The sequence below is a fragment of the Vigna unguiculata genome, chromosome 11 (genome assembly GCF_037176805.1).
Source record: "Vigna unguiculata cultivar grain cowpea cultivar isolate G323 ecotype 2 chromosome 11, ASM3717680v1, whole genome shotgun sequence".
Classification (NCBI taxonomy): domain Eukaryota; kingdom Viridiplantae; phylum Streptophyta; class Magnoliopsida; order Fabales; family Fabaceae; genus Vigna; species Vigna unguiculata.
In genome coordinates this window covers 10,093,872-10,165,960 of record NC_140802.1, presented here as the reverse complement: position 1 = coordinate 10,165,960, position 72,089 = coordinate 10,093,872, and the positions used below count along the sequence as shown (strand labels likewise).

Genomic DNA, 72,089 nt, shown 5'->3' with positions numbered 1-72,089 from the left:
CTCCCTCCTATGATAGGAAGGTATAAATCGTTCGCGCATTTTAACTTTAATGTCCATCCAAGAAGTCGTGGGTGGCTCTTGGTTATAATTGTCCATACAAATTTGATGCCACCAAGTCATGGCATACTCTTCAAACTCTAAAACTACCCAGTCTACTTGCTCTTGATCACTAACTCTATGAATGCTAAAAATTTGATCCACTTTTTGTTCCCACTCCATGTAAGCATTGGGGTCATGTTCTCCTTTGAACTTTGGGATTTTGATGGGAGGAGGTTGCCTTTGATGTTGCACTTGGTGCCTTCTTTCTCCACCCCATCCGGGCCTTCTTCTTCTTTCCTCACTTCCATAGGAGTCCACGGAAGGAGATCGCCTCCTTGCCCTTCTTTCCTCTCTTGGTTGGATTTGCTCTTGTTGTTGCACTTGTTGAATTTGTTGTTGCACTTGTTGTATTTGTTGCATTTGTTGTTGCATGAACATTTGAAAGGCTCTCTCTCTTGTTGTTCCCTATCTTCTTGCCTTTTAAGCTCCATTTGTTGGAGGAGGCTAGTGACATCAATGATGGTCCCTTGATGTGCCACGAGAGTCACCACTTGAGGTGAATATGGAGAAGTCGAACCTTCTCCCTCTCTTACATCCTCCAAATCCGGACTCAAATCCATGTTTTCCTACAAAACAACTCCAAAAATCCGAGACAAGTAAAGAAGTTGGTTAGCAAATGATAAGAAACCCATGACCAAGTGTGGTCAAAATAAACAACCCAAGTGTTTTGATCACTCTTCCCCAAAGCAACAAGGCAAGGCTACACTCAAATCCACCAAAAAGGAGTGAAATGCTTTCAAAGTTTTTGGAAACCTTTTCAAGATCAGTTCAAGTGGCTTGGCCACTACACTCAAAGGAAAGCAAAGGAAGAAAACTACTAAGACAAAACAAAGAACCTAAAGACAAGCAATAAAAGTACTTAAAGACAAGAAAGCTAAACTCTAAGGAAAGGATATCAAGGTGACAAAACTTTAAATCAAAACAAGTAAGAAAAGCACATGAAAAGACTCTATTGGAAAAATACTTGAACTATGCATCACCAAGTCTCAAACCATGCACACACCAAGAAAGATCATAACCAAGTTTTAAGCATGGAACTAATTAGCCAATATCACCCAACACCCAAATATGAAAACTAGTAGCATAACACTTAGTGAAAACACAATTTTGGTTCATCAAAGAGCCATATTGCTCTCGGTAAGATTGTAAAAGTGTACCAAAATTTTTCTTCTTTCAAAAACTAGTTTCACAAAATGATGAGAAAGGTGTTTTGGGTGGCTTGGACACTTAGTTCCCAAATTTTTAGGCCAAAATCAAGTCCAAGGAGCATACATCAAACAAGACATAAGGTGAATGCAATATTCAAATACTTGGAATAACAAGAACAAAAAAACTTCAAGCTAACATATGACATATGACTCAAGCAAAAGTTAGGCACATTTAAAGACTCAAACATGTAGCTATCATGCATTTAAAATTTTGGAAATGAAGGTCAATGATTAAGCACACAAAGACATGTTATCCAATAACATTTAGGAGTAAGAAGAGTAACAAAAATAGTAGCCAAAACTGCCCAACATAACCTGAAAAACGTTGATTCGTGGTGATTTCGGCAGCTCTAACCTTTGCTCACTATTTCAATCATAACTCTCTCCACAGAAGTCCAAATGCATTGGTTCTTTTTTTCTTAAAAACTAGACTAACAGAGCTTTCTTTTGACATCAAGAACGTAATTTTGGGACCACTAAGCAGGTGCAGTTTAATCTTTTAAAATCGTGAACAGTTTCTGTCAATATTGTTTTTGTGTGCAATGGAAGTCGATTTGGATCAAACCAAGATAGCTACAACAAAACAAAGTTAGGACATGAAAAATACCATATTCTAGACAACCTAAGCTCTAGATACCAAATGATGTAGGATTATCTTGTTCCTTTTAGAAGATGAATGAATATGGTGATGATTGATTAAGAAAACCAATTGTCACATTATTAATATTATTAACAATGACTAATTTCAAATTCTAAAAGTAATATCGTTCAAAATTAACGAATTAAAAAATGAAATATTTTTATTTTAGATTCAAAAGAGTTATTTTTTCAATATAGAAAATTGAAAACACACCTTGTCTAAACAAATAAAAACTAGTTGTATAATTAAAAAGAAAATAATGGTAAAATTACGTGGAATTGAATTAGGTTATGAAATAATTTAGGATATTAATTGATTTAAGGGGTGAAATAGATCCAAAATAAGAAGAATGTGAGTGAAGCTAATCATGATTGAAAACAAAAAGGATAATAAAAAATAAAGATTGAAGTTTGAATTATAATGGAAGAGAAAGATGAAAGAGTGTATTAGAGTTGGAAATTGCACACAATGAACCAATAACACTGATACCACTTCTTATGATGTCGAAGGATGTTGGACTTGAAAATGACACAATAGAGAAAGAATACTGATTACTACCAAATTCTGTCATATTGAAACATGTTAGAGTTAAATATGGTACACATAGAGAGAAAAAGAGTGACCACCACATTTTATCACGTTGAATAGTATTGAAGTTGAAGATAGCACACACACTGTTGGAGTTGGTGATATAGCACACAGTAAGAGAAATGGAGACCTCTGTATCCTATGACCCTCTGAGGTTCTTGAAACTGAAAATGGCACACAGAAAGATAATGATAATGACCACACCTCTGTGATGTTTAAAACTTTCAATCAAACAGGTCAGCAAAAATAACAAAAATTTAGCAAAAGTTAGTATAATAATAAAATTGAATGAATTTTTTTGTCATAAGATTATAACATGTATAAAAAAGGAAAATATAATATAAAATAAATAATATGATGTAAAACAAAATAGAAAATATAATTAAATATGAGTTAATAAATTTTTCAGTTAGTGAATTATCATAAAATAGTGTTTTCATTCATAAAATGAATTGAAAACTAAATATTTATTAAAAATAATTTTGCAATAAAAAATTTGATAATTTATGAAATGTTTAATTAAAATTTTGTAATCATTATAAACTGAAAAATAAACAACTTTCTAAATTCTTTTTAATATATTTTAATAAGTTTAAGTATTAAAACAACACTTTTTATAGTGTAAGAGACTAAATTAATATATATATATATATATATATATATATATATATATATATATAATTCTAACACTTGCGTAAGATTTTAATTTGCCTATAATTTGTATAAAAACTTTACACTAACCTTAATTAGAAAACATTATTACAAAGGCAATATTAAAAATAATTATCATAAAATAAATACTTTTTTTTTTCCAGTTATAATAATTCATTATTTAATAACACGGCACTATGTATGTTCTTATTCACTAGGTATAAGATAAATTCAAATTTATTATATATTTCTTTACAGTCTTAATCATAATAATTTAGAAACCATAAATCATTATCTTAATTATGAATTTGGTAAAGTATAAATAATTGTCTTAATTTTATAACCCAAACAAATTATAAAAACACAAAGAATTATTGAAATGTAAAAGTAAATAAAATATTTAATAAATAAAAATCATTAGTTAAAACATTGATGTCAATAAAATTTTCAGTATTAATGTCATTAAAAAAATACTCCTAAAATTAGTTAATTAGATTAGTCTCACACTACTAAAAACGTTAAAAAAATGAAAGTGGAACGAAAATATTACACATTCCTTCCTGGTTCAGATATAAATAAAAACAATTAATTTATACAGTAACTACAAAGTTACTTAACACTCTTAAATTTTATAATTATAATCAAAAATATTTTTTAAATTATTTTTCATAAGAAATTAGAAGGAAACATATGGATAATAATTTTCCCTAATGGTCAATTTTCCGAATAGGAACCAATCCCATTTGCAAGTATTTAGTAACTTCTAAATCTTATATAAAACAATTTCCATCTACTTTTAATTCAAACATTACTTATTATTCTATAAAAAAACAAGAAAAAAAAAATTCATGATCATAATTCATAGATTTTTTAACAAAGTTTAAAAGAAAAGTCACGCCTGGTGTTAACATAATTCATTATATTTTTAACATATCTTTCACTATTTCTATCATTACAAAAATAATTTTTAGGTCTTTTTTCCTAAATTTGAAGTTCAATGTTTTGATTGCTTTCATTAAGTTTTTATATAGTGATTAATAAAATGCTATTTAGATAACTCATGATTGTTTTAAATATATTGATAAAGTGTTTATAATGATTCAAACTTTTCTAATAATGTAAAAACCATTTATCATAATTAGTTTATTTTTTATATAAAGTTGTTTAAAAGAAAAGTCAGAACTCAGAGGAGAGCTTCATTGGATATTTGTAATTTATAATGTTACTTTACTCTCTAGAAGATGATTGACACTATAGAAAAGCATAAAATGTGAGATTTGATTTTAATAACAAAATTATTTTATTCTAAGATTATTATGCTGAAAATAGCAATTCAAAAATACAAAATAATGAGAAATGAAAACGTTTAATTGGAGGACTAAAAGATATATTGTCCAAAAGAAAATGTAAATATTTCATAAATTAATATATATATATATATATATATATATATATATATATATATATATATATAACTCGAATAAATTCCTTTCTCAAATGTTAATATATATAGTATTTTGACATACTATTAATATTGACTAATTTCAAATTCTAAAAAATATCGTTCAAAATTAAAGAATAAAAAACTGAAATATTTCTATTTTAATTCAAAAGAGCTCATTTTTCCAATTTAGAAAATTGGAAATACACTCAATTTAAATAATATAAAAAACTAGTTGTAGAATTGAAAAAAAAAAATAGTGGAATTATATGGAAGTGAATTAGATTGTGACAAAATTTAGTATATAAATTGATTTATAGGGTGACATAATGAGAAGATTGAGAGTGAAAATAAAATAGGATTGAAATAAAGATAAAAGAGTAAAGATTAACATCTGAATTACAATGGAAGAGTGTATTGCTGAAAATGGCAAATAGAGAATTAATAATAATGATACCATTTCTTGTGATATTGAAAGATGTTAGACCTGAAGATGACACATAGAGAAAGAATAATGAATACCACTACATCTCTCTTGTTAGAGTTGAATGTGACACACAAAAAGAGAATAATAATGACCACTACATTTTATCATATTGAATAGTATTGGAGTCTAAAATAACACACAGAAACGATAATGGTGACCACCATCTCTTGGAGTTGGTGATGCCACACACAGAAAGAGAAATGGTGACTACTGCATCCTATGATCCAAAAGGCTCTTGGAGCTAAAAATGACACACAAAAAGACACCGAAAGGGTAATGGTGACCACCAATCTGTTGGAGTTTGTGATGCCACACACAGAAAGAGAAATAGTGACCACTGCATTCTGTGACCCTGAAGGTTCTTGGAGCTGAAAATGGCACACAAAAAGACATTGAAAAGGGTAATGGTGATCAACATCTGTTGGAGTTGGTGATGCCACAGACAAAGAAAAATGGTGACCACTGCATCCTATGATCTTGAAGGTTCTTGGAGCTAAAAATGACACACAGAAAGATAATGATAATAACCACACCTGTGATGTTAAAGACTCACATGTGAGAAAGAATAAAAATGTAATAAAATTTAAAATTTAGAAAACTAAACAATAAAAAAGAATTTAAACTAACAAAAAGTGTATATTCTAAATATTTATATTATATTGTTTGGATTTCTTTCAAATATAATTAAAAACATGTATAAAAAAGAAAAATATATAGAATATGATGAAAAAAAATAGAAGGTACAAGTAAGTAAAAAATAAAAATATAGAATAAGATAAATGATATGATAAAAAATAAAATAAAAAATATATGTATTATTTAATAAATCTTTCAGTTAGTGAATTATCATATTTAAACAGTATTAAATAGAGTGTCTTTATTTATAAATTGAATTAAATACTAAACATTCATTAAAAACCATTTTGCGATGGACAATTTATGAAATGTTTAATTTAAATTTTATAATCACTATATAATGTAAAATAAACAACATTCTAAATTCATTTTAATAAAACAGTTTAATAATTTTAAGTATTGAAAAAACACTTTATATGTGTTAGAGACTAAATTTATATATATATATATATATATATATATATATATATATATATATATATATATATATATATATATATATATATAATTCTAACAATTGTGTAAGATTTTAATTTGCCTATACTATTTGTATAAAACTTTTACACTAACCTTTTTAACTAGAAAACATTATTACAAATGCAATTTTAAAAATTATTATCATAAAATAAATACTTTTTATCCACTATGATAATTCATTATTTAACACGGGAATGTGTATATTCTTAATAACTAGGACACTAATTTAGTTTTTTAAGATTAAACAATATATTGTTTCACAAATATTAAGTTAGTTTAAAGATAAATTTGAATTTATTATATATTTATTTTTAGTCCTAATCATAATAAGTAAGAAAAATTAAATAATTATCTTAATTATGAATTTGGTAAAGTATAAATAACTGTCTTAGTTTTATTAACTAAAAAAGTTATAAAAACACAAAGAATTATTCAAATATAAAAGTAAGTAAAATATTTAATAAATAATAATCATTAATTAAAACATTGAGGTCAACAAAATTTTCAATATTAATGTCATTAAAAAAATACTCCTAAAATTAGATAATTAGATTAGTCTCACACTAAAAAAGAAAAAACTAAAAAAATCGAAAGAAAATATAAGAAATTCCTTCTGGTTCATGTATAAACAAAAATAATTTATTTATACATAAAGTAAAATTATTTAATGTAACATGTTATTTAATAGAATAATTTTAATAAATAAAATATCATAAAAAAAATTCAACTGAATTAGCAGTACGAAGAAGAAGAACAATGTCTCGGAAGGAAAAGAACTCTTCTAAAAGAGAATAAATGGGCCAACTGGGCCTTTAAATTTTAAATTGGACCCAAAATTATGAAATCATAAGTGGGATTTACACTTAACGCCCTCAAATTTTATGAATTATAATAACAAATAGTTTCTAAAGTATTTTTCATAAAAAAATTAGAAGGAAACATATGGATAATAATTTTTCCGAATGGCCAATTTTTTATTCAGTTTCCGAAGAATTTGTGGCAGCCATGGCATATGCTTCCATTAAAGACAAACAATAATAATTCATGATCATAATTCATAGATTTTTTAACAAAATTTAAAAAGAAAAGTCACAATTAGTGTTAAACATAATTCATTATATTTTTAACAAATATTTTACTATTTTTATCATTAAAAATATAATTTTTATTTTTTTTTAAATTCAAAGTTTTATGTTTTTATTGTTTTCATTAAAATTTTATCCTGTGATTAATAAAGTGATATTTAGATAACTCATGATATATTGATAAAGAGTTTATAATCATTCAAATTTTTTTCTACCAATTTGATATCAAGAATAAAAATATAATTAAAAGACAATTATCATAGTTAGTTTATTTATGGCCTGAAATAAATTCTAAAATGAGAAATTGAGAGAAAGAAAAAAGGATTTATAGAAAAAAAAATGAAAGAGCAATGAAATCATAATTACAAGAAAAGAGAAAGTGTACTAGAGTTGGAAATGACACAAAGAGAACTAATAATAGTAACACCACTTCTTATGATGTCAAAGAGTGTTGAACTTAACACATAGAGAAAGAATAATGGTCACTACCAAATTTTGTCATATTGGAGGCCATTAGATATGAATATGACACACATAGAAAGCATAATAGTGACCTTAACATTTTACCACGTTGAATAGTATTGAGGTTGAATATAGTACACAGAAAGAGTAATGGTCACCACCATCTCTTTGGAGTTGGTGATGCCACATACAGAGAGTGACATGGTGATCGCTACGTCCTGTTAGGGATGAATATGATAGATATAGAGAGAATAATAGTGACCATCACATTTTATCACGTTGAATGGTGTTAGAGTTGAATATAACACAAACAAAGAGTGATGATGACCACCATCTGTTTGGAGCTAGTGATGCCACACACAGAAAGAGGAATGGTGACTACTGCATCTAATGACCTAAAGGTTCTTTGAACTGAAAATGGCACACAGAAAGATAATGATAATGATAATTAGTGACAGACCATAGTAATGACCAAGGGGGCCATCCAATTTTTTTATATTTATGTAATTTTAAATATATTTTTTAAACATTAAATATTTTTAATATATTTTACATATTTGACATTCTAAAAAAATATATCTATATTTATATATAAAGTTTTTTTGTTGTCTATATTTTTTTCAATTTTACCTTTTAAATGTTTTTTAAATAAAAACAATTATTTTATTAATATTATGTTTTAAGTGATCATTTTCTTAATTTAACCATTTTTTCATTTGAATATTTAAAAAAAAATTGATTATTATAAATGAAAATTAATTATTATAAAACTATAAAATTATTTATATTTAATTTTATAATTATAATAAAAGACACAAATTTATTATTTTACTTTTTATTATCCTGAAAAGGATAAATATATGTACACATAGTCACATATTTTTACTAGTGTATATAACTTATTTAAAAAATTTATTTAATGTTTTCTTCCTCTAAAAATTTAAACATTTTTGTCATTTGTAATATTATGTTATATTTATTAATTATTTATAAATTGAATAAAATATTAGAAAACAATTACATGTGATGTAAGAATGATAGATGGTATTTCTAAATAGAATAGGTGTTAGAGACAAAAGTATTTTTTATATATTATATATTTTTGTTATAAAAACCACAACATTTTAAAATGCTAAAAAACATATTTAAACTACTTTTTAATATATAACCATTAAGAAAGAACAAAAAAATTCAAACTACATTGTGCATTTTTGTGCATTTTTCTCACCTCTCCTTGTGAATGTGCATATCATTACTTTTAAAAGATATTGTATTTTGTTCTTTTAATATTTTACTACAAATCAAGTTTAAAAATTTAGTTTTCTAGAATGATAATAACTATGATAACAAAAAATAATTCCTATTTTTGGTGGAATGTTTTTTAACATATTTATCAATAAGTATTTAGATGACAAAAGGATAAAAATTAAGTTGTTGGAATTTTTCCATAAATAATGTTGGATTAAGTTGTCACGTTTGATTGTTATGCTTCAAACATATCTTAGAAGAGGTTTTATAATTTTAAATCTAAATGGATGGGTTTCATGTTGAATACCTCATTTTGAGTAACAAATATGATTTAGTTGTAATAATCTGAAATATAATTTTTTACCATCAAACATTTTTTTATCTGTGCTCAATGAAGATTTATTATTCTTTGAATAACTACATGAATAACATTACTTCAAAGAATTGTTAACAAAGATGCAAAATGATTGGAGTCCAAGTTACTTAATAAAAATAGTACTGATTCAAAAATTATATTAAGACAATAAACAAAGTATTTAAATATAATTAGTAATATATTTATTTAGTAGAAAGTAAATGTTATATTAATCATGAATTTGATAAAGTGTGAATAATTTTATTAATTTAATAACTAAAAAAATAATTATAGAAAACATAAATAATGATTCAAAAGTAAGAGGAAATAAAATATTTAATAAAATGTGAGGGTAAAAATTGATGTGAATAAAAATTTAAATATTAATTTTATTAAAAAAATATTATTGAAATTTGTTAATAAAAATTAGTCTCACATTATTAAGAAAAACCTAAAAAAAAACAAAGTGGAATGAAAATAAATTATTCATTCTTAGTTCATATATAAATAAAATTAATTAATTTATACAGTAGCTAAAAAAATACCTAACACTATTTCATTTTTTAAATTATAATTAAAAATATTTTAAATTATTTTTTCATAAGACATTATAAGAAAACATATAGACGATGATTTTCTCGAATAATGGTCAATTTTGTTTCATTTTCCAAAACAATTAACGACTCGTGACAGTCATGGCAGATGCTTCCGGTTGATTGGGAACCAATTGGATTTGCAAGTATAAAGCAATATCTAATTTTTTTATTAATCATTTTTCATTTAATTTTATATCCAATATTATTTACCATGTTATAAAAAAAATCACCATGATAATTCATACTTTTTTTTATCAAAATTAAAAAAAAAAGTCACAACCGGTGATTAATATAATTCATAACATTTTTTTATATGTTTTACTAGTTTAACCATTACAAAATAATTTAAAGTCTTTTTCCTCTAAATTTAAAGTTGTACATTTTAGGTTCTTAATTAAATTTTTATCCATTTTTGTTTAGATGAATAATAAAATATTATTTTAGATGTTAAGTAGAAAATCCTGATTATATTAAATATAGAAAATAGAATATTTATGATAACTCAATTTTTCGTAGATCTATTTTCAAGAGCTAAATTAATAATTAAAAATCAATTATTATTATTAATTTATCTTCGATATAAAATTGTCCACAACATTTTAAATTTTATGATGTTGAAGGAAGGAGTGTCAAAATAAAACATGTCAACTTGGTCCATTTAAGTTCATCCAACTTCTAACTCGTCAAATTTGAGTTCGGGCGAGTCCAGGGACGTACCTACGTTATGACCAAGGGGAGCCATGGCTCCCCCAAGGTTTTTAATTTTTAATTTTAAATTTTGTATATATATTTATATATTTTTAAATTTAAATTTATATATTTATATATTATTTTTATTAAGTTATATATATATATATATAATTTATGTATTAAGTTATGTATATATTTTTAAAAAATAAAATAAAAACTAATTTTATAAACCTTAGTTAATAAAGCGATTAAAGTGATCGTAAAGTTTTTTCATAGCAAACCATTAATAAAGTGTAGAAGTAAAAAGAAAGAGAGATTGAGAAAACGAGATTCGAGAGTAGAGAGATCGAATAACTCATACTCACAAGATCTATTGAATCAATACAAGATCTATTGAATCAATATCTTAGTATGATTTATGTATGTTAGATTTATGAATATCTCATTACTATATTTCTTCTAAATTAAGTTTTTCCTAAATTAGTATGAAAACTAATTTGATTTTAGGGATTTTTTTTTTATGAAATTGGCATGAAACCTAATTATATCTTTCCAAATTAGTATTACCCTACATTATAAAATGTTGGAATTTTATGTTTTCCACTTCATATAATGAATTAGTTGAATAACTTGAATTGGAATAGAAATTAGAATACCTATTTTGTATGAATTCAATCCATTAGAAAAATTAAAAATTGAGAAGTGTGAATTACGGTACGAGAATGGTTTAAGTAAAAAAAATAAAGAATTTTTTTAATTAATAAATTATATATAAAAAATATAAATTGGCACCCCTAATTTTTTGGTCCAAGTTCTGCCACTGGGCGAGTCAATCCGACATCAACAAACGGGTTAAAAAATTGAACTTATCCTGCCAATGGACGGGCGGGCAGGTTGACTGCTATTTCTTCACTCCCAATCATCTATAGACCTTCGTTTTCTCCATCAACAAATACACGAAATCCATCATCTTCATCAGCCTAGTTCATGTTGCAAAAATCTCAATATGCAAAAACCCCAACCCACAAAATCATCAGAATCAGAAATCAATCATGATCTGTATGTTGTGGAAGCAGAAGTTGGTTCAAGAAACGAAAGTGAAATACGATTTCAGCGGTGGAGTGGTGGCTCCTTTTGGCATCCTTGTGAGCGAGAGAAAGGGAGGTGGTTGACACCGACAAAGAATCCCACTCTGATCGTCGTCAGTGGTGCGACCTTGGTTGGGTGGAGGAGTGGTTCGAGCAGCAACAACCTGATATAGGGCTAGTGACTCATGAATGTTGAAAGGGATGAAAGAAGATGAAACTCATGTAACCACTCTTGAGGAAGAAGAAGAAGGGGTAGGGAATGCCTTCACTGGACATTAAGATAGCAAGTTATCTAGATGTGAAGGTTCCTTTCCAAGGTTCTAGAGAGGAGGAGGATGGATTGATAAAGAGTAAGAAACCAAAAGGAAAAACATATAATAGAAACAATATAAACCAAGAAGAGTAAAGAAACATAAAATGAAAAGCAAGGGAAAGGGGAGGAATGGAGGATTCACGCCACTACAAGGCTAGGCTAGAAGAAGCCATGGCAACCTTGAAGATGAGTGGTGTATGCCGCCACTTGCCAAGGCAAGATAAGGCTTGAAAGAACTCCAATCCCTAAGGAGGAATACTCTCACAAAAGGTTGAAACACAAAGTGTATAAATTCTCCAAAATGTTCAACCCTTGTACAAGTGTTGGAGGTCCCCTTAAATAGACAAGTTTAGGGGCCCCTTAGCAAAAGAACTAAGTTAAAGGATTACAAAAGAAACCTAGCATGTTCTAGAAACTAGGTCATCCTAGAGTGCACATGGGTGAATTTTCGTCCAAGTCATCTAGGTGGCAAGTCTTCATGGCCAAGGCTCCCAAAGGAAGGTTCTAGAACATTCTAGAAGACTTGCTGTCCAAGGCATGTGGGCCTCCCCTTTCAAGATGCTTCTAGAAAGTCTTGTTCCTTCTCTCTCTTCCTTAGGACGTCAAGTGTCTCCTATGTGGTCCTCCTCTTGTCTTATTCCTACAAAAGCAAATTAAGGAATTTATTAGCATGTTGGTTTAAGGTTTAGCTAATCTTGGGTCAACAAGTCCACCCTTAAGTCAAGGTCAACAAGTCAACTCAAAATAGTTAACCATAACCAACTTCAAGAAATTGAAACTAAAGAAATGCAAAATAAAGATAAAAAGGATAATGCCTTCCCTTTTGTCATGCTCCTAGTGATCCTCCTAGGGTTAGCCTCCTTGGAACTTGATGAGGTGGTCACATCTTCATCAATTCCCTTTTAATGCCTTGCTCTTCACAAAAACTTATGAATTCAAATGAGTTATATTCTCCTTCATGACCAGTCCGTAATACTTGTATTGGTTGTCCTTGTTTTTTAACCATTGCTTTATAGCTTTTAAAAGCTGATAAAGCTTCAGACTTTTCCTAAAAGAAGTAAACCCAATTTTTAGTACTTAACTCATCAATTAAAGTGATAAGATATCATATACCACCATTTCAAATGGGATAAATTAGTATGAAAATATTAGAGTGCATGATCTATAATAGTTTTATGGCTCTGTAAAACTTCGCTTTTGGAAATGGTGTTAGCATTAGACGTTGGAAAATCCCATTAGACAATCCTGGCAGCAAATAGGTTTCCATGTTAACAAAATCTAAATTGAAACAAGGAAGAAAATTTAATATGATAATGTTCCAAGTTAAGTAAGAATGATCAAGGATCATCAAGGATCATCCTCAAATTTCAAGTGCTACGAGAGTCTGGACATGTCAAGGCTGATTGCCCAAATTCAAAGAAAAGTGAAGAAAAGAAGCGCAGGAAATTCTTTAAGAAGAAGGCATACATATCATGGGAAGATAATGCCTTAAGCACATCAAATTGTAGTGATTTTGATAACGAAGAGGCAAATCTCTGTTTGATGGCTAATCATGATGATTCTGACAATGAGGTATGTTCTACTTGCAATAAAAATGACTATGATGATCTTTATGATGCATTTCAACAATTACTTGTTAAATCTAGTAAATTGGATACTGCTCATAGAAAATTAAAATATGATTTTAAAGATTTGCAAAGTAAATTTGAAAAATCTCTTGAAGAAGAAATTTTGAAAAATAAAATTTCAATATTAGAGAATAAAGAAAAAGAAATTGGTGAATGTGCTTCCTGTAAAAGCTACATGTTTGATATATGTATTTTGGAGAAACATCGTGAAGATGCCTTGGAAAATAAAAACTGTGAAAAATTTGATCTTAAGAAAAATCCAAATAAGATCAAGCATGCTCATAATCATAATAAGAAAAACAAAACTAAAAGAACGCGTAGGGTTTGGGTTGAAAAGGAACTTCTTATACTATGAATGCATATGCATGTATTGCTACTTGTTTTTATTGCATGAAAAAGGGTCATACTTCAAATAAATGCAGTATTAAACATTTTAGTGTTCCAAATGGAAAGTATCATTGGGTGCCTATTCATAGGTAGATAGTTTTCTAACCCCAAGGACCAAAACAAGTTTTTGGGGACCTAAATGAATTGTTTCCTTATTTTGCAAATGACTTCTAAATCCAGAAAATCAATGTGGTATCTTGACAATGGTTGTTCAAGGCACATGACTGGAGACAAAAGGAAGTTTAAGAATTTTAAAAGAAAGGAACAAGGATTTGTTACATATGGGGATAAAAACAAAGGAAAAATACTTGGAACGAGTGATGTTGGTGGAGGAAATACATTGGAGATCAAGGATGTACTATTTGTGGAAGGACTAAAGCACAATCTTCTCAACATAAGCCAATTATGTTATAAAGGACTCAAAGTCATTTTTTAAAGTGACTACTACACCATTCATCAAAAGGACTCCAATGATGTAGCCTTGAAAGGTATGAGACACATAAACATTTACTTGATTGATCTTTATACTGCATCATCTAGTGATATAACTTGTTTGGTTGTTAAAGAAGAAAATCCTTGGTTGTGGCATAAACGAGCTGCTCATATTCATATGCAACAATTAAACAAACTAATTTCTAAAGAATTAGTAATTGGATTGCCAAAAATAAAGTTTGAAAAAGATAAACTATGTGCTGCATGTCAAAAAGGAAAACAAGTAAAATCATCATTTCATTCAAAAAATGTTATTTCTACATCAAAGCCTTTAGAACTTTTGCATGGATTTGTTTGGTCCTTCAAGGATAAAAAGCTTTGGGGGAAATTACTATGCTCTTGTTATTGTTGATGATTACTCAAGATATACTTGGACTTTCTTTCTAACACTAAAAAGTGAAGCCTTTAAAGCTTTTAAGAAATTTGCAAAAGTGATTCAAAATGAAAAAGATTTGAAAATTAAAGTTTTGAGAAGTGATCATGGTGGGGAATTTCAAAATGAATTGTTTGAAAAATTTTGTGAAGAAAACGGAATTATGCATAATTTTTCTGCACCTAGAACTCCTCAACAAAATGGAGTTGTAGAAAGGAAAAATAGATCCGTAGAGGACTAGCTCGCACAATGTTGAATGAATATGAAGTGCCTAAATATTTTTAGGTTGATGCTTTAAGCAAGGCTTGTTATGTACTAAATAGGATGCTCATTAGACCAATCTTGAAAATTACCCCATATGAAATGTTTAAAGTAAGAAAGCCAAATGTAGCTCATTTAAAAATATTTGGATGCAAATGTTTTATCCTAAAAAATGGAAAAGAAAACTTGGGTAAATTTGATTCTAAAGCAGAAGAAGCTATTTTCTTAGGATATTCATTGACAAGTAAAGGCTATAGAGTTTTTAATAGAAGAACCTTAAATATAGAAGAATCCATGCATGTTGTTTTTGATGAAATTGTGGACCTTGAGGAGAATCCTCTTGTGTCAAATAAAACAAATGCAGGTGATGAAGAATATCTCAAAGAAGCTCTTGATGAGATGTACCTAAATGAGAACCCACTGGCTGAACCTGAAGATCTTGCCAAAAGCTAGAAATCACCTAGAGGATTGTCTTTGGACAATATCATTGGAGATATATCAAAGGTAGTAGTTACTAGAAATATGTCAAATTTATGTATGATTGTTGCTTTTGTTTCACAGAAAGAACCCAAAAGTTTAGAAGAATCTCTTCAAGATGATCAATGGTGCATTGCAATGCAAGAAGAGCTAAATCAATTTAAAAGGAATGAAGTCTGGGAACTCATTCCTAGGGATGATTCACTACAAGTCATAGGAACAAAATGGGTATTCAGAAACAAGCTGGATGAAGATGGAAACATCACTAAGAATAAAGCCAGACTTGTAGCAATGGGATACAGACAAGAAGAAGGTATAGATTATGATGAGACATATGCTCCAGATGCAAGGTTAGAAGCTATGCGTTTACTTCTTGCTTATGTGTCTTTAATGAAATTTAAACTGTATCAGATGGATGTTAAAAGTACCTTTTTAAATGGATTCATTAAAGAAAATGTGTATGTTGAACAACCCCCTGATTTTGAGGATTATAAATTTCCAAATCACATTTATAAATTGAAGAAATCATTGTATGGATTAAAACAAACACCTAGATCTTGGTATGAGCGTTTAAGCACATTTTTGTTAGAAAATGATTTTGAAAGAGGAAAAATTGATTTAACTCTATTTATTAAAAGAGTATGTGAACATATTTTGCTAGTCCAAATTTATGTAGATGATATAATATTTGGATCTACTGATAATTCTCTATGTAAAGGTTTTGCAAGTATAATGCAGGGAGAGTTTGAAATGTAATTGATGGGTGAATTGGCATTCTTTTTGGGTCTGCAAATTAAGCAAATGGAAAGTGGAACTTTCATTTCTCAGTCTAAGTACTATAAAGAGGTACTTAAGAAATTTGGAATGGGTACTGGTAAGGAAGCTAGTACTCCTATGGGAACCTCTTGTTATTTAGACAAAGATGAATCAGGAATAGAGGTAAATCAGACTATGTTTAGAGGTATGATAGGTTCCTTGTTATATCTTACTGCATGTAGGCTTGATATAATGCAATTTGTATATGTGTGTGCTCGTTTTCAAGCAAATCCAAAAGAATCACATCTTACTGTTGTAAAAATGATTTTAAAATACTTAAAAGGAACTACGTGTTTTGGACTTTGGTATCCTTCAAGAGCCTCCCCTAGTTTAATAGGTTATTTTGATGCTGATTATGGTGGTTGTAAAATTGATAGGAAAAGTACTAGTGGTACTTGTCATCTTTTAGGATGTTCATTAGTCTCTTGGCACTCCAAGAAACAAGCTTATGTAGCTTTATCAACTACTGAGGCCAAATACATTGTTGTTGGCAATTGTTGTGCCCAAATCCTATGGATCAAACAACAACTAGAGGATTATAGTATCTATCTAAATAATATACCTCTAAAGTGTGACAATATGAGTGCCATAAACTTAACCAAGAATCCCATAATTCATTCTAGGACAAAACACATAGAAATTAGACACCACTTCTTAAGGGATCACATCAGTAAAGGAAATTGTGTGATAGAATATGTAGACACCAAGCATCAATTGGCAGACATTCTTACAAAACCTTTAGCCAAAGATAGGTTTTATGAGCTTAGGAGAGATTTAGGAATACTAGAAATATCTTGAAAGAGAAACAAACTTCAATTTTCAAATTTTAATAAAACAACGTTCAATAATCGATTATCACTTAGGATAATCGATTATCTTCTTCCTAAATAAGTTCCAAACTCCTAGAATAATGGATTACCAAGTAGGATAATCGATTATCATGACCCTGACCGAAACACTTAAAATCATTCTGGAATAATCGATTATTACTTACAATAATCGATTATCTGCTCATAACAATATTTTCTGGAATCCATATCATGAAACAATAATCAATTATCACCCAGGATAATCGATTATTGCGTGACGTTAAGTAAAAAAATTTCAAAAACTAGTCGTTGTAACGACTAGATTTGCTTTGATTCTCTTATTTTAGCCGTTGGCAACCTCCTCTCTATAAATTGTGAACCCAAATTTCAACTATTCACGCAGAAAAGTAATCTTCTCATCATTTGCCCTCTTTTGAAACCCTTAAGACCCCTTCAGTGTTATCTCTTGCTCTAAAAAATCAGTGTCATGGTAGAATCATCTCGCAGAAAGATCCCTACATATAGACGAACTGCTCTACGTCCAACTCAACCTTCTACCCGATCTGCATCTATTGAAGGTTGGATCTCTGATGAAGAACGAAGGGATGAATTCATTCAAATTTAGAAAAACAAAGTAATCATCTCTCCCAAGTACTTCAATTTTCAAAAATTCACAACTACAAGTTTTGAATTTCCCGCTCTCTTTAATTTCCAAGGCATCAGACAGTTTGCGGAAATGCAAGGAAAATACTATACCAATCTTGTACGGGTTTTCTACTACAATCTCAGAATCAGAGATGAAGTTGTTTATTCAAGGGTGAAAGGAGTGGACATTATCATTGATAATGATATTTGGGAAAATGTGGCAAAATTTCCCGTCAATGATGTTGTTGAATCAATTCTCAATGGGATTACTGGCTTCAATTGAATCTTAGTCTATCACTCCTTCTTACGCAACCCAGCACAGGATGTTCGCAGACAATTAATGGCTAGAGGACTCAAAATGGATGAAAGACTCATCCATTATTTAATTGTTTGGATTTTGTGTCCTAGAGGAACCAATCATGCTTAGTGCTTAGAGGCTGACCTTCTCATAATGTATGGGATTCTAAATCGTGTTCCCATAAAATGGTCTAGCTTAATCCTTGACATTATGCTCAAAGCCAAGAGGTACTCGTAATATCCTCTCCCATACTCTCTCTTAATTTCTAGGATTTGCGAATACAAGGGAGTTGGCATCACCGGGGAGCTTTGTCAAAGTACCATACATGCAAATGAGATTGCTGAAAGTTCTCTCAAGCAGCTAAAGCTTGTTCCTCTTGGTGATACCTATGTCCATAGAGATGACATGCCCAATTATGAAGTTGAAGATGAAGAACTTCCTCCTATTGATCCTATACCCCTTGCTGCACAAAATATTGTATCTTCTAGTGGTGTTGGATCATCCTTCTCAATAGAAGACAACATAGCAAACATGAACAAAAGGCTAGAAGAATTATTTCTTCTTTCTAACTCTCGTCATGAAGAGGTTGTCGGATTAATTAGGGGGATTGATACTAGAATTTCCCATGTAGAACATAGGTTTGATGAGGAATTCACTCATGATGATGACATGAGTGCAAAATTTTAGGGGGAGAATTTCTTTCTAACTTATGATTTGCCACTACTTGTACCCTCTTTTAAGTTATTAATAAATGAATTCTTACGTGTTTTATTGTGTAAAGGTTATCCCATTTAGGGGGAGTTTTCACCTTTTCTCAAATGATCAAAAAGGGGGAGAATAAGTTTAAAAGAAGACATTATTTTATCTTAACCATTCTCTTTGTAAGTCTCTAAATTGCAGGAAGCAACAGGTACTTTAAACATATTTTGATCATCATAAAAAAGGGGGAGATTGTTGGCAAAAAGAAGGAAGCCCATTGATTTTGAATGATGATCAAAGAATGAATGATGATCAAGCAAGAATGAAGACAAAATGTTCAATAGTTAAATGTTATCTTGTAAAATAAAATAAGTGTGTTGTAGAATAGTTTAAATTAAACTTAGAATCAGCAGCACAACATTCGTCTCTCCAAGGTTTCTTATTTTTGGAAAAACTACAGTGATAATCGATTATCTATGCAAAACTTTTGTTTTTCAGAAAACCTACTGGAATAATCGATTATCCTTAGTGATAATCGATTATCCTTAGCAGTTGGACATGACATTTCAGTTTTTAACCTAATTTTCGAAAATCCAATTTAAGGAACTGCAGTTCAACTTCGAAAACACATTTTTGAGAAACTAGAGTGTTGGTGTTGTGATTGCAAAGAGAGTTCTCTGAGTGTTCTAAAAAGAAGCTTTGAAAAACCTAGTGTGGGTAGAGCGATAACTTTTCCTGAGAGGTTTTCTAGGAGATTGAGTGCTGCTACTGTTTCTAGGAAAGCTAGGTCAGGTTCTCTGTGCGATTCAGAGAAAGGTTGTTCATCTCTTGTGGCTTCAAGAGAGGTGTTTTCTTTCCCTATCATATTGTTATCTGAATGTAATATGATTTTTTGTTAGTGATTGAGTTAATCTCTTTATTTGAAGAGAATAACAACTGGACGTAGGATCTTTTGATTCGAACCAGTATAAATAATTATGTCATTTCCTCTTCTCTATCTCTTTATTTCATCTACTATTGCTTTTAAAGGAATTCACATTTAATTTAATCAGTAAAATTTTGGAAAATTTTTAAAGTATTCATTTTAATACCTAAAACCAATTCACCCCCACTCTTGTTTTTTATCCAAACACTAAACATTCCGCTGCATGATACCAACAGTAATTATGAGTTCTTGATCTTAGGAAGAGATAATATGGAGCAATAAAAAAGTTGAAGTCTTTTGACCGCTCTCAAAGGAGAAAAGTAGGATTTGTGGAAGAAGGAAATGACGTCCTTTCTAAAGAAAATATGTAAGACCCGAGAAATTTAAATAATTAAGTAAATAATTATTTAATAAATGCGGGTAATGGGAACCTTTTTATGGTATTTAATGCGGGTAATTATAAAGTGGAATAGTACTAGCTCAAGTGATTGAGAGTACTTGGTTATGTGAGAGGACTTGGGTTTGAGTCTTGTATATGCTAATTGTGTGTATTTTAATCGTTTATTATTTTAATAATAAACTACTTGATCATGATGAGTAATGATATAATCCTAGATTTATAGGAATTATCGCGAAACATGAATTGGTTGAATTGGTTATGCACTTGAATTGTGTGGTTGTGTGTTCGAATCTTTGTTGAAGCGAGATAAGTTCTTTTTTGCAAAAATTCTTTTTAGCATGAATGTGAAGGGGTAGAAAAACCTTAACCGTCAGAGGGCAGCTAGGAAGGCTGAGAAAATTATCATAAAACAGCCATTGAATGACAATTACACCTAGTTTTAATGTAATTTTCGTTTTACCACTATTCAGCTTAATTAAGTTGTAGTCAAGACCCTTGGTGAGAGGAAAAGAGTAGGTTTGGAGATTTTCATAGTGTGAGGACTTTGGGAGTGCGTTCTAGACGCCTAAACGAGACTAAGGAATGGTGGCGTGTGTGTGTTTAAGTGGAAACAAGAGGGGAAGCCTTTATGGAACAAAAGCAACGCTCAGATTGTGCAAGCTTGAGCAAGGAAACTAGGTTAGGGGAGTTGAATCTCGTGATTTTGATGATTAATTGTTTAATTGCATGAAGTATGATAAATTGTATATGCTTTCATGTTGAAAAACCTCAAATTTCTGGGTTTTTGGAAAATTTTCAAAAACCTTCTGGCAAACCTTCAAAGCCGCCAGTCGACTCATGTGAAACAAACCCAGTTTCTGGGTTTTTGCCTTGAACCACCTGGTGGTGATGAACTGCCGCTAGGCGATGCATGGATGTGTGGAATAGGGATTTTCCATGAAAAAACATTGTTTTTAGTGTTTTTGCATAGCTAGAAATGCCAAGCGCTGGCTTCATACCACCAGGCATCAAGTCCCTAATTTTTGGGCATTGGGCGCCATTGATTTTTCTAGTCTATGCAGTTTTTGTCAAATTGCATTTTCTAGTTCGTTAACTATCCGATTTAGGTGAAATTTTGACTAGTGATCCCTAACATGTTCTTCACTTTGAACGGTGGAGATTTGAATTACATATATGTAGATGGAGATATACGTCACTCATGATTGGTTGTTTGAATTCCCTAAGAGTATGATTAGTAATGGATGCTTAAGGGTGCTTAAGTGCTGGTATGGCCTTGATTAGTGAATGTGTGTGTGTGTGTATATATATATATATATATATATATATATATATATATATATATATATATATATATATATGTGTGTGTGTGTGTGTGTGTGTGTGTGTGTGTGTGTGTGTGTGTGTGCGTGTGTGTGGGTGTGTGATTGATGAGTATGTTTTGGGTAGTGCTTGTTGAGCCATTTTGAATATATAAATCTATATATGTTAGAGCGAATGTATGATGTTATAAGTGTGTGAAAAAGTCCACTATTGGTGATATCCCTATGATCAGGTGTTGTATGATCATGATAGGTTTTGGGCAAGTATGGGAACATGATAATCATACATTAAATGTAATGGAATTGTGGGGGCATGTGGAATAAGTATATAGCTTTGATTGTGTGTTATGTGGTGCATGTGAATTATATGCATGCAAAGGGTTGGGAAAATGAGAAGGGGAAAATAACGTGTGTGTTAGATTTGATTGTGATGTTTTTAATAAGCATAAGTGTGTCTACTATTTAAATTGGTTCAATGAATATTAGTGATGGTTGGTGAAATACATGTTTAATATGTGATATTTGTGTACAAGCATGTTAAAGCTATCTAAGTTAAGACTGCATTTGAGTCATGTGATTTTTGGAAGTATATAGATTCTTGATTATGGACATACATAATTGTAAGACTAGGATTGAATGTAACCTATTTTGGGGTGCTAAACCAGCAACAGGTCGTTACTGGTAAAGCGCTTGGCGGCCACCACTATGCCGCCAAGCGATAGGAGCACCAGGGAAGTCCTTGGAGCGTGTGGCGCCTGGCGATGAGGAGTGAACCGCTAGGCGATAGTCACTAAGACAATGGCTCTGTTTTTGTTTAGCGCCTGGCGGCGAGAGGGTTTTTCTAGGCGGTGTTCGCTGGTATTTCGCCTCGTAGTGCTTAGGCAGCGCCAAACGATAGTGTAGAGGGATGTGTGTTCTTTTGGTTTGTGATTTGTGTGTTTGTGATGTTGGACTTGGACCAAGAGATGTTTATTAGTCTCATGACCAAGTAGGTTCATGAATGGGGATGAAAACAAGATTAATATGAGTACGGAGGTTCATATTAATGATGCTCTCGTGTGAGGATACGAGCAGGGACGTTTGTATGTTCCGTTCTCACACTTAAGGGCTATTGCGAGTGGGGAGGTTCATAGTTGGATGGATCACGTGTGTTGGACTATGGGCGGGAAGGTCCGTAGAGTTGAACTACGAGCAGGGAGGTTTGTAGAGGTGGGACCACGAGCGGACAAGTTCGTGGAAGCATGATATATCCTAGGTTCATGGTCAAGTAATTATGCTGAGTTCCTGTGTTAGTAGTTTCATTTGTATAATGAGGCGATAATGCAGGGTCAAGGCTTGTATGCTTATGATGTGCGTGGTCTATGAGGCTTTGGGTGATACCTTAAGGATGGACTTTGCTATAGTATTCCTTGAGTTGTGGCTTAGAATGATATCCCTTGAGTTGTGACTCGGGATATAGGGTAAACACGTGGCATTCCTTGAGTTATGGCTCGGAATGACATCCCTTGTGTTTTGGCACGGGATGGCGGATGGACACGAGCATTCCTTGAGTTGTGGCTCGGATTGACGAGTGTTATCGGTGTGAGTGTGCGAGTTGTGGCTTGTACAGATGGGTTTAGGAAAATTGCGCTCTTCGACGTTAGCCGACGAGTTTGGTAGTCTTAGGACAAATACGAACTACGGTTCGTATTGGGAACTCCACCTGGCGTTATGAAGTGTAGTCTGTATCAAGTTTCCCACACGTGTACTACAAGTTGTGGCTTGTAGGTGGAGGCAACAAAAGTTATCTTGGGGTTCTCATCTAAAGACGTAGAACATGGATAACATGGTGGTGGCCATGTGGCATGGAATCAAAGGATAATGTTCCTTTGATGGATGTATGCATATATATATATATATATATATATATATATATATATATATATATATATATATATATATATATATATATATATATATTGAATTCTCTATAAATTTATTTGTTAGCTCACCCTATCTACTTGTGTTTGGCGATGATCATGTAATTCGTTACACGGGAGTAGATGATGTTGCAGGTGGTGCTTATTATTTTGACGCTTAATGAGGTTTTTTTAAATTTCTTGCGTTTTGGGAAGATAAGTTATTATAAATGTGAGTTTGTATTTATTTCTATTTTATTTTAATTAAATTAATAATATCCGGCTTGGATGTTACAAAATCAATATGGGTGTAGTTGATGTCATTGAGAACGATATTCCCATATTTCTTGATAAAGAGGGAAAATTACTTCTTCAAAACACTTGGAACAAGAGTCAGAGAAATAAAGTTGAACTAAATGCCAAGACAAGGTACACTCTACTATCTACATTATCAAAAGATAAAGTTAATGAGGTTATCACTATGTTCATTGTCAAGAAGATTTGGAGTGTTATTGCATTATCTCATGATGAATTCCACGAGAATTCACACAATTAAGAATCAAAATTAGACTAAGAAAAACATTCTAATTTCATGCCAAAAACAATAGACAAATCTTCTTCAAATAAAGCTAATGGAGAAAAGGTAACAATATCTAGTTTAAATAATGTCTATTTCTAATGATGGTAAGATTATTAACTTGTACAAAGTAAGAAAATACTTTTGTCATTCAAATAATAATTTGATTGATAAAATTGTGAAAAGGAATTCGTACATAGCATCAATAAATTTGTATGTGTAAAAATAAATTTAAAGGATCCAAAGATTTATAAGCAACAAAGGTAAGATTACAAAAGCCCGTAAGGGTATTTAAAATGCCTTTCAATTGTGTTTTACTTTCTATACCATATGATTCTCTTCATACACCCCATTCCCAACTGTTTAACTTTGTTCTTTCTACACCCATATACTCAGTTATGCACTCCTATGTTTTTATTTCTAATTTTATTGTTTTCTCCAAATTAAATTTTACCTTTCCCACATTTTCATTTTGTAATATTTTCAATTTTATTTTTACCCATCAAACCTTTTGTATATCTCACTTTTTTTCTAAAACAATAAAAATATTTGAATTCAAATAAAAATTAAAATGGTTTTAAAAAATTATTTTCTTTGTTTTCCTTTTTAGTGTCTACTTGATCGCTCGTGTTGCATAACACTTATTCTCAAAATATTAAAAAAAATATAATAAATAAAAATATATCAAGACTTTTGGGTGTCTACCTAACCACATGTGTCGCATGACACCCATTTTCTAAATAATTAAATAGAAAAGACTTTTTGGTATCTAGTCAACCGCTCGCGTCGCAAGACACTCATTTTCAAAAATATAAAAATTAAATCAAATCAATATTCCAATCAATTTCTTACAAGAACTATGTAATCCCTGATTTTCCATTGTGAATGGAAACACGTAGGAGCAAGGTCAAACCTTGGGGGGTTCACTTTTAAATTGTCATTTCCAAATAGTTTATAAAGAACTACGTAACCTTGATTTCTCATTTTTAATGAAAATACGTAGGACCAAGTTTAACCTTTGTCGAGTCATTTTCACTCAAAAAATATATTTGTTCAATTATTTTGGGAAAAATAAATATTATAAAATAAACACATGTCTTTCGCTAATTTAATTAAAGGTACCGCCTTTAGGTGGGCGTTGTAGGGTGCTAATACCTTCCCTACACGTAACCAACTCTTGGACCCAAAATATGGTTTTTCATTAACTTTGTTTTATCTTTATGATTTTCCATAGCTTTCCAGAATAAACTATGGTGGCGACTTCAAATCTCTATTTTCAAACTAGTTTCTTTTTGGTTCGTCGTCACATCACGATTTAGGTTGCAACAACATGTAACACACATAATATCAACATCAAAGGCACACACTGAGCAAGGAAATCATTCAACAACCCTGTATCTGAAATTTCAGTTTTATATCATACAACTTAACATCAACAATTATATTTAAATCACAAAATAGTGCAACACATCCACAATTCCAACAGGCGCATATTTTTATTAGATGATATTGTGCTCGTGATGAAAACAAAATAACAAGAGTTGCACTTTTCTCATTGCCCTTGATGGGAGAACCTTGACCTGACAATGAGGGTTCTGAAGTAAGGGTTTAGGACGCATTTGGAGTATTTGTGTTGTCAGATACCTCAGAGTTGTCCAGCAAAGTCGCATTGTTGGGTTGCAATTTGTGTGGCGAAGAAAGTCACCAGGAAGTCCACTTGCAGCAACGAGTTATGCGATCTCCAATGAGGAAGTTGATAGCCACAACGGTGTGGTGGAGTTGGCTGACAACAAGGTGTTGTGGAAAAGTTGAGATGTGGAAACATCGAGGCATTGTTGGGTTGTAATCAATATGTGAAGTCATGATGAAGGAAACCACTTGCAACGACAAAGGAACTCCACTTGTAGTGACGACTTGTGTGATCTCTGATGGCAAGGTGTTGGCTTCAATGGAAACATTGAGGGTTTGGCATCAACAAAAATGTCTAAAGCGTAGGGCTGACTTGAGGAGAATTTGTAGGGTTTTGTCTTCTAGTCGCTGACTTGAGATAGTTTTGTCTTGTCTTCTAGACATAAACATAGTATATTAAAATTCAATTTTAATTTTGTAATAAAAAAGAATAATTAAATAAGAGGTGAATAAAAAAAAGGGAAAGATGGCACCATAGAAAAAGATGGTTGTGAGAAATGAAATGTATAACGACATTTGGAAATGCCATATTTTGCATAAAATGTGGCAATTACAAAATTATCGTATTATAAAGAAAATTATGGAAATTTTTCATAACCGCCATATTTACCTCAATTTTTTGTAGTGGTTACTTTATATGTTTCTTTGAAAATTCACAAAGCTCGGATGATGACCGAGCCCTAACAGTAAAAATCCTATCACTGAGGGCTCAAATAAGGTACAACTATTTTATATCTTTCTCTTTGAAAATTCACGAAGCTCGAATGATAATCGGGTCTTAACCTTCAATGAAAATCTTATCACTAAGAGCTCACAAATTAACAATCAAGATATTTAAACTTATTCATTTACTCTCCGTACTACTCAAATACTTTCCTTATTACTAAATGGCCTTAATGAAAGGTGACAATGAGTTAAAACACTCGAGTGGTTACCGAGCATCGTTCCCAACTTATTAAAGTTACATTGTATTTCATTTCACCATTTTTCTCTTTTGAAACATCACGGGCATATGATACAAGTTTTTACTCCTAGTTATTCACTGAGGGCTCATGAAGGTTGTTGATCCCGAGTTGTAAACTTGTCAATTATATATACTTGTCATTTTTATTGTTTTTCTTGTTGTTGAGGGCTCATAATTACCAATATGACAACACAACACAAAATAAACTTCAAGCTCAACTTGGGGGTGGGGATACCCATTTAAAGTAATTAACTCAGCTTGGTTGGAGGATGGCCTAAAAAGTAAAGTAGATCAAACTATAAATTATTAGGCAGCTAGAGATGGACGCCAAATTTAGCAAAAAAAAAAAGGAGAAACTTATGTAAATATGGTGTGAGAAAAAGCAAAGGTCTGACCCGATACTAGAAGATGGTGGATGGGTTATCACAACATTTTCATCCCAACAAGTTGAGGACCCGGTGCTCGAAGATGGATATTTAACGTCCAAAAGCCGACTTAAAATTTATGGGTCCAAGAATTGAGTCTAAATTCATCCTATATTTGGTTTAAATTTTCGCTCAATATATTAAACATTACTATCAATTTTATGAATATAGAAATGTAGAATTCATCCTATTACATCAAGCTACACATGACATTTTCTATTGAAAAGGAAACTTCAAAATTAATATTCTAGGGATACAAATACAATATACATGTTACATATTTTTAATATTACAAAACCTATAAAAGTTGTCCATAATAAAATAATAACAATTTAATGTTACTAATTCCATGTAGTAAAACCAGGCTTGCTTCCAATAGGGATTGATGTATAAAGTTGTTGTAATTGTAAACAATGCTAATGTGTATGACACAACAAAGCTCACACAAAAGATATATATGTCCACCAACATATCATTGTCTTTGTCAATATCCACGTTATCTAGAATAGTTGTAGGAGTGGGATGACAACTCTTTTGTAATGGAGGTCCACAAAGAAATGGATTATCCATGTAGTTGCTCTCATCAAATGTGGCAAATTGGTTTGTCCCTTCAGGTATTGGGCCTAATAAGTTGTTATGTGCCACACTTAACACTTCTAGTGAGGTTAGGATATTGAGCTTAGGAGGAATTTGACCATGCAACTTGTTAAAAGAAATATCTAAGTTCTCTATCTGCACCAAATTTGTGAACGAATCTGGAATGTGTCCACTCAAATCATTATGAGATAAGTTTAATGATTTTATTCTTGCCAAGTTTCCAAGCTCGTATGGGATATCACCCTTCAGTTTATTCTTTGACAAGTCAATTCCAAACATATAAATAAGGATGCTTCCTAAGTAAGTATCAATTCTTTTCTTTGAAGTAAAACTTGCTTTCTCTTTCTTTTGCTCGTTGAATGATGAATTTCCTCGAAGTCCTCCATCAAATACTTTTAATGACGAATCAAGATTCTTATTATCAAAAGGCATTTTTCCCAAGCAATGGGGAATTCTGCCATAAAATTTGTTGTTTGAAAGGTCTAACATGGTTAAATATGTCAACTGACATAATTGCTTAGGTATATCCCCAATAATGTAATTACCTTTTAAAAGGAGAAAATTCAATTTCGAATGACCCAAGTCTTGTATCATATATCGAATATTGCTAGATATTTCATTGTGGCTAAGGTCTAGCATCACTAAATGAGAGTTCTTCTTGAACATTTTTTTGGACAATCCTGTGAAATGATTATTACTCAAATGGATATATTTTATATAAGAATTTAGAAATGATGGCACAAGACCACTCAAATTATTTTGTGAGAGATCTAAATGACATAGATATTCAAGTTGTGTCAATTCTAATGGAATGTATCCTTCAAAGTGGTTACTGGACATACGAAGTTCTGATAATGTTGATTTTTTTTTCAGAGGGCTTGGAATCTTTCCTACTAAATGATTATTGCTTACATCCAATGAAATGATTGATGTGCTAAAAATGTTGCTCGGAAGTCTACCACTAAAATAGTTATCATTCAATGATAACACCACCAAATCAATGGGTATTTTAAACATGGGTCGCTTGGGTTTATTATTTGAAAGTTTCAAAAATAGGAGTTGGTGGTTAGCTTCAAATATATCATGTGATATTTCTTCAGAAAATTGGTTGCTTGAAAGATCCAAATCATATAGTAACTTCATTTAGCCTAACTCACGAGGAATTGAACCTTGGATGTGGTTCCCAGAAATATTTAGATGTTTCAAATTTGGATAAATTGAACTGATATTCTTGCTCGGGATTTCACAAATTATGTAATTGCCAGACATGTCAATACTCTATAAATAAAGAAGGGGACGCAATGGTAGTTGCATATTACTAGTGAAAGAACAATTTATAACATAAAATTCAGTCAACTTTGTGTTGTTTTCAAGCAACCAATGAGGAAACACTCCTTCCGACCTACAATTGGTGAAATCTAAGTAGGTCAAATTCTTTTGATGTAGAAGAAACCTGGGGAGCGAAAGAGAATCATTCTTAGTCGTTGAAGGCAAACTAAGCACTTGTAATTGAAATTTAGGAATCCAAGTTTGCAAACTAGGTTGTAAGTCCAATATGGCTTTGTTTCCTTCACCATATATGAATTTGAGGTTTGAATGATTGGCAAATGGTGTAAAAGAAATTGGAACTTCAAATTGGTTTTGTTTAAAACTAAAATATTCAAGTGACGTAAAGCTAACAATGCTAGAATCAAAATGTCCACTGAATTGATTTTGTGAAAGTTCCAACTTCCGAAGGGATGTCATGTTTAAGAAGGATGTGGGAAGCAATCCCACAAATGAGTTTTGGTTTAGATATAACTCTTCAAGATTCTTGAGCCTAAACCAATTTGAAATATGAAATTTTGAAAAATAAATAGAAATTTTCTTATAAGGATTATAGCACAAAAGATATAAACATTTCAACAAAACTAAAAAAGAAATTAGTATAACATACATATTATGAATAACTTAAAAAGAAAAACTAATAATATGATTACTAGCTGGAGGAAGGATGTCATCTATATCACAATTTGAAACAGACAGAATCCTTAAGGACGTTAAATTCCCAATAGTTTTGAAAAATTCATTGTCCATGTTACTATTTTCATCCAATCTCAAATCTTCTAAGTTACTTAAATCATGAAAATCGGCACAATAGAAAAAGAAAATTACATGAATTTTAAATGTAACAACTACAAAATCAATTTACCTTAGCAAAATCATAAATATTACTACCTCCAGCTGTTCCATTCAAGTTAGTGTAAGACATAGAAAGCTCTCTAATGGATGATGGTAAAGCTCGTAATGATGAAAGATTGACCCCAACCAAGGATGAAGGCACATGCTTAAGAAGACTAACCATGTTTAGAAAGGAAGTTCACTAATCCTTCATCCCTTTCATTTGTGTTTGTTATTTTTGATTCCCTAAGTTGACTTAGTTGAATCAACTTTAGTTGACTTGTTGACCTTTGACTAGGTTTGACTTGTTGACTATAGTTGACTTGACTTAAGCCAATATGCTAATCTATGTTTATTTGCTTTGTAGGTTAATTAGGAGTAAGAAAGCAATGCTAGGTGGCGCATGGTGATTGGGGAGCATAAATGATGTGGATGAGAGATTAAAGCAAAGGCATAAAGCATAAAGTAAAAGGCATAAAATAAGTGTACCTATGTACCTTTGGTCTCCTTTGTTTTTAGCACACTTTGGGCACTTTTTGGAGACATATGAGACACATTCTTTGTCTCCTTTTGTGCTAGAACGAAATTTGCCTTGCACACACCATAGTTGGCTCTTTTGTCTCTCATTTTTGTAACCTTATTTAACCTAGTTTCTAGAAGCTAGGGTTAGGTTTTTGTAGAGACATCCTTAGCTATCTTTTATTTGCTTAGAGGCCCCTAAACTCTTCTATATAAGGGATGCTCCTAGACATGTAAAAGGGTTGAACATTTTGAAGTAAAAACACTTTTGTGTCTCAACCATTTGTGAGAGTTCCTTAGGGAGTGAATACTTTTAAGCCTTATCTTGCATAGCAAGTGGCGGCACATATCCACTCATCTTCAAGGTTGTTATGGCTTCTAGCCTAGCCTTGTAGTGGCGTGCTTCTCACATTTTTACCATTTCTTTCTTTTCCATTTTATGTTTTCTTCTTCCTTTAATTATTCTTAATTTTCTATGGTTTATGTGCTTTCCATTTCCTTTTTGTTTTGAATCAATCCATCATCTTCTTCTCTTGAGCTTTGTGAAAGGAACCTTCACATCTAGATAGCTTGCTATCTTAATGTCCAGTGGGGATTTCACTTAGCTTTCTTAATCAAGTCACACCATATTCAATAATCTCAAAAAGAAACAAGATAATCCTTCATCACGTAATGACTTTCTTAGCTTGTTTCTATATATCCTATTCTCATCCAAAACAAGGACATCCAGTTTACTTAAACTTTTTGAGCCTGAAAACAATGTAATTTGAATTTACTAACAATGTAAATAAAAGTTATGTTTCCCCTAAATAACAAATTAAAATTTTTTTAATTTGATTTTCTTAAATACCTTCGTGGCCTACCAAATTTTGGATACCATTATAGTCTAGATTAAGATTCGTCAAGTTAGTCAAAGTCCATACATTAGATAAAGTCAATAATCAAGGTAATATTTTTCTTCACAATTGAAATATCGAAGCATTACAAAACTAGTAAAATAGAAGCATTATAAAAACTATAATTTACTTTCAAATAAATAATTTTTTTTTTTCAAAAACTAGTGTGAGTTAAACCTCTAAAAGTTGACTTTGTTTTAATGGAAGAAATTAATGTAAATTCAACTCTAACTCAAGTATAGATCTTTTCTCTTATCAAAAGTTGTCTTGTAGAAAATAATAGAGATTATGATGATCTAATATGATCATATTTAATTTTGGAGTATGTTTTTTCCCCTTACATATCAAACCTCTCTTTCTTAATGTTATTTTTCGTGAGGCGGTGTTCAACAAGAAAATTATCAAATAATGATCAATTTTATAACCAAAAAATATGTTTAGAGACCAATTGAGAAACTAATTTTCTAATTAGAGACTAATTTATAGACCAACTCTTTTGGTAGCCAAAACCTAGGTAGTTAATGTTAGTGACCAATTTAGAAACCAATTCATAATAGAAACTATTTCAGTTACAAATTTAGAAATCAATTATAATTTTTTGAAACTATTTTAGTTACAAATATTTTTAGTTTATAAATTGGCATCCAAATTGGTTACAAGAGTGACTAATTATTTTTTGTTACTATAATTAGTCATTAATCAAATATTTAAATTAGTCCTTATAATACTCACTTAAAATATTTAAATATAGTCAAATTTCGATTGACTAACGAGACTGAATTTGTCCAAATTTCGACTTGGGTTGACTTAGCTAAATTTTTTTCAAATTAAAGCTAGGGTGAATTCGGTCGAATTTTAGATGGCATCGCCTTGGCCAAATTTGACCAAATTTCGGTCCAGATTGACTCGACTGAATTCGACCAAGGTTAAGTCGGTCATAGTCGCCCAAATTTTTGTCGATATTGACTCAACCAAATTTTGCCAAATTTCAGTCTGGGTCAACTTGGCCAAATTTGGTCGAATTTCAAACATAATCATCTTGATCGAAATTATCTCGATGTTGACTAGGTCATAATAGGACAAAATTTTGGTCGAGGCCATATTAGGTCAAGTCTGCCCAACCAAAATTCAGTCGTATTCGGCCAAGATGGCCCTAGTTGCATTTGGACGAGTTAGTCCCAACCAAATTGTGCTCGAGTTGGCCCCGACCGAATTTGGTCGAGTTGGCCCTAGTCAAATATTTGGTTGAACTTGGTTGAATTCGATTGAGTCGGTCCTAACCGAAATTTGGCCGAATTCGGTCATGTCAGTCTGAACTAAATTTCGGCCAAGTCCGCACCAACTGAAATTTGACCGCATTCGATCGAATCAGTCCTAGTCGATTATCGGCTAAGTCAACCCCAACCATTTTTCATCTTGAACAATGAGAAATTTCACAAATTATGGAATTCCAATTTCTTTATTTTTTTAGTGAATTTCAAATTCCGCTATTTAGTTATTTAAAATACCTTCTTAAAATTCCTCAATTTCAATTTTCTCTTAATTTTCTTATCCAAACAAGTCATTTTACTTCAAATAAATGAATTACTCTCTTAAATTGCCTCATCCAAACACACCATAAGGAAATGAGGTTATGGGTCTTTACTTTTATATAGTGTTTAACTTTGTCCATTCTATCTCATGTGGGACATTCACTCACACTTGGACTATTCCCAACATCATCATATTTTGAGTTTTATGTACTATTGTGTATTGTTTGGTTATGTTTTCAATGTGCAAGATGAGATTTGTATATTTTGATGGAAGGATATTTGTTTTTTACTATCAATTTTTTGTTGAATTATTGTATTTGAGATAAATTATTTTAAGTTATAATTATTTGAGTAAAATATTCAATGTTTGTTAATGAGCTTGATGCAAAGAAAAGAATTTATATTGAGTCTATGATCGAGGTTGAATTGAAATGATCATAGATTAATGTTTGAGAAATCTATTTTGATCTATGGATCGTATTGATCATTTTGATATATTTTTATAAAATAACACTACAACTGAATCTTTTTCTTCACTTATGGTTGGAGTCACAGACTAAAAAGTATTTAAATATATTCAGTGTGTGTAATTAAACTATTTTATAAGAGAAATTATTTCGTTTTTAAATAAAAGTATTAATTATTTAAAAAATAAACTAAACTATTACAATATGACATATACGGCAATAAATATTTGTTAGACTCCCTCATTAAACCATTACTTCTAAGAAATAGTTTAATATTATATTAATTCTAAAATATTAGAATATAATAATAGATAAAAATACTAACCGCTTATATCCACCACTCCTTGTAATTGATTGCTGCTTAAATCAAGAAATTGGAGATGTAGTAGAAGGCCACTCAGACATGAAAGAAATCCGTTGCTCAAACGGTTGAAACACAGGTCTAGTTCTTGTAATTTGGTAGGCCATTTAAATGTGTCATTCTCTGCTATAACAAAAAATCGAAAGCATCAACTTATTATTATTAGAGAGATATCTATTTTAAATTTTCATTATTAAATTTTGAAAACTTTCTCTTTAAATTTAAGAATGACATTTTCCGAATAGTTTTAAATTATAAAAAAAAATAATGTGAAAAATAACATATTAAATTATAAAAAAAATTATCAACATTTTGTTGTTAAAAAATTATTTTCCTTAAATAAAATACTATATATGAAATATTAATCACAACTAACCTTTCAAACGACTCAACATACTCTCATGAGACTCGTTCAAGTCGTTCCGATCTAAGTGAAGGAGTTCCAAAGAACTCAATTTTGAAATATCTAACAATACATATTCCGATTATAGACAGTTGGATACGATGAAGATTTCTAGTGTGGAAATTATGTATATGGGGGCTTACTATAAATTGATTTCCAACTCAATGCACTGTTTCCTAAATATAAAGATTTGAGGGATGAGAGTCCACTGAGAGCAGATGCAATATCAATTTGGTTGAAGTTGTTCCAGGACAAGTCAAGGACATCAAGATTCCTCAATTTTGAGCATAAAGCTGCAAAGAATATATCATCCATCAATTAAGAACTAAAAATTCGGTTTTTTTTTTTATATTTATGGTGCAATTCAAATTTAAAATTCCAAAATAGTGCAGTTTTTTTAAAAATTTCGAAGAAAAGGAAAGTCGTGGCGAAATGGTATGATTTCAACTAATGAAGTCGTAATATTTTACTTCGACTTTTCTTATGTGGACAACTTTTAAAAAATTGTACAATTTTTTGCAAGACTTTGTTATAAGAAGTGGAGTCGTTCCATATTAATACAACTTTAGTTAATGTCCTGCGTAAGCAAAGTCGTGCCAATAGACATTATTTCAGTTTTGAAAAATTTATGAAAAGGTGATCCCAATATTAGACTTCAGTGTCAGAAAATTTATGAAGAAGTCCTCCCAAAATGAAAAGACTTCAGCTCTACTCAAATTATTTTGACGTCCTCAATTAAATTTTTTAAACATTAAAAAAATTGACCTTCTAAATTGTTACTATTAAAAATTTAGTTGAGTAAACATACTCTCACAACACTCTTCATGTTTCTCTTCCTTGCATCAACAATTTCGACTCCATCCCTTAAATAGGAAACTACCCACTTGCTCTCTGTACTTTGCATCACTAATTATACTACCTAGTCACACTTAATTTGTTTGTGATTTGGTTAGAGTCTTTGCTACCAAGCAATTAAAATCCAGATTATGACTAGTACAGTGAGATTCTTATAAAATCGTAAAATTTTAACATGATAATAAATTTCACTTCTTATAATATATATATATATATATATATGAAAATAATTATTTGATATTAATAGGAATAAAAATTAATTCAATTTTATCTTTTAAAATTTTAAATAATATGTATGAAAATAATTAATATAATAAAATATGAGAATAAAGAAAATATTTAAAATAAAATAACAGAGAAAAAATAGATCAAAACAAACAATTTGTTATTTGTCTTTATAAATAACATTAATATAAAATTCTTTATAAAAAAATAATAAATAGTGATATTATTATGTTTCTTTATACAATAAATAATAAATACTAGTATTATAATTAATAAATATTAAACCTTGGTATACTTTGGGTTTATACAAAATTATGATTGTAAAATTGGAAAATTATAATTGTATTTAGTTTTAATTAAAAAGTGTTGTGGTGTCTTGTATCTGAATTTTAATTATATTAATTTTTTATTAAAAATAAAATTTAATTGTATTAATATTTAATTTAATTAGGTGTAAGATGATTATTTGACTGATAAAAGATATAACAATGTAAAATTTTAATTATTTATCAAAGAATATTATAGGTGTTCCTGCGGAGAACAAATAAGATATGTCAGACACAAGTGTTATCTTACCCAAATCCACAATCTCCTCAATAGGCTTTCTCCCGGCTGGTATATGTCATTTGTGGATATCTCGGTGTGGACCGGTTTGGACCTAAGAGGGGTTACCTGCGGAAGAGACTCCAACGCTCAAGTCAGTAAAAACTCTCAGAAAGTCAAATATCGTAATTAAGGGAGTAATGAATGTGTACCTTTAATTACTAGGATACATGCGTATTTATAGAGTATTAATTATACTTAGTCACGTCATGGGCTGGGCCCTTGTTTGGGTCGTAGCTGGGCCTGGGTCTTAGGCCAGGCCCCTTTGTTCGATTATCGTGGGCCCGCCTTGCTGGTAGTGCTATGAATTTGTCAAGTTCTTGCTTAATTATCTTAAGTTAGCAGGTTAGGTCAGCCACCCTTTAACGGCTTGGGACGGGTACAATTACCCGTTCATACATGGTGATTACTTGCGTCTTTGGGGGCTATGTAGATGGGTTTTATGGCTATAATCAGGTTAAGCCGGCTAGGTGTGGTACACCAATCCCCCAGCCTTTACCGGTATAGCTATGGCGGCAAAGGATGAGAAATATGTTTGGCTAGGCCGGCTAGGTGTGGTACACCAGTCCCCTAGCCTTTGCTGGTATAGCTATAGCGGCAAAGGATGAGAAGTATGTTTGGCTAGGCCGGCTAGGTATGTTGTGGCAGGTGAAGGGGTGGCAGATGTCAGATGTCTAATCGAAGGGGTTTTGCGCTGTCATTTTTAAGGGTTGTGACCTTTGGTGTGTATTTTGATGCTTCATATGGGTTGTGACTTTTGGCAGGAAGAAGTTGTGTCGTTTGGAATCATCGCTTATAAATACGGATTGCGTGGAGAGTTTGTTTTTGTTGGCTCATTTGTAAGAATTTTGAAATCAGAGATCTGCGTGTGTTAGAACTGTCTGATTAGTCTCTTATTTCTGCCAGCATATTTCATTCTCAAAAGGTATGTCTAGTACTAGTGATAGTGTGTCGTTGTCGTCGTCGAGTAGTGGGAGTGTGCGGTCTAGAGAGAATGTAGGTAGGCGTCTTGAGGAGGGGAGTGTTAGCCCAACGACTGTGGTCCGATGGTCCAGGCTGCTGAACTCATGGATGAATTGTACTCCTGTCATTGCAAGGGACGTGGATCGTGATATAGTGTCGTTGGAGCGGGTGAGCACTGTTGGGCGCGTTTGCCATGGGCAAGAAGGAGCTGCCGACAAGTTTTTTTATATGTATATGTGCCATTTTTCACAATTGCATGTTAGGTTGTTGTTATACGACTTTGCTATGGGGGTGCTTCGCCTATTAAACGTGGCACCTACTCAACTGCATCCGAACAGCTGGGCGTACTTGCAGGTCTTCTGTGTCCTTTGTCAGTCGTTGTATCTACATCCGTCTCCTCTTGCATTTTTATACTTTTACGACACAAGGTCCCGACAACCGACAACATGGCTATCCTTGGTGAGCAGGACGAGTATAAGTAGGTTGGACGCATTTACGCAATCGTTCAAACACTTCAAAGATGGATTTTTCAAAGTGGTGGTGAAGGAGGGAGGGAGGTCATATTTGCTCAACGCAGATGGGAGTACCAAATTCCCTTTTAGTTGGACGGGTAACCCCTGGCGGTATAAGGATATGAGTACCGATGAGTTGTCGACGGCAGATAGGGAAGTGGTAGAGGTTCTGATGAAGTTTACGGATAGACTGCCCACTAAGGGCTTAGTTAGGGTTTATAATTTGGTTCATCCGATGATATTGAAGGTATCTTTTTATGATTTCAACTGTTTCAATGAGTCTAAGTTAACTAATTAAACTTTGGTGTGTTCAATGCAGGACATATGGCTCAAGTTGGGAAGAAGAATTTGACCCTTTTCCAAGCGCTAAGGAAGGAGAAGGTGGTTAAGGCAAAAGAGGCCGGAAACACTAAGGTCCCAAACTTACAAGAGTCATTGGTGGAGGTGCATGTACATGGCGGCAACAAGAGGAAAGTCGAGTTGTCGGCAGGCCTGGCAAAGGCAAAGATGTTAAGAAGGTTAGGGTTGCCTTGTTAGGGCAAGGGTCATCCAGTGGCGCGAAGGGGCCAGAAGCTGGTTTGATTAAGCAGCTGGAGATGACCGTTAGGAAGGATATTAAGATTAACATGACGGAGACGCTGATTAACTCCATTGATAGTATGGAGTCGGACCACCTGGTGAGGACGATGGTGGAGTTTAGCAGCAAGGCTCTAATATTGGGTCGCTGAGTTGGGTTGTTGTACCGAAGAGAGCTGAAGGAAGGGAACCGTGAGAAGTTGGAAGAGTTGCAAGGGAAGGTTGACAAGTTTGCGGAAGAAAAGGCCGCATGGAAGAAGGAGAGGGAAGAGTGGAAGGAGGAGAAAAAGAGGTTGGGGACTTGGAAGGTTCGTTGCTTGGACTCATAGGAGAAGCTTAAAGGGAGGATAGCCAACCTTGAGGCGGATTATGACGAGTTGAAAGAAAAACATGAAGGGGTAGAAGTCGAGCTCGAGGACTTGAAAAGTTGCGCCATTGAAGAGCATATCAATGGGTTTCAGAAAGGGGTGAGGCAGGTGACCTTCTTCTGTAAGGAGGTTAATGTGGCGGATCCAAGGTTTGATGTGAACAAAGATATAGTGGACGGCCAGCTCATCAATGAAGCCGAGAGCAGCCCTGAAGAGGAAGTAGAGAAGGCCATGGCGGATGAAGACGCGAATGCGGGGGCGACCGTGGAGGGTGAAGGCGACAAGGCGGCTTAGGATATAGTTTTATGATTTCTATTTCTAATGAATCCTAAGTTTGTAATAACCCGTACAATATTTCTCATTGCTTTTGAATGTGATGCATATTTGTGGATATATTTGTTATGGTTTGTTGACGATAGCATACATGATAGGAATGTGCTTGTTTGGTAATGTTGTTATGTGTTATTGTTGTTGTTTGTTTGGTTAATGGGAGTAGTCGACCCGAGCCGCTTACTTGTGGTAAGAGTGAGGAACTAAAAAGGAATTTAACATTAAGTTAAGGGTGTTCAACCTAGGCCGCTTACTTGTGGTAAGGGTTGGGAACTAAAAACGAATTTAACATTAAGTTAAAGATGTTCGACCCAGGTCGCTTACTTGTGGTAAGGGTGGGGAACTAAAAATGAATTGAACATTAAGTTAAGGGTGTTCGACCCAGACCGCTTACTTGCGGTAAGGGTGGGAAACACCATGTATGAACGGGTAATAGTACCCAGCCCAAGTCGTTAAAGGGTGGTCGGCCTAAGCCGCTAACTTAAGATAATTAAGCAAGAACTTGACAAATTTATAGCACTACCAGCAAGGCGGGCCCACGATAATCGCTCTCTGTTTGGCAGCTAAGTTGTGTATTTGGGCCTTTTCTCTTAACTCAGGTAGGAGGTCGAGGTGGGTGCTCATGTTTTGGTGATTTTGAACTGGGTCGTATAGTTCTCGGCGCAGAGATGGTTCGCCAATTTCAATTGGTATCATGGCGTCTGCGCCGTATACTAGGCTGAATGAAGATTCGTTTGTTGTTGATTGAGGGGTACACCTGTAGGCCCATACTACTTCCACTAATTCTTCTGGCCATCGACCCTTGGCGTTGTCCAACCGTTTACGCAGTTCTACCAGTATAACCTTGTTTGCTGCTTTGGCTTGTCCATTGGTCTGTGGGTGTTCAACAAAGCTGGTGACATGTTTGATGCCTAGGCCGGTATAGAGTTTAGCGAGTTCTTTGTCTATGAACTGTCGGCCATTGTCGGTGATGATTGTATGTGGGACGCCATATCAGCATATAATATTCTTCCAGACATATTGTTGGACTTGTTGGGCTGTAATGGTGGCTAACGGTTTGGCATCTATTCACTTGGTGAAGTAGTCGACGGCTACTATCAGGAATTTTACTTGGCCTTTCCCTGGGTAAAAAGGGTCAAGAATGTCCATTCTCCACTTTGTGAAGGGCCACGGGGATAATATAGAATGAAGTTGTTCTTGTTTTTGATGGATGAGGTTGCCATGTTTCTGGTAGGGTATGCATCTTTTGACAAAAGCGTGGCAATCGGCTTCCATGGTCGGTCAGAAGTAAACGGCGCGAAAGATTCTGGTAGTCATGGTACGTGCGCCGGAATGATAACTGCATATGCCTTCATGTAATTCTTTAATGATGTATTGAGCTTGCTCTGCAGTGATGCATTTGAGAAGTGGTTGGCTGTATCCTCGCTTGTATAAGTCATCGCCTATCATCGTGTACTTGGCGGCTTTAGCTAGCCAACTCCTGTCAGCGTCAGGTGGGGGGTTACCGATTTGGAGGTATTGGAGGTAGGAGTTGTCCAATTATTGGCTTGGTGTTGGGTTAGGATATGACAAGTGTTTGTTATGGAAGGGGTGGATAACGTTTGTTGTAAGAGTGATCGGTGGCGGCTTTTTAGCTTAGTGCTGGCTAGTTTGGACAATATGTCGGCTCTAACGTTTTCGGATCTGGGGATGTGTTGGATGCAGACTTGTTCAAAAGCAGATTGGATGACTTTTTAGACCAAGTGATAGTATTGTAAGAGGGTAGGGTTTTTGATATGGAATTCATCATTTTGATGGCCCATTGTAAGTTTGGAATCGGTTTTGCATGTGAGCGATTTGACACTGACTTCGCGAGCGAGGGATAGGTCGGCGAGTATGACTTCGTATTCGGCTTGGTTGTTGGATGTTCTGAAGGCAAAGTGGAGAGATTTTTCGATGAGATGTCGTTGGGGCCTTCTAGGACGATGCCGACACCTGCCTCTTTTGGGTTTGAAGAACCATCAACGTAAAGCGTCCACTAGTCCTCTTCAGGGGTTCACTGGAGATCATTGATAAAGTCTAGGAGGCATTGAGCTTTGATGGGGCCGTGGGGTTCATAACGAATGTTAAACTCGGATAATTCGTTGGCCCAAGACGACATGCGGTAGTCGGTTTTGACGATGATGTTGTGGTTTTGAAAGTAGGGACGTAGGCGTCGCGCTGCATGTACTAGGGATAGGGCTAATTTCTCCACCATCTGGTATCTGGTTTCGGGATCCTGAGAGGTTCGGCTGACGAAGTATACAGGGTGTTGAGTGTCATTGACCTCTTGAACCAGGGCGGCGCTTACGGTGTGCTCCGTAGTGGTGATGTAAACGAGTACGGGCTGATGAGTGTCCGGCTTATGGAGGATGGATGGTGAAGTGAGGGTGTTTTTTAGGTTTTGAAAAAAATTTTCACATTCGTCGTTCCACGAGAACTTGGCTGATTTCTTTAGTAGTTGAATAATGGGTTGTGTTTGTTTGGCCAATTTGAGGAGGAAGCGAGAGATGGCGGTTAGTCGGCCAATGAGGCGTTGCACTTCTTTGATACTGCTTGGGCTTCACATTTCAATGATGGCATTACATTTCTCGGGGTTAGCCTCTATGCCGCGTTGTGTGAGCATGAAACCGAGGAATTTACCACGATCGATGCCAAAGATACACTTTTCGAGGTTGAGGCGGAGGTTGTATTGTCGTAATGTAGAGAAGACAGTGGACAAGTCTTGAGCGTGTTGTTGATGACTTGAGAATTTGACGACCATATCGTCGACGTATACCTCAACACATTTACCCATTATGTGGCTGAAGACCTTATCCATCAATCGCTGATACGTTGCCCCTGCATTTTTGAGGCTGAATGGCATGACTTTGTAGAAATAGTTGGCGTTGTCTATGATGAAGGTTGTTTTGTTCATATCGGATGTGGCCGTGGTAATCTGGTTGTAACCAGAGTATGCATCAAGAAAATTGAGGACTTTGTTAATGGCTGCACCATCAACTAGCCAGTCAATGTTGGGTAAAGAGTAGGCGTCTCTAAGGCAGGCTTTATTGAGATTCGTGTAATCAACGCACATGCGCCACTTGCCATTAGCTTTCTTGACCAAAACTACATTGGAGAGCCAGGTGGTGTAGTGGGCCTCTTCGTAAATCATGCATTGAGTAACTTGTCGGCTTCAGCTTTGGCTGCTAATCGACGTTCTTCACCAAGTTTGTGTTCCTTCTGGGAGACATATTTGGCCTCCTTGTAAATGGAGAGTTTGTGAGACGCAACTTGAGGGTCAACGCTGGGTAAGTCAGCGGCTGAGCAGGCAAAGAGGTCTCTGTTACTGTAGAGGGTGGGTGTAAGGATGTTGCATTGTTCAGGTTGTAAGCTAGTGCCGAGTTTGATGGCACGTCCATTAGAGAGTTCCAGAGGTATAGTTTCTTCAACTGGCTCGAGGCGGGCATCCCGACCTACCCTGGGGTCTAGATCATCTCCAGATAAGGCTATGTCAGAGCTGGGTGGTCGTTCAATATGATTGGTTTGAAGGATAGGGAGTTGTGGGCGGAGACTGGCCATGTAGCATTCGCGCGCAAGCCGCTGGTCGCCATGGATGGTAAGGATATCTTCGGATGGGGATGGAAATTTCATGGCCAAATGAGGTGTGGATACGACTGCGCCAAGATTGTTGAGGGATGGTCGGCCAAGGAGGACATTATAGGATGTGGGGGCATCAACGACGAGGAAACGGATAGGTATTGTCTTGGTTTGAGCGTCATCACGAAAAATAGTATGGAGATTGATGTAGCCACATGTGGAGACCTTTTCACCCAAGAAGCCATATATGGGTTCATCGTATGGAACCATGGCGGTTGTGGGGAGCTGGAGTTTCTGATATGTTGTCCAATAGAGGATGTCAACGGAACTACATTGGTCAATAAGGAATTTTTTGACGGCATAGTTTTCTAATTCAACCGTGATGACCATGGGGTCATCCTGCTAGTGATCAAGGCCTTGGAAGTCATCGTCTGTGAAGGTTATGGGGGGCATGCAGCGTCTGTCGTGGGAGTGGGTGATATGGTTGATGGATTCTATATGGCGGAGGTGTCTCTTTCTAGCGGATGAGGTGGATCCGCCGCTAGCAAAGCTACAAGAGATGGTGTTAGTGGTGCCGCGTAGTGGGGGGTCGGTTGGGGCAATATCAATGCGAGCAGGTTGGCTTGGACGTTTGTCGTGGCGAGGATCACGGGGAGGGCGTCGGTGGTCAGAACGTGGGGGGGATCGAATCTTGGAGGGTGGTTGTCTCGACGGATGAAGCGGCAGAAGTGGCCAGCACGAACCAATTCTTCAATCTTATCTTGGAGTGCTTTGCATTCCTCTGTGGTGTGGCCATGATTTTGGTGATAGCGCCAATATTTAGTCATGTCCGCGTTGGGGGGAGTGGTCGTCTTGCGTGATGGTGGTATGAGGTCGACTTGTAAGGCTTCGTCAAGGAGACGTGATTGAGGAACATTTAGGGGTGCATATTTGGTGAAGCGGAGTTCTCGGGGTTCTCGGGGTCTAGGACAAGCCAGGAAGGTTGGGTAGGGGGTTGTTGTAGAGGGTGTATAGTCATTGCAGAATTTGGTATGGAGAGTTTGCATCTCCTCCATGCAGATGTAGTCGGTAGCACGGAGTTTCAATTCATGCATGGAGGTGGGTGGGTGGAGGTAGACGTTGTTAGCAAAGGGGCCGGGTTTGAGAGTGAGAGCCATGCACTGAAGGATCATTTCCTAATTGAGGTGTGGTGTGTGAAGGGCAGCCTCACTGAAGCGGTCAATGAAGGCCTGAAACGTCTCGTCTTGTTCTTGTTTGACGCCAAGAAGGGAGATGGTTGTAGTTTGATGTGGGCGGCTGTCGACGAAGTGAGTGGTAAACATGTGGGAGAGGGTGTCGAAGCAGTCGATGGAGTATGGCAGAAGGGTGGTAAACCATTCGAGGGCAGAACCTTTAAGGGTGGTAAGGAAGGCCTTGCAGAAAACGGCATCAAGAGAAGTGTAGAGGGCGACATGGGTGATATAGACCTTGAGGTGCTCATCCAGGTCGGTCTCACCTGTATAGCGCTCCAGGGTGAAAGGTTCCCACTGGGTAGGGAGGGGGTTGTTGGCGATGAAGTCCGTAAAAGGATGGCGGCGTCTAGGTTGTGTGGATGGGAGCGGGTGAGGGGGGATGGGATTGTGAATAAGGGTGGGAAAAGTGGAAGTAAAGTTGTGAGGGGAAATATGGGTGGTAGGGAGGGTGGGAGGCATGGGTTAGGGTGGGATGTGGGTGGTGGGTAGGGTGGAAGGTATGTTGCAAGGTGGGATGTGGGTGGTGGGAAGGGTGGCGGCGGGGGTAGGAGCTGCAGTGTTGCCTGGAAGGGTGGGATGGAAGTGTGTATGATGGGTTGAGAGGATGGGAGTTTGTTGAGTGGTGGTGAAGCTGTGCGGGGTAGGATTGTACTCGCTTTCTTCTTCGGTAGGCTAGAAAGCTGGGGACCCTGCGGCATCAAATGTTTCCTTAGCCTTTCCCTTTTGAGTGGGATCGGCCTCATCATCACTACGTTTCTTCAAATCAGCCAGTTCTTGTTGCATCTTAGCTTGACCGTCTAGGATAGCAGCCAGGTCCGAGGTGATATTAGCAGGTGCTGTAGGACCTGCTTCACCTTACTTGTTAACACCTGCTCTGCTGCGGGTAGAAATCATCTTCTAGAGAATGCGGGTTGGCCTGTAAAGTGTTATCTCGTGCCCCACGGTGGGCGCCAATTGTTCCTGCGGAGAACAAATAAAATATGTCAGACACAAGTGTTACCTTACCCCAATCTGCAATCTCCTCAGTAAGCTTTCTCCCGGCTGATATATGTTATCTGTGGATATCTCGGTGTGGACCAGTTTGGACCCGAGAGGGGTTACCTACGAAAGAGACTCTGACGCTCAAGTCAGCAAAAACTCTCAGAAAGTCAAATCTCGTAATTAAGGGAGTAATGAATGCGTACCTTTAATTACTAGGGTCCATGCGTATTTATAGAGTATTAATTATACTTTGCCACGTCATAGGCTGGGCCCTTGATTGGGCCATAGGTGGGCCTGGGTCTTAGGCCAGGCCCCTTAGTTCAATATCGTGGGGCCTTGCTGGTAGTGCTATGAATTTGTCAAGTTCTTGCTTAATTATCTTAAGTTAGCGGCTTAGGCCGGCCACCCTTTAACGGCTTGGGCCAGGTACTATTACCCGTTCATACATGGTGATTACTTGCGTCTTTGGGGCTATGTAGACGGGTTTTATGGCTATAATTAGGTTAAGCCGACTAGGTGTGGTATACCAGTCCCCCAGCCTTTGCCGGTATAGCTATAGTGACAAAGGATGAGAAGTATGTTTGGCTAGGCCGGCTAGGTGTGGTACACTAGTCCTCCAGCCTTTGCCGGTATAGCTATAACGGCAAAGGATGAGAAGTATATTTGGTTAAGCCAACTATGTGTGGTACAATAGGTAATATAATAAAATATTTAAAAAGAAAAATGACCCATTCATATGATTTTATGATTTTGTTCGATGATCATACTAATTTTACCGTATTATGCTTATGTGTGAGTTAATTAGGTAAATTGCGAGTTGGAAATGGATGCTGATTGCATTGGGTGGAGTTAATTAATATGGCTGGGATAAATACTAACAAATGGTCTTAGAAATCAAGTTGTGCAACAAGGGATTTCTAGTGGAATACTTCACCCCAACATTTAATTAAGAAATTTACTATGGTTTAAATTTGATGAACTATGTAAGTATTTTTAAGTCTTATCTAGTTAAGTAAGAAAATTTATGGGATGGAGAAAAATTATTAAATGTTAAATTATTTAATTATTAAATTTTAATTTACATGCGTTTAAATTTAATAATAAATTCATATAACCTTTCCTGTCTCTAAACTTTTCCTAGAATATTTTTTTGTCTTTTTTTTTCTTTCGGTTTCGGTTACTAATAAAGATTACCATTTTTCACTGATTATTTTTATACGACATATAACTATCTTATAAAGAAAAACATTTGCTAAAAAACTTAACATCAAAAGAAAATTGAAAACTGATTTTAAGGATAGAAAATCAGCAGATATGTCCGAAACAACTTAACATATTTTCTCTAAAAAAACAGAACTGATTTTTCTACGAACCCTCTTACAACCAACACAGTCTTCTATTATTGGGATAAACAATTTGTTTAACTTTACATCCGTTACAAAGTATCATTTCTAATACATGTATTGGACAAGCTCGTACACATTGAGTACATCCTATACATATATCATAAATCTTTACTGAATGTGACATTGGAACATAATTCTTGAACCGGAATACAAAATAAAAACTATTTGAAGAGTTAAAAGTAAAAAGAATATCGAAAAGAAAAACATCAAACGAATTTCGGAAATTAGAATATATTTAAAAGTTATTGTATTTGTTTATTTGCGAAGTCACCCAGAAATAAGTGACGACGACTTGACTTCAGGTCAACCCCGACACGAAAAAATTTTATTGCAGCCACCAAGAAAATCCGTAGCCGATCCATGTTAGATTTATTTGCTTTGCTTCTACGCTTCTTCGAAGAAATTATATTCATATAATAATTCTTTTCTGTAAGTATTTCTGCAGTAAAGATTAAGAATTTGTTTTAATTATACATTATGTGTTTCACTAGATAATTAGTTTTATCTTTTCTTCTATTTGAAAATTACTGTTTCATTTATTTATCTCTATTTAATTTAAAATAAAATATAATAGTTTTTCATTATTTAATGATGATTGTGTTTTGTGTACTTTTTTTAATTCGAAAGTACCTTTAGTAGCCTTCACATAATTTTTGTATGTTTACTAAAAGGTAAAATCACAATTTTTGATAAAGTTGTTTAATTCTTTAATCATTTCATTCGGTGGAAGGTCTGAACGTAACAAAAACATTTGACTTTCGATCTGTCGTATTAAATGGGGTCATAAATGGTTTAGACTTTCGGTCATCGTCCAAATTGCCGTATTAGAATTTCAATTTACCATAGCCGATGTAATAAACATATACTATTTTTGTAATTCAATTTATAATTATAAGAAACTTAAACCTGTTGGATTCAAAATGACAATATATAATCCAAACAGATAAAATTGGATAATAATTTAAATCTAACAATGGATTTAACAAAATATATTGTAAATCATAAAGATAATACTAATACTAAATAAAATACATATGAATTATTTTTTACGCTGTAAGAAGTATTTGGTCATGTAATCCTAATTTTTTCAATCATCTCATATCTCAATGGTTCAACAATGTCAAAAGGTTATAATAATGAATGTATATTAGTTATTTCATAACAACATATATTAAAGTAAAAGATTATTCTTTTGATGTTTTACTTCATCCCAAGAATCTTTGAAACTAGCACGAGCTATGGTTCACATCCGGTATATAGCATAATATCCACACTCAAAACTTTCTTGTTGCCTATTACAATAATATATTAATTTACAAAAATACCCTTATATATATATATATATATATATATATATATATATATATATATATTAGTAAAAAGCATTCTGGCCTAATTTTTTCTTAGAAATCAATCGGAGAAAGTGAGTTTGTTTATCAAAGCACTAATTAAAGAATTTTAATTGTGTTGAATGTCATTTTATATTTATTTTTATGATTATTTGGACTTATATGGACTTGAGTTTGTTTGAACTTTATTTAAAATTTATGACAATGATGTATTTTATTTTATTTGAATTTATGATTAAATATTTATTTTTTAAATAATTTTGTAAATATCTGCAAGTACCTATGGATACCCACGGATATGACAAAAATAGACGGGGTACCCGCATAACGGATATCTGACGGATATGTGTACGGGTACAGGGCGAATATTTATCCAATGAGTAGGGTACGGGGGAGCTACTACCCGTACCCTACCCGCCCCGTTGACATCCCTATATATGAAGTTTATTTAATTGATATATGAAAAAATAATAAAAGTTACTATATATAGAATATGCTTAATGGGAAGTAATACAGTAATCAATTGGAAGTTATGTGTGCTAGCATAGACCCATGTTTTAGCTCTAATTACTTTTTGCTCTAAGGGTTAGCTTTATGTGTATATATATCACACCTATTGTAACATTTTATGCACACTCAATAATACACAATCTCATTCTCCATATATTTCTTTTGTTCTTTGTTTTCTACATGGTATCAGAGCCCCAAACAATCCATGATTGAGAAGGGATTTTTGTAGTAAATCTTCTTTCCTAAACCTTTATCCCTAAGCCTTAAGCCTCTTTTGCAAATTTTATGATTGAGAAGAGATTCTTGTAGTAGTTCCTCTTTCCTAAACCCTTAGCCCTAAACCCTAAACCTCTTTCACAAATTTTATAATTGAGAAATGGTTCTTGCAATAGTTCCTCTTTCCTAAACCCTTTGCCCTAAGTCCTAAGTCTCTTTCTCAACTAGTTTATGATTGAATATTTTATAAGAAAATATATTAAATACTTTAGAATTTATATGTAGATATATGTTAATGGGAAATAATGTATAATCACTTATAATAATAGAAGAAAAGAAAAGTCTAAATTTAAAACAAAATTTTGTGGTAAATGATTGAGTTATATTATTGAATATTTAGTGGCCACAAATTTTTTAAAACACGATTACATGTCAAAGTTTATCCGAAAGTAAGAAAAAACTAATTAGTATATATATATATATATATATATATATATATAATATAATATAATCAGAGTAAAAGCGTGTGACCATCTGAAGTACAACAATAAATGAACGTCAACCAATAAAAAAAATATCGGGAACAAGGTTTTGGTTACCGATTTAATCAATATAGTATTAGAAAGAATTTACTTAAAAGAAAATTAGTAGTAATCATTATTTTGAGTAGTATAAATAAGATGAAGGGTGAAAGCATGTGAGAGAGGTAAAACAAAAGCAAAGAAGAGCCAATAATATAAAAGAGAGAGTGAGGATATATATATATATATATATATATATATATATAATATAATATAATATAATATAATATAATATTATCATAGTAAAAGCGTGTGACCATCTGAAGTACAACAATAAATGAACGTCAACCAATAAAAAAATAACGGGAACAAGGTTTTGGTTACCAATGTAATCAACATAGTATTAGAAATAATTTACTTAAAAGAAAACTAGTAGTAATCATTGTTTTGAGTAGTATAAATAAGATGAAGGGTGAAGGCATGTGAGAGAGGTAAAACAAAAGCAAAGAATAGCCAATAATGTAAAAGAGAGAGTACTTGGTAGTGTTGAGAGGACTTTGGTTCGAATCATGTGTATGTCATTAGTGTGTTAATTTAATTATTTAATTGTTTTGCAAGTGTGTATGACCATAGAGGGTAATAATATAATTATATGTGCGTGAATTATCAAAAATCATGTGATGGCGTGTTGGTTTGTGTGTATGCTTGGTAAAGGTGCATATATGAGTTTGAATCTTGGCTAGCACGAAATAGTAAGGGGAGCTAACTTATTTGTCTCTGAAATTTTTGTGTGGTTGTGCATGTGTATGATAACATTTCTATGGTTGGGGTGTTCAAGGGTTTTGGAAAATTTTATGGTTAGGAATGGCCACCTATTTTCACTTTCTAAATTTAGTGCTAGTTGAGATATGAACATGGAATGTGTAATCCCATGGAATTGTTTCTGAATATTGGACATGAACCAATTGAGATTGGCATATGTTTTATTTCCTTTGAAAACACAATTTCAGCAAGTTGTTACGTTGGGGTTGGCTTTATTTTTGCTAGGACTTTGAAACTCTGCGAAATTAAAATTTAAATTTTTTTCATACATATCATGTTTCCGGTCGTTTTGATTGTTTTTAAAAGGTTATTACTAGTGTCGTTATATATATATATATATATATATATATATATATATATATATATATATATATATATATATATATATATATATATATATATAGTTTTATATACTCTAAAATTTTGTTTGAGGTGATACTATATGGTATTAAGTACTATTATTTTATGTAGATCAGAAGAAAAAAAATGCAATAGGCAAAAATTATAAAATATATAAATGGTGTTTCAGCAGCCATTGGAAACTTTGGTAATGTCCGTGAATTTTTTAGTGGTGGCATTCAAACTTTGGCCTTGACTTTATTGTTGTAATTGTGTTTTAGTTCTTATAATACTATGAAAAATAACGGTGTTTGCGGGTTAATGATTTTAGTATCATGTCTTGGTTTTGGGAATAAAGCAGGAGGTTTGGGGTTGAATGGTTAAGTTGGAGCAGCGACTGAAGTTATGGGATTGAGATAATTTCTTTGAAATTTTATTAGGTGTCAATTATAAGAAATAGAATATATCTACATTATTGAAATGATTGGATAGGAATATTTATAGTATTATATTATGCGTTGATAGGTTTCAGACGTGAGGTTTATGAATGAGGGCCGGACTTTTCTAAATTTTTTATTTGAGTGGTAAGTATTTGAGTTCATGAGAATAGTTTAAGTAGGAAACTAATATTGGAGAATGGGTCTTTAGTTATTTTCCTCTACTTTTGGCTAGTGTTCGTAAAAATAAAAATAAAAAGTGATGTGATTACAGAAGGTCCAATAGAATTAATCTTTTTGGAGTAGTGTTTTATTTTTATTTTTTTATATGATTTTAAAATATATGTATGTATATATATTAGAAAAAAAATATGTTGCAGGTTAATGGGGGTTATACATAGCATAAATACCCTATTATATAGATAATTATATTATATTTGTACGAAGATTTTTGGTTTATGAAGGATGATATTTTTTTACGCTTTTAAAATATATATACAAAAGAAGAAAAACAAAATGAAAGGGTTTTGTAATTATTTTAGCATGAAGGGGTTATTTTAATATTATTATATAAGATGTATGATAATGTAAGTTTGAGTTATGTTTAATTTTATGGATATGTTTTTGGTATTTTGAATGTGTGCGGAGAATGTTTGAGGTGTTGAAACATGTGCTGAACTGCAAAAACCAGAAGTTGTAACGCTACTAATGTAGCATCTGACGGTGTAGAATGAACCACTAGACAATAGGGTAACCAAGGATGTCCCTGAGGCGTGTTGTGCCCGCTGGTGGGTGGGGATCGCCAAGCGATTTGCACTACAACTTTGTCTAGTAGAACATAGGATACGCCAGGTGATAGCTGTGACGCAACAACTACTATATTAAATAATTATTATTTGATAAAAAGATGAAATTAATTTTTTTTACAATAAGATTTTTCTTGAAAGGACACTAATAATAAAATAACTTCATACACACACACACACACACACACATATATATATATATATATATCAATAGTTTACATCTCTGTAATTGTTCATGAAATATTACAAAAATATATATTTGTATAATATTAAGAGTTCTACATCAGAATAGAAGATTATCTATATTTTTAATATCTCATCAAGATATTAATATAATTTATGTATATATATATACATATATACATACATATATATATATATATATATATATATATATATATATATATATATACAAGTCATGCATGTGCTCTCTTTTTTTCTTTGACAAGCATCATTACTTATATTAATGAAGAGATAATGTTTATCCTTTTATCTTATCTTTTTCTTTTTTTTTCTTTTTCTTTTCTTTTTCTTTTGTATTTTTTTTCTTATCTCTTTTTAGAAGATTCTTCATTTTTTTTTATACACACACCTATTTAATAATATTTTAAATAATATATTTTTACCTAATATTTTTTTAATATATATATATACATATTTTATTAATTTTGTTTTCTTCTTATTGTTATTTTCAATAATTAAAAACTACATCACGATAAAATATATTTTTAATGTTTAAACTACATCATAAAATATGAAACATTAGTAAAAGTAGAAGATTTTCTAAGTCTTTTATAACACCCCTCTCACCAAGAGGGCCTGTCAGGTCTGCAGCTCAATACACCCCAACCCCTCGCCCCAAGTGTCCCCCCACTTCGCAAGGCAGGTTGTTGTCAGTGGGTATCGAACTCCCAACCTGACCTTTAACACGCTCTCAACTGGTGACATCTCTCTTATTGAGAGGGTGTTAAAGGTCAGGTTGGGAGTTCGATACCCACTGACAACAACCTGCCTTGCGAAGTGGGGGGACACTTGGGGCGAGGGGTTGGGGTGTATTGGGCTGCAGACCTGACAGACCCTCTTGGTGAGAGGGGTGTTATATCTTTTATTTAAAATAAATAATATAGTTTATTAAAAGTAGGGATGTTACAATAGTGTAGTGGCAGTGTGTGTTTGTGTTGACTTTTACATGTCTCGTGGTGGTAGTCCATGTCTGGGACATGCTTGCATGGATTACGAGCGGGGAGGTTTGTATGTTCCATGCTTACACTTGAGGCTGTTATGAACGGGGAGATTCATAGCAAGTGTTCACGCGTGTTGGACTACGAGCGAAAAGGTTCGTAGAGTTGGACCATGAGCGAACAAGTTTGTGGAAGCATATAACATCCCTATGATCATGGTTGAGTATGTGTTAATCTCATATAGGTCAGGTTGATGATTTAAATGTTTTACATGTTTGGAGATGACGACCTTGGGCCAGGATATGCTTGACATTGTCATGAGCTGGTCTGTTCGTGATTGATGATGGAATGTGTGATTAATATGACCGGGGAGGTTCATATTAATGATATTCTCTTGTGAGAATACGAGCAGGGAGGTTCATATGTTCTGAGCTCACACTTGAAAGTTGTTACGAACAAGGAGGTTCGTAACTGGATGGATCACGCGTGTTGGACTATGAGCGGAGAGGTTCGTAGATGATTGTGTGACTTTTCACACGTGAGCATATGATAATCCAGGTGCTAATGGGGAGGCATAGAGACAGAGCGAGGGCTAGAGATTTGGGGTTTTATGAAAGACATGTGTTTTGGAACTTGTAATCTTAATTACTGGTTGGCTGTGGATTTAGAACTTGTATTAAATGGTTTACGACTTAATTTTAATTGGTTGTGTTTTAAATTTTCCCGCGTTTTGGGAATAATAATTATGTTGCAATTTTGTTTTCAAATATAAATTCTTTTATTAAGTAATATTTGCTTAGGATGTTACAACAACTAAGGTAAGAGGAAGAGATATCTATCATTTTATCTTTTTACTTTTATTATCTTTTTATCTCTCTATAATTATTTTTATTTCTTTATTTACCTTAAGTGAGGTGTTCCTAACCTCATTCTAGTTTATATTTAGTACCCATTCTTATTAATTTATTTATATGCATATCAACTTATGCACTGGTCCTATTTATTTAATTTATATTTACTCTCATTTATTTATTTATATTTATTTTAGTCATGTACTAATCCCCTTTATTTATTATATTATTTTTAGTTATGCATTAATCCTATTTATTTATTTATACAATTATATGATTTAATATCAAAATAAAACTTATAATAAATAAAGATTTGATGATTGTAGTTGGAGGTATGACCTTGGGGATTAAATGATTAGTTAGTACTCAAGATGAGATGTTTTTGGGTTACTTTGTTGGCCATGATGAGACTTAATTATCCTGACTAGTTACTACAAAATTAATCAAAATCTTTATAAAGTAAAATGAAGATCCAAGTTTTATGAATTTAAAAGGGTTTTCATTTTATTTTATTTTATTAAGACATGTTATATTTTTAAGTGATATTTGTCTCACTTCACTATTTAATGATTGTGTATATAAAAAAAATCTTATAATCTCATCGTAGATGACTGCCCCTAACATGTCCAACCCATTCTTTGTCGATATCGTAATAGTTTTTCCAAGAAATGCATGGCAAACCAATAAGGTAAATAATTCGACAACATTTCAAGGAACGGGAAATTCTACCATTACCTTCCTAAATGCTCCAAATGCAATGGTTGTCCTTGAAGGGCATATTGGAGTCACATTTTATTTACCCTCAATAGTCCAAATGAATCATATCCATGACCTTTTTCCTCCACATGTTTGAAGGCTAATATAAGAGGGGGAAACTGTAAATAAATAATACTCCTTCCTTTTTTAGTGTAGAAAATAAATATGTATCAAATGATGTAAATATAATATGCATACAATACTGTAAAATATATAAATATATGTATATGTAAATATTTTAAGTATGTTATATGTTATTGTAGAATTATGTATCAAAAAAAATTTATGAGTATAATATAGAATATAATAATAAAAAAAAGAAAAAAAAATTGGTCATCACATTAGATGGTATCAAAGCAATGTTTCATGCGAGATCTATGAAATGTGCTCATTATATTTTCTTTACTAACTCATACAATTTCCAGATGGCAAACAATAGGAGAAATAATGAATTGACTGAAGCAGTACAAGCTATTCGAGACATGGCTACAACTCTATTAAGAAATCAAAGACTTGAAGGAAACCTTGAATCACAAGGTTTAGCCGAATTTAGGAGAAACAAACCCTCACAATTTTTTGAAGAATATGATCTAGAGAAAGTTGAATTATTGATTAAGGAGATGGAAAAAATATTTTGAGTTATGAATGGTGCTAACAACCAAAAGGTGAATTATGTTGTATTTATGTTGATAGGAGAAGATGAATATTGGTGGGATAGTACCAGGAGATTACCTGAAAAGTATTTAGAAGAAGGTTTTTAGAAAAATATTTCCTGAATGATGTGAGGAGAACAAAAGAAATAGAGTTCATGCAATTGAAGCAAGGAAGTATGACAATAGGGGAATATGCTTCCAAGTTTAAGGAATTAGGAAGATACTCTACTTTCTTTTATCACCTAGAAGAAAGGATGAAGTGTATAAAATTTGAAAATGGACTTAGGTCTGAATTAAGAAAAGTTGTAGGGATACTAGAAATTTCTGATTTTCCTATGTTTATTCACAAGTGTAGATTTTTGGAAGATTTTGAGAACAACCAAAACAACGAACCCAAATATTTTGGACCCTAGACAAATAAAAATAAACGCAATGAGGGAAAACCTTATAATCGCCCCCAATGGAGGTCCCAATCCAGCCAATCTACATCAGGAAATTCTAGTGGACCTGTATATAATCATATTAGATGCTTTAAATGTGGACAAGGTCATCATGCTAAAGATTGTCATCTTAAGAGACCAGTCTATTTTAAGTGTGGAAAACCTGGTCACCTATCCTTTGAGTGTGGACATCAGAAGCCACATTACAATCCTACTGCACCCAAGGCAAGACCTACCACAACGGGAAGAGTCTACACCATGATTGGAGTTGAAGCCACTGAAAACCATGATCTGATTCAAGGTATGTGTTTTATTAAAGGTAAAACTTTAAATTTACTGTATGAGTCAGGTGCAACTCATTCATTCTTTTCCTATTATTGTATTCAACATCTTAATTTGTTGATCTCTTTTCTAAAAACTAGTTTGGTTGTTTCAACTCCCACAAATGACTCAATAATTACCAATAAAGTTTGTTTAGATTGTCCAATATTCATTGAGAATAGAAAATTTCGTGTAAAGTTAGTATGTCTACCTTTATCTCAATTAGATGTGATCTTAGGTATTGACTGGTTATCTTCCAATCAAGTTCTTTTGAATTATGTTGAGAAATCAGTAATATTTCCAGACTCTGATAATCTTTTGAAATCACCTACCAACTCAAAAAGTGATCTTTAATGAATGAAATTCATAGGTACTTGTTATTATCTTCTATGAAAATAAAAGAGGAAGTTGAGTTGAAAAATATAGCAGTTGTTCAAAAATTTTCTGAAGTCTTTCCCAATGATATTCCTAGTTTACCACCTAATAGAGAAATTGAATTTTCAATAATTTGATGGCTAGAACTGGACCAATATTTATAGCACCATATAGGATTTCACCCTCTAAATTAGCAGAACGAAAGAAACAATTGGAAGAGTTACTCAAAAAATAGTTTATTCATCCTAGTGTGTCACCTTGGGGAGCCCCTATTTTGCTAGTTAAGAAGAAAGATGGAAGTTTTAGGTTGTGTGTAGATTATCGTCAACTAAATAAATTTACCATAAAGAATAAATACCCCCTTCCTAGAATATGGTCATTATGATGACTTGATGGACTAACTGAAAGGAGTCGTTGTGTTTTCTAAGATAGATTTGAGGTCATGATATCACCAAATTAGAGTAAAAGCAAAAGACATACAAAAAACCGGTTTCAGAACTAGATATGCTCATTATGAGTATCAAGTGATGTCTTTTGGTGTAATCAATGTTTCTGCAATATTTATGGATTATATGAATAGAATTTTTCGTCCCTTTTTAGATCATTTTGTAGTTGTATTTATAGATGACATTCTTATTTATTCTAATGCTCTTGAGGAGCATAAGGAGCACCTTCATTCTATCTTACAAATCTTGAAAGAAAAGAAATTGTATGCCAAATTATCTAAGTGTGAATTCTGGTTAGAGGAAGTGAAATTCTTAGGACATGTGATTTCAAAAGAAGGAGTGTCAATGGATCCAACCAAGGTAGGAGCAGTTTTACAATGGGAACCACAAAAAATAGTGAATGAGATTCACAATTTTCTCGGTTTGGCATGATATTATAGAAGATTCATTGAAGGATTTTTTAAAATAGATATGCCTATAACACAACTCACCAAAAAGAGTGAAGCTTTTGTATGGACAGAAAAATGTGAAAGTAGTTTTCAAGAACTCAATAAAAGATTAATCACCTCTCCCAATTTAGCATTACCTGATCTACCAAACACTTTGTAATATTTTGTAATGCTTCTGAAATGGAATTAGGTTGTGTTCTTATGCAAGATAGAAGGGTAGTGGCATATGCTTTTAGACAACTAAGAACATATGAGAAAAATTACCCAACCCATGATGTAGAACTAGCTGCCATTATTTTTGCACTTAAGATATGGTGACATTATGTCTATGGTGGTAAGTTCAAAGTTTTTAGTGATCGTAAGAGTCTCAAATACTTGTTTGACCGAAAGGAATCAAATATGAGACAAAAGAGATGGATGGAATTTCTGAAAGATTATGATTTTGAATTACATTACCATCCATGAAAAGCAAATGTAGTGGCAGATGCTTTAAGCAGAAAATCTTTACATGTCTCTTCACTAATGATTCATGAAATGATTTTTTAGAAAAATTTAGAGACATTAATTTATAGGTTTACCCTAAGCCATGATAAAATGCAATTAAACTCCATTCAGATCACTAGCAATTTATAAAAACAAATCCATGAGGCACAAGAAAGTGATGAGTTCATTCAAAAGAAAAAGAAATTGATAGCTCAAAGGGATAGAGAGAATTTTGACATAAATAGGACAAGAGCTTTGAGATTTAAGGATGGGATATGTGTACCCAACAATGAAGAAATTAAGAAAATGATTCTAGAGGAAGCACATAAAAACAAATTAAGCATGCATCCGAGCACAACAAAAATGTATCAAGATCTCAAAACAATGTTTTGGTGGCCCAAAATGAAAAGAGAAGTGGCACAATATGTAGCAAAATGTCTAGTTTGTCAAAAAAGCTAAGATAGAACACCAAAAGCCAATAGGAATGCCATGAACCGTTCAAAAATTTGATTCCATATGGGTTATCGTGGATAGATTAACAAAGTCTGCTCACTTCTTACCCATTAACATCAGGTATTCATTGGAGAAATTGACCGAATTGTACATAAGAGAAATTGTGAGGTTGCATGGAGTCCCAACAAGTATTATATCTGATAGGGATCCTAGATTTACTTCTAAGTTCTGGGGGAATTTACATAAGCCCTTAGGGACTAAACTATCCAATCTTTGGAAAATTTGTTGAGAGCTTGTGTGTTAGAAAATTTTGATAGTTGTGATCGATGCCTACCTTTGATTGAGTTCACCTATAACAATAGTTTCCATTCTAGCATAAGCATGACACCTTATGAGGCATCATATGAGAGAAAATGTATAACACCTTTGTGTTGGTTTGAGACCAGTGAAAATTTAGTATTAGGTTTTGACATGATTCAACAAACAATAGAGAAAATCAAAATGATTAGGGACAAATTGAGAGCAACTCAACGTAGAAAAAAAAGTTATGTTGAGAAGAAAAAATGACCTCTTGAATTTCGAGAAGGTGGTCATGTATTCTTAAAAGTAACACCAACTACTAGAATTGGTAGAGTGATGAAATCAAAGATTGCTCTAATTCTAAAAATATTATACTCATATATTGTGACAACTCTAATGTGATCAACCTATTTAAAACCCTTATTCAACAACCTATGTACATCGAAGTATCATATAAAAAAAATGATTTTGAACATAAGTTTGTCAAAACCCATCATGAATGGGATATCTTCAATAAACCATTTCTTTTAGAATGCTTTGTTTTTATTAATTCGAATTTAAATTTGATTGAATCCTTAGATACATAGATACATGATTGGTTAAACAATATGATATCGTCTCAATAGTTCTAATGTATTTGTGAAGTGTAATCATTAAAAAGAGAATAAAGACATTTATTATGAAATAACAAATCCTTAATGCAGGTTTATTCGGGTGTCATGCAGATTTATTAGGGTGTCATGCACATTTAATGTGATAAAAGAGTGAGCATAACTAGATAATTAGAGATGTCAAAATGGATTTCAATTTGTGACTTAATTTGGTCCACCATGGATTCGAGCTGAGTTGGGTTGAAAAAAATTTAATCTTTTTCAAGAAGGAGTTGAACTGAGGCCGACTCACTTAACTCATGGGTTAAAGGAGTTTGAGTCAGATTGAAGGTGAGTTGATCTACTTAACCCACCAATATATTTTTACATTTTTTTTAATTTTTTGTTATAATTATTTAGTACTTCTAATTATATAGGTTCACAATTTCATATTTTTAAATATTAGAATGTTGCTCAATAATATTTGAATAGTTGTAATGTTTAATTAATTTGTTTGTAATGTTACATACATTGATACTTTAATATTTAACTATTATCTTTATAATAATATTTCTAGAATTAGGTGAATACTTTGATTCCACTATTATCAAAAATAATTTAAGTCAATTCACTCTTATTATAATGCAATAATTATATAAAATAAATTGTAAAAAAAAACTTGTAAATGAGTCAATCCACTGACCTATCAACCCATGAGGGATCAGACCGAATTACAAAACTTTCTAGCTCATAAAAAAAGTAATCCGGATTGAGCTGACCCTTTTTTAGCTCAACCCGTGATGAAACACCTCGTGTGAGTAGAATTAACTCACTTTGACACCCATGAACATAATCAACTTTGAGTATTTTTAATTGAATTTCTATTTAAAAAGTTTTATTTTATTGAGTGTTCAAAATATTTTTTATTTTTGTCGAAGTACCTTACCATTTAATTTTTTTCATCAATGAAATAGAATGTCATGAGTGTTACTTTTTTATTTTTCTTCTCCGACTTGTATATCAACTTAGTCCTTATCTTTATGATTTTCATTAATTTATTGATTAACTCACTTTAAAAGATGACAGAAGTGAACTAATGCATTGAAGACAATTAAAGAAGATATAAATGAATTATTAAAGAAGATATAAATGAGTTAAAGATAGAAAGACAAAAATAAAAATACATTAAATATTTTATATAATAAATATTTTAATAAAATTGAATTATAAGTTACCTAAACATTTATTTTAAAAAATTAATAAATATAAACATCCTATTTATTTGTTCTGTCTTTAATTAAAATAACAAAAAAAATTAGTGTTTTATAATTATTTAATTTATTAGTTTGATTTCTTTATTATTTTTTTTTCTTACAATTTTTTTAAAAAATTCAATTTAATCTTCTAATTGTTTATAAAAATTTTCAAATGAGTCTATTTATTTAAAATTTTGATTCAATTTAATTTTTTTATCTTTTAAAAAATATTAATTTTGTCTTCTTTAAAATTAAATTAATAATTAATTTTAATTACAATTAATATATACATCTTTCTTTTTCTAGAACGTAAACATTAAATCACAAAGTAATTTAATATATATATTTCAAACAAAAAATTAATATATATATATATATATATATATAAATTATAATTAAAATGAATTATTAATTTTGATTTAATGTATTAATTTAAAAAAAATAAAATTAACATTTAAATTGTAACTAAAATTAATTGTTAATTTAGTTCAAAAATAAAACAAAATTAAATTGTTTTAAAAAAATAATAAAATTAGATTAAATAAAAAATTTAAAATTTAAATATTTTTAAATAATTGAAGAATGAAATTAAACATTTTAAAAGAAGTAAAAAGCTAAAATAAACTATAAAATAATAAAAAAGTTAAAATAATCCAATCCAGTAAATCAATTATTAGAAAAAAAAAATTCGAACTGTTGGACACTGGTCCTGTAACCCATCCGTACAACAAATCACACACTTCACTCTTCTTCTCTCTTTCTTCTTCTTCACACACACACACACACACACACAATCTCGACTAAGATCTCTGCTTCCCTTCCACCATGGCCACACTCTTCGACTCTCTCGTCCTCGTTGGCCTTCCTTCCGCCGTCTCCTCTTCCGTCGCCGCTCGCCCCACCTCCGCCAAGCTCCCGCAGTGCATCGGCCTCAGACTCAGACCAACCGTCGCGCGATTCGTGGCAGCCTCCGCTCCCAAAGTCGCCTCACACACCGTGCGCGTTGTGCGCGAGGCTCAGGATACCGTCGTCGATGGTCAGTTTTCTTCTTCTTTCGTTTGCTTCGGTATATATTTTTTGCTTTTGAAATCGTAATTTAAAAATAAATATTTTCGTTTTTAACAGCTAATAGATGCAAGTTCTTTTCTTAAAATATAAGAATAAAATGAAATTTATCTAGTTTCAGACAGTGAAACTGAAAGAACTTCAACGTTTTTTTCGTAGTGGCTCATGTTTTCGCCGTAATAATTTAAATAAAATAAAAAATGTAGGATTTTGTTGCTTAATCGTTGGACTTTTGGTGTCGAAATTAAAATCGAAGAATATTTGTTCTAGAGTAAAAATTGGTTGTGGAATTGAAAAATAATCTTTTAAAGAAGTCAGAAAATTTTACAAATGAACTCATGTATAAAATAATTTTAGACTTTGAGATGATTTTAGACTTGGGGTTTGAACTAACGCCATCCGAGAACTTGGCGTAGAAAGTAGTTTTGAAGTATACTAATTGTTAGAATATAATAATTATTTTTCACTTAACTGATTGATATTTTTTGATAGTTTCCTTTGTCTGAATGTCTGGAGTACATTGACATTGGGATATTTGGGTTGGGAAGGGAATGGTCTTGGATTAATGTTAAAATTCTGTAACCACGATGCAATAAAATGGCAGGTTGTGTTAGAAATACTGATTTTGAATTGCCCTAGTGTCAATAGTTCATCTAGCTATTAGCTGTGTTGACGTACGGCAATGGCAGATCCATTTTCGGTAGAGTTTATTGTAGATTCATCATGCTAGGGATCCATAGTTTTCATGTATAACAAACTTAGGTCTAGTATCCTAGATGGGGTTAGGTATTATTTTCCAATTAAAATTTGATTTTCGTTTAAGTAGTTCTTGAACTTTTATACCAACTGTATTTCCTCAAAGTTGTCTGTCTATCTTAAATTTATTCTTTTGGGAATTTCATTTGCATTGATGGAATAAACCTTATACGAAGGTCTTGCTTTTGTGAATGCATGTTATTTTCTCTTATCAATCAACATAAGGACAGATTAAACTCTGCCCCATGGTTTCTGGACCGTCCATTGGTGGATATCGCACGGTTGTTGGCCGACCGAAGTGGGATGGATGAAGAATGAAGATAATGACCAGAGTTCAGGATGTTCCCAGTCGGTCCCAAAACCAGGATAAAGGATAAAATCTTGATGACAAGGAGGGAACACCCACTTGAGGGAGAGAAAAAAAACAAGTCTCACCACCATAGAATTAGACAGTGAATGCTTCTGGCAATAAGTTCCTTCATACTTCTTGCTGCAACATTTTCAGTTTCATGACTACTTTCAAGCCTAGGTCAAGGAAGAGAGTTGTACTAGGCCTTAGTTAATCAACCTAAAACTTGTCAATTCCCGAACATGGATCACATGCCAGATTAATCAACAAATATATACTAGATTGTTTTGTTTGGACTTGTGTTTTCTATTGGTCTGTCTGTGGATTTTTTTATATGGTTCTCATGTTATCCATTTCAGCACATTATCACTACAATGCAATCAAATTCTTGTGGATACAATCTCTTTCTGTTCACTTCAGGAGAAATTTTTGAATATTTGAGAAAATACCAATTGAAAGTTATGCCTGGTTGAGAGAAATACTAATTGAAATGAAATAATTTCTGTTATTGTCAATTACAGTGGCTCCTATTACTGATGCAAATTGGCAATCCCTTGTCCTTGAATCTGATTCTGCTGTTCTGGTTGAATTCTGGGCTCCATGGTGTGGTCCCTGCCGAATGATTCACCCCATAATTGATGAGCTTGCAACGCAATATGCTGGGAAGCTGAAATGTTACAAACTCAACACTGATGAGAGCCCTTCAACTGCAACTCGGTATGGAATTCGAAGCATTCCCACTGTTATGATCTTCAAGAATGGTGAGAAGAAAGATACAGTTATTGGTGCTGTGCCCAAGTCAACGTTGACCACAAGCATAGAAAAATTCGTTTGAGGTGGTAAGTACAAGAGGCCATTGCTAGAACAAAAGCTGTTTTTCCTAGAACCTCCTTTTGTTCTTAGCCTCGTCTCTTTTAAGTTTCGATAATTTGATTACTCAAATACTCATTTACTCTTCTGTACAGTTATTGGATGCAACCTTGTTTTCTGTTTTTTAGATTATTCTAGTTACCAATAAGATAAGTGAATTTGCCATTGAATCATGGCAAAATTTGAATTGAGTTTTCATATTTTTCTGCTTCTGTTTCTTTTCAACTTTCAATGGACACCGGTGAGATGTGAGATATATGTGTATTTAAAAAATTAGATAATTCGTATAAGTCTTGGTTGTCGTGGATATATGGATCAGCAAAGCTCAAATGTAGTTAATTAGGTTTTATGTTGTGATTCTTTAAGCATAATTAGAATTTTAGGTTGATAATCTCTCTGATAAAGGTATACATTAGAACTCAGCATGGTCAAATTCTAATACAAATAGAAGAATAACACTTCAATTATGAGTATGAAAGATGTGTTGTCCCTTTTTTTCTGAATTACTTATTTAAAAGAAAACTAAACAATTATGTTTTTTAGAAACAAAATCTTGATAGAACTCATTTCACCGATTTTACAGAAAATATGTTAAATGTTTTAGTTAAACAATTTAAAACGGTATAAAAAATTAGTGTCTCAACATGCATGAATATTAACCATATAAATTGTAAGTCAAGTTCGATATAATTATTAAATCATTCGAAGTCTAAGCATATCTAACCGTCTACTATGAATGTTATTTTTAGTTATGAATACATTTGAATCAACGATTAAAAGTATGTTTGAATCAAACATAATACTTTGGTTTGATTTGAGCACAAAAAAGTATGAACTAAATTAAATTAAATTATAGTTTACTTTTAATTGATTTTGCAATTTTATTGTATAACTTTTTATTAATAAATGTATCCGGTCTTATCCTTTGGGCCTAATATTATATTATGATTAATAACTTTATTTTTTATTTTACTATAATTAATATTTGTTATTTTTAATATTGTACAATATTATATATTTTTCTTACACATATTAGTATTTTCTTTTTTCATTAACAAAGGAATTATAATAAAATATAACGAGATAAGAAGTATCTATGTTTTGTCAACAAAAGAAAACAAAAAATAAATAAATATGTTTACACTACTCATTAGCCTAACAAATCCCAGCACACATGTTTACACTACTCATTAGCCTTAACAAATCCTACCACACATGTTTACACTATTGCAAGAAATTTAAAAACAATAAACATCAAAACATCAAAGTGAGTCATTTTGTATTATTTCCTTTCACTAATATTTTATTTTGTTTTACCATTTTTCTCTTTCAAGGTTAATTATGTAATATTCATACTACCAATATAATACTTCTTCTACCTTGTTCATTTGTTAAGCATATTGTGTTATCCTTGTGTCACAAGTTTAATGGCATGAACCAAGTTAGGCGGTGATAGAAGTTGGACAAAAATTTTAAGGGTCCAAATTATATTTTTTATATATAAATTATTTTTCCTAATTCAAAAAATTATTTTTTTTCATCATTTTTTCTATTCAAAACAAACATACATGATAATAGACTCAAAAAAATGGCAATAATATATATGAAAGTGTGATGTAAAGTTTATCATCAATAATAATATATCAAACAAATCAAAAGTTACCTTTAGTTAAGAACTAAAGTTTGTTGCAATATCCCTTTTAATATAAATTATCATTGTATTTGCTAAAAATTTAGTCTATATTTTTTTTTTCAACATGTTCTTGAGGATGCTTCCCCGGATCATGTTCTAAAGTATTTTCAAATTCATTATATGTAACTCTAGAAACTTTAGAGAGTTATTTTCAATTTTTTTCAATTTTTGGATTATCGTTAAGTTTCTCAAGTTTAGTTGATGTAGACGCATCTTTTTCGTCTTCATCACAAACCTTCCTCTTAAAAAAAATCAATTCTTTTAATCTTTATCATAATTTTCTAATATAAATTTGTCACCTCTCACCTATCTAGGAAAATATAAAATTATGAATACCCCAAATTAAATCTCAAAATCAAGACTCAATATTTTAAAAAATTAACTTCTAAATGATTAGCTTCCCTTATCTTAAAATATATTCCTAATACTACTCTTCCCTTACAAAGCTTCAAGGCCTAAAATAACTTTATCTACACAAAGAAGAGTTTGAACAATAATTAGAGCAAGATTTTATGATCTATAATCGATAGAGATCTGCCTAGAGGGTAGAAAAGTCACACGCAAAAGTAAAACATATTGCTTTGAAATAAAAATGGTAAAAAATGAACTTATTCAAAACAAAAAATTGTTCGATCTAAAATGTTCCTTAACTTATCAATTTTGTCGTGGTGTAATTTGATTTTGAAAATGATAAGAGATTGAGGTGAAAATTGAGATAAAAAGAAGAGAAGAGAAGAGAAAGAGATGGAGGTAGAGAAGAAGAGAAACCAAATAAAGAAGTAAAAGAAATGATAGAAGAGAGGGAAAATGTAGTTTTTAAATTAAACAAATAACTTTTTAAGCTAAATTAATATAAATAATATAATAATATGTATATATATTTTTTAAAAATATATATGGAAAATAAAAAAAATAAAAAAAAAACATGGGGGGTCGTAGCTCCCTCTATCATATAAAAGTACTGTCCTTGAAGTTAGGCATATATATTTAATTTTTCACGTGCACATAAATAAAATAATAACTGATATAGTGATATTTAAATAACTAATTTTGGTTTGGTTAAGCTTGTATTGATTTTTGAAGTGTTAAACATCAAATTGAAAAGAATTTATCAATTTTTAAGATCGATTTTCAATTATTTTTTTAAAATAATTTAGTTTTGAACATCTCTATAATCTATTGTCAGTATTTTAACGACTAACATTGGTGCTACTCTTAACACATCTCAAAAGGTTCCTCGCCCACCTTGATTTCTTAGTCTCACCTTCTATCATTTGTGTAACCTCTTATAGATCATCCCCTATCTTAGATTGGATGTCATCACTAATTGAATTGTAAGGCTCCAGTCAATCGATATTTTAGGTAATAGAAAGCCACACATGCTGTGTGATCAAAGGTGGATATGTAGACTCTTGAATTACTTTTTTGGGTGACTCCATTGCTACATGTTAAAGTAAAATCTAATAGACCCTTATACCATTGATTATGTTTTTTTCAACAACAAAGTATAATAATGAATATGCTCCGCCTATAAGATGTATGTATTCCAAATAGATCTTGTCTAATAAATACAACAAGACATTGCAACCTTTGCTTCATCTGATAAGTGAAGTCTAAGATGATACACATATATTCTTATTATGCCCAAAGATTTTTTTTTTCATATTACTACACCAAGAGGATCTCTTAAAGCTTAAGTTTGCATCAATGATCACTTGAAAGACACAATAAAGTTGCTTTGCGCCAACAACCATCCTAACATGCCTTATGATAACTCTAAAAATGTTATATGTCTTATACAGTCTCTTGCACTACTATAATTTGGATAAAAGCACTCTAACCTAGGTTGATAAGCAATGCATGTTATTGGGATGTTGTATAGAGAGGATATATATGTTTAATGATCCACGAAGAACATTTAATGCATAGTTATGTCTTTGTGTGGTCAAACTCAAGCTTGAAGATGAAAACACGAGTTGAAGCTTCTCGACAAGGAAAATGGATTTGTAGTTACTACTTTCTTTAGAGCTCTACATAAAACAATCTCTCCATTTGAAGAAAAGTTAGAGAACTAGAGTTGTCAAAACACTACCAATCTTAACCCCAAAACCTTAAATCATTTGTGCCCCAATCTTCAAAAGAACATTGCTTATGTTCCATAGCTATTTAAAAGAGTGTACAACCTTTGTATTCGTCATAAGATATAACCTCTCTTTCTATTGAGCAACCTTGTAACCTTTTACATAACTTTCTTTGTAATACATTGTGTTATATTCAAGAGTGGTTGCGTTCTAAATAATATTTAGTGGTTTAGCAATGAGTAGTTGTGGTCTAAACAATACTTGAAGTTTTTAGCCAAAACTGGTTAGATTCCAAAGAATACTTGGATTTTTAACCAATTATAGTTGCGTGTTCAAATAATACTCGGATTGTTTTAGTTTGGAGTGGGTGGGGTCCAAATAACACTTGCTTGTATACTCACAACATTAATTTGCTTAGTGAAATTCAATCGACTGATCACAAAAGGGATACAATATGCATGGTAGGCATGGTAGGAATGGAATTGAGTTGGTCACTAAAGGAGCATCTCTCATAAGGCTTCCAACCTTTCTCAAAGAAGACTTTCCTTAATGGAAAGATAGGATGGAGATGTATTTGAAGTCCACATGACCAAATGTGGAAAATCATTACAAAAGGGGATATCATGATTGATACTACTAAAGAATATTGGGATCAAGGCATGTTCTACTCCATGCCATTGAACAAAAAGGCTAATTACACTATAATTTATGCATTATCTAAAACTAAATATAAGAAAATGCGTAGGCTAAAGTGGCCAAGGATATATGGAATTCCCCCAAGATCAATAATAAAAGCAAATTGTTACCCTCACACGCTAGTACAAATTGTTCACCATGAAGGATGTTGAAAAGGTAGACGATATGCTTAGAAGGATGCAAATCCTTCTCAATAGGCTATAAGCCTTGGGCCAAAGCTTTTCAAAGGCTCAAATAAACTTGAAGTTTCTAAACAACGTGCCAAAGATGTGAGAGCCTAAAATAACAACCCTTGAAGATGCTAGTGATCTGAAGAAGCTCTCTTTAAGATGAGCTCCTCAGGATTTTGAAGTGAATGAAGCACATATGCAATACCATTAAAAGAAGAAGCTCTAAGAACATATAACAACCTCCTTTAAGCAAGATCTGCACCAAAATCAGAATACATCAAACATAAGGATGTTTGGGCCTTCAAAGCTTTTCTATTGAAGCTTTTGATCTTGTTTATCTATTTCGAAATTAAATAGTATCTAATATAGAAACTATTGATTTTATCTTCTCTTAATGTTCAGACATTCTTTGCTAAAGGAAAAATCTTCACACATACTATGCATATATCATAATCAGATATAATCAAGGTATAATCAAGATAAATCAAATAATGTTAGTCATTTACAAAATATTTCTATACATAGATAAAATAACTTTTAAACATTTAAAACAATTACAATTTCAAGATATAATTTCTTTCATGAAATCTTTTAATTCAGATTTAGTTATTTGGATATATTTTAAACATTGAAACTTAACAATTTCATTTAAATAGAATAAACTATGCAAAATAAAAAATTATATGAGCAATAAAAATAATTAACAAGTGAAAACAAAATGCATCAGACGAGGTCCTATAAACACACGACTTATATATCATCTAATTAGTTCATCTCTTTCTAGTGTCGGATGCTTGTAGTGTTTGATGAATTTAGCTTGTAGAATCTAGTCAGTATCAAAGGCATACTTGATAGAGTTTGCTTTGTTATATGATCATACGTTAGCCATTTCAAGAAAATGCAAGATATTAGAGTAAAACATCTCAGCACAGATAATCAATAGAATTCATTTCTATTATAAGGTATAAGTGTTAGATGCTTTATGACAATTTGTCTGGTTCTTTTGTTATCATAACATATTCAATAGTTTAACAACTTGAGAATTTTCATATGCAAGAATAAATATATTATATGAATAATCAAATATATTTTCATTTACACATAGCATTTGTTATCTTCAAAACTAATAATACCATTCGTCGTTATTGTATAATGTTTGTTATCGTCACAACTACTTAGAACTTTCATTTGGATGGTTATTGTATATTTTCTGGTCTTATGATCAAGGTGAAATATAAGTCTATTAAAACACTTTCAAAACATTATTACCCGTGTATAGTGCGTTATATAATCAAAACATCTTAATGATGTATACGATCACAAATAATAATGTATGATAGCGAATATGATGTATATATGAAATCTATAAAAAATATTTAATGTTTCTTCTTGAAATCTCCTTTTTCCTTCACCTTAATTTCTCCCCCTTTTTGTCATCAACAAAAAGGTGTCACCACTGTTGTGAGGCAGAGAATGAGTAAAACAAAACTAGAGGTGTTAAACTTTTGAAAACATGTAATTTAACTTGATAGACTTAAGATATCAAATTATCATGTTGGACTACAACACAATATTAGAGCTTTTTCCACAATTATCATAACTATAATATCGAAATAATAATTTAATAGCAATACATTCAGAGAAAAATGAACATGTAAATGTAGATACGAATAATTAATATTAAGTAATACATAAAAAATGCAAACAACAAACATAATTTTCTTCGATGTTTCCATCCTACATGTATACTTTTATATGATTTTTCCCTATATGCATATTTCTACATACTTGTTTCCTATATGTTTTACAGTTATAATATTTAGAGTGCGCCATTGCTATACTAATGGTAGGATTTAAGGTTTTCAGCATCTGGGTATAGGGTCATTGTCTTTGTCCTACAATGTTTGCAGTTATACATTGTGCTTAACTTCAATTGCACAAAGCTATTCAACATAGGTTATCCTGTCTTCCCTTATTCCAACTTGTATCAACTATTGTACTACGATGATTACCTCAGATTTTCTGATCATGATCTCAGATTTATCCATCACAACTTCAAATTAATCTTGAACTTCTACTACATGACAAAACATAATGCTTTCCTTTTATTTGCCAAATGTCGTTGAACTGCAGAATGAGAGCATTATTCTTTTCTCACATGCTATCTGTAGCATTTTTCTCAACAGAGGATTGAATGCCAGAAGAGGTAGCCTTATTAAGATCATAATGACATTCCTCTTGATTTCTTTTGTATAAACTTCCAGAAAGAGAAGCTAGGTTTCTGTAGGAACATAGTTATTATATCGTCTGGTGAAAATTTGTTCAGTGTCTAAGATAGATAAACTAAAAAGCATCTTCCTCTTTGAATACGTAGTCTATCATACATTGAGGACGAGACTTCTGCAATTTTTGTTTTTAAAATCTTTTATTCACTGCCACATATGCTGGTACTCCAAAATACTAGGAGGCAATAAATAAGCAACGAAAAAAACATACGCCAGCCAAAACAAAGAAGGCTTTTATGACATTCTATGGATAATAAGAATCGTCTGCAACTAAAAACAATATCCATAACTATGCGCAGTCATTGTTATAATCAGTAATGAGTACGATATAACTCAACCATACATGCCACCAATATTAAGCTATAAACAAAAAATAATACATTCTAAGACTTCATCATGTCTTGAAATTTTTCATCAGGAATTGCAGCAGTCTCAGGCATTTCATTCAACGGATTTTTCTCCTCTGCTGATGGAAATACTTTGTCACAGTCCTTAGCTCCAATTTTCGTAAACTCTCTAACAAGTATGTCCACATGAGCAGATAAAGATGTCCTAAACTGATTTGAGCAGCTTTTGTCACCTTGATCAACATCCTGCACCCCACCTTTGGTCGAACAACCTACTTGAGCACCATCTATGTATGCTTTGCATGCCACCAGAATATCATGACCTCGACTGCAGAATTGCCCAGCCACAAAGTCCTCAAAATTCTGAAACAAAAAATAACCTCAATGATCCAATTCTTTAACCAAAAAAATCTAAGTTACAGCTAACACGTAATTTGCAAAACATACACACATATATATATGCACACATACATACATAAAGAAACTCCTTGATTCTTAATAACTAACTATTCATGTATTTCCAAGGATCTGCATTTTAAATTAACACTTCTAATACGGGGTGAAGGATAAATGAGAAATCCTCTTTCGATCAAAGGAAAGAGAAATTCAACAAATTCTTCACTCGTCAAACAATTGTCCATTTCCCTAAATATACTCAGCTGGTTACAATACAAACAAAGAGATCATAATCACCCACATGGTGCGCAATACTGTTCATAGAGAAAGCAAAACAGAATTAGAAGAAACTTAAGCTGCTGGGCAACACACCAACAGGAGTGCTTCGACCAGCCAGAGGCCTTTTCCTCTCTAATGGACCTAACAACCTTCGACAGATTAGGCCCAGCTGTATACTCTCAGATGTGCAATCTCAGGTACACACCAAATAAATTTATGCCAAAAAGCTTGAAATAACTCATTCACAGTCGCCTGGAAGGTACATGGGGCATTGATAATCCAAAAGGGCATTTCTAAGAATTCAAAATGATTCTGCTTCGAAAGTGTCCTCGGGGTCCAATCTGATTTGATGATTACTGGAGCACAGGTCAACGTTGGAAAAGGTGCAGGCTCCAGTGTATTTCATCTAATAATTCATCCACCGTGGGAATGAGAAACTTGCCTTTTACTGATAGTGCATTAAGTGTGTGATCATCGGCTCAAATCACCAAGGCTCATCCTTCCTTTTCACCAAAAACATTAGAGACGAAAATGGACTAGTGCTCAATATAACAATACCCTCAGGTAACATTTCTTGCAACAGAGTTCATGATCTCTTTCTGGCATTGTAGGTAACAATATAGCCAAACACCGACAGGGCAGTGTATGGTGGATGTGATGATCATGGTCAAGAAGCGGGGTTGGCCATGGGTTATTTGTAATAGATTAGAAGCAGAAATGAGAATGGCCATCAGGTCTGGATAGAAAAGGGAGGGATAAAAATAGAAAGGTGAAGTTGGGATCAAGGTTTTCGTGGAAACAGAAGATGAATGGGAGTATGAAGTAATGGTGAAAGCATGAAATGAATCAGTAGCATTAGTTGCTACAAATCTACAAAACTAAGCATACGAAGCAATAGTGAGTTGTGGATGTGGTGGACCCCATGAGGGTCACCTGGTGAAGATTGACTCTTAAAATAAAGGGAGAACTCATCAAAGGTGACATCTGCAGACACAAAATAACAGTTAAGAAAAGGAAAAAAACATTTGTATCCTTTTTGTAATCTTGTAAACTCTAAGAAAACACACTTATGTGATCTAAGAGAAAGCTTGTCAAGACTAGGACTGAAATTGTGAACAAAATATGTAGACCCGAAAACTCTTAGTGGTAAGGGATGAAGAGGTTCATAAGTAAATAACATGGAATGAGGTGTGTTATTCTTTAAAACCGAAGAAGGCATGCGTGGTGGGCCCATAACCCACAGGTCCTTGGATCAGGTTCAGGCTCTAAATACCATGTTGAGAATAAAGAAAATAGGGTTTGAGATTAATCTCCCTTGTGTATAAACCACACATAGGGTAATCTATTTATAATAGAGAAAGATACAATTAAAAAGAGTAACTTAATAAATAGAGTAAATAGAAGATATTGTTTGATATTGTGATTAACAATATCTTAATAATATCAAACAATATATAAACAATATCTAACAGTAACTAACTTTGTTAATTCACTCTCTTCACAATTTCAATGCTTCTTCTCTCTTTTGCAAAATTCTGCCAACTAGTTCTACTCTTGATTCCGCTGTAAGTAAGGAAGATAAGCTGAAGGGTTTTGGCCATAAACTACCTCATAAGTAGTAGCTTTTTTGGTACTGTGATAAGTTGTATTGTCCACCTTGAAAAGCCATTAAATTTGTTTGATACCACTGATGTAGACAATTCTAGGAAAAGGAATTACTCGAAGAATTTAAAGTATTTGGGATTCCAAGGGAAGAATGGATTCCAAACTGTACTGAATTATGAGTATGAAAGATTTTTGAAATTTTAGCAACGAATCT

The 72,089-nt window shown here is 32.6% G+C and overlaps 3 protein-coding genes and 2 pseudogenes across 5 annotated transcripts in view; 1 reads left to right on the top strand and 4 right to left on the bottom strand.

Annotated features, from left to right (window-relative positions):
• LOC146880982 (uncharacterized) overlaps nt 1-258 on the bottom strand; it is a 1,968-nt pseudogene extending 1,710 nt beyond the window's left edge.
• Nucleotides 259-27,419: 27,161 nt separating this feature from the next.
• On the bottom strand, nt 27,420-34,396 carry LOC114170153 (cuscuta receptor 1-like; annotated as a pseudogene).
• A 7,285-nt stretch (nt 34,397-41,681) lies between these two features.
• On the bottom strand, nt 41,682-42,500 carry LOC146880981 (uncharacterized). The gene has a single exon (XM_085669198.1). The coding sequence runs from the start codon at nt 42,498-42,500 to the stop codon at nt 41,682-41,684; it is 819 nt and encodes a 272-aa protein (XP_085525324.1).
• A 17,487-nt stretch (nt 42,501-59,987) lies between these two features.
• LOC114168728 (uncharacterized) lies at nt 59,988-62,510 on the top strand. The gene is made up of 2 exons (XM_028053641.2): nt 59,988-60,319; nt 61,975-62,510. The coding sequence occupies exons 1-2, from the start codon at nt 60,109-60,111 to the stop codon at nt 62,286-62,288; spliced, it is 525 nt and encodes a 174-aa protein (XP_027909442.2). The 5' UTR covers nt 59,988-60,108; the 3' UTR covers nt 62,289-62,510.
• Nucleotides 62,511-69,456: 6,946 nt separating this feature from the next.
• LOC114170510 (putative ubiquitin-conjugating enzyme E2 25) overlaps nt 69,457-72,089 on the bottom strand; it is a 7,474-nt gene continuing 4,841 nt past the window's right edge. For all 3 annotated transcript variants that reach the window (XM_028055999.2, XM_028056000.2, XM_028056001.2), the window contains one exon: nt 69,457-69,958. In XM_028055999.2, coding sequence (XP_027911800.1) covers nt 69,632-69,958 — 327 coding nt within the window. In that variant the 3' untranslated portion in view covers nt 69,457-69,631. The remainder of the gene's footprint in view (nt 69,959-72,089) is intronic.

Excerpts from the sequence above, each read along its gene's own strand:
- LOC114168728 (XM_028053641.2), top strand. The coding sequence starts at position 60,109 with ATGGCCACACTCTTCGACTCTCTCGTCCTCGTTGGCCTTCCTTCCGCC. Across the intron at positions 60,320-61,974 it reads TCAGGATACCGTCGTCGATG|TGGCTCCTATTACTGATGCA; the intron begins GTCAGTTTTCTT and ends TGTCAATTACAG.
- LOC146880981 (XM_085669198.1), bottom strand. The coding sequence starts at position 42,500 with ATGGTCATCACGGTTGAATTAGAAAACTATGCCGTCAAAAAATTCCTT.